The 65,110-nt window shown below is 60.3% G+C and overlaps 5 protein-coding genes and 1 long non-coding RNA gene across 12 annotated transcripts in view; 1 reads left to right on the forward strand and 5 right to left on the reverse strand.

Moving 5' to 3' along the window:
• Window positions 1-1,770: 1,770 nt before the first annotated feature.
• DLL3 (delta like canonical Notch ligand 3) lies at window positions 1,771-7,194 on the reverse strand. Its single transcript, XM_062177987.1, has 9 exons — window positions 7,126-7,194; window positions 6,705-6,986; window positions 5,900-5,957; window positions 4,787-5,029; window positions 3,881-4,098; window positions 3,188-3,410; window positions 2,442-3,024; window positions 2,129-2,213; window positions 1,771-1,907 (listed from the first exon to the last, which is right to left on the reverse strand). The coding sequence occupies exons 1-9, from the start codon at window positions 7,192-7,194 to the stop codon at window positions 1,902-1,904; spliced, it is 1,767 nt and encodes a 588-aa protein (XP_062033971.1). The 3' UTR covers window positions 1,771-1,901.
• A 4,660-nt stretch (window positions 7,195-11,854) lies between these two features.
• TIMM50 (translocase of inner mitochondrial membrane 50) lies at window positions 11,855-18,891 on the reverse strand. Its single transcript, XM_062177988.1, has 11 exons — window positions 18,771-18,891; window positions 17,997-18,153; window positions 17,538-17,569; window positions 17,333-17,354; window positions 15,096-15,154; window positions 14,887-15,006; window positions 14,504-14,608; window positions 14,313-14,411; window positions 13,503-13,659; window positions 13,162-13,268; window positions 11,855-12,059 (listed from the first exon to the last, which is right to left on the reverse strand). Exons 1-11 carry the CDS (start codon window positions 18,876-18,878, stop codon window positions 11,958-11,960), a joined length of 1,068 nt encoding a protein of 355 aa, XP_062033972.1. The 5' UTR covers window positions 18,879-18,891; the 3' UTR covers window positions 11,855-11,957.
• A 1,011-nt stretch (window positions 18,892-19,902) lies between these two features.
• Window positions 19,903-44,834, reverse strand: SUPT5H (SPT5 homolog, DSIF elongation factor subunit). 4 transcript variants are annotated; one of them, XM_062177982.1, is made up of 30 exons: window positions 44,745-44,834; window positions 44,413-44,496; window positions 39,315-39,477; window positions 36,670-36,735; window positions 36,122-36,133; window positions 35,637-35,706; window positions 35,457-35,525; window positions 35,306-35,371; window positions 35,007-35,037; window positions 34,680-34,748; window positions 31,162-31,413; window positions 30,179-30,268; window positions 30,014-30,084; window positions 27,882-27,987; window positions 27,568-27,661; window positions 27,340-27,476; window positions 26,116-26,271; window positions 25,870-26,016; window positions 25,384-25,530; window positions 25,173-25,298; window positions 24,242-24,326; window positions 23,811-23,921; window positions 23,625-23,727; window positions 23,414-23,541; window positions 23,222-23,327; window positions 22,778-22,936; window positions 22,511-22,679; window positions 22,194-22,397; window positions 20,330-20,425; window positions 19,903-20,247 (listed from the first exon to the last, which is right to left on the reverse strand). In XM_062177982.1, the coding sequence occupies exons 2-30, from the start codon at window positions 44,485-44,487 to the stop codon at window positions 20,104-20,106; spliced, it is 3,252 nt and encodes a 1,083-aa protein (XP_062033966.1). In that variant the 5' UTR covers window positions 44,488-44,496; window positions 44,745-44,834; the 3' UTR covers window positions 19,903-20,103. The 4 variants fall into 4 exon arrangements, with proteins under 4 accessions (XP_062033966.1, XP_062033967.1, XP_062033968.1 ...); XM_062177983.1 differs by having other exon boundaries at window positions 44,751-44,830; XM_062177984.1 differs by having other exon boundaries at window positions 44,660-44,749.
• A 1,419-nt stretch (window positions 44,835-46,253) lies between these two features.
• LOC133747517 (uncharacterized) lies at window positions 46,254-51,689 on the reverse strand. The gene is made up of 5 exons (XR_009864396.1): window positions 51,025-51,689; window positions 50,327-50,485; window positions 50,192-50,236; window positions 46,770-46,831; window positions 46,254-46,680 (listed from the first exon to the last, which is right to left on the reverse strand). It is a non-coding gene; the product is annotated as an uncharacterized LOC133747517 (long non-coding RNA).
• Window positions 51,690-51,835: 146 nt separating this feature from the next.
• Window positions 51,836-53,921, forward strand: RPS16 (ribosomal protein S16). Of its 2 annotated transcripts, XM_062175814.1 has the most exons (5): window positions 51,839-51,948; window positions 52,104-52,205; window positions 53,099-53,195; window positions 53,291-53,338; window positions 53,443-53,646. In XM_062175814.1, the coding sequence occupies exons 1-5, from the start codon at window positions 51,901-51,903 to the stop codon at window positions 53,586-53,588; spliced, it is 441 nt and encodes a 146-aa protein (XP_062031798.1). In that variant the 5' UTR covers window positions 51,839-51,900; the 3' UTR covers window positions 53,589-53,646. The 2 variants fall into 2 exon arrangements, with proteins under 2 accessions (XP_062031797.1, XP_062031798.1); XM_062175813.1 differs by having other exon boundaries at window positions 51,836-51,948; window positions 53,099-53,338; window positions 53,443-53,921.
• Window positions 53,922-59,644: 5,723 nt separating this feature from the next.
• The window catches only part of PLEKHG2 (pleckstrin homology and RhoGEF domain containing G2), an 8,906-nt gene continuing 3,440 nt past the window's right edge, over window positions 59,645-65,110 (reverse strand). For 2 of the 3 annotated variants that reach the window (XM_062176546.1, XM_062176548.1), the window contains 13 exons: window positions 64,819-64,969; window positions 64,482-64,619; window positions 64,128-64,328; window positions 63,709-63,801; window positions 63,541-63,627; window positions 63,235-63,268; window positions 63,052-63,153; window positions 62,919-62,966; window positions 62,805-62,843; window positions 62,651-62,667; window positions 62,324-62,500; window positions 61,307-62,204; window positions 59,645-61,227 (listed from right to left, as the gene is read on the reverse strand). In XM_062176546.1, the coding sequence (XP_062032530.1) occupies window positions 59,729-61,227; window positions 61,307-62,204; window positions 62,324-62,500; window positions 62,651-62,667; window positions 62,805-62,843; window positions 62,919-62,966; window positions 63,052-63,153; window positions 63,235-63,268; window positions 63,541-63,627; window positions 63,709-63,801; window positions 64,128-64,328; window positions 64,482-64,619; window positions 64,819-64,969 (3,484 nt within the window). In that variant the 3' untranslated portion in view covers window positions 59,645-59,728. The remainder of the gene's footprint in view (window positions 61,228-61,306; window positions 62,205-62,323; window positions 62,501-62,650; window positions 62,668-62,804; window positions 62,844-62,918; window positions 62,967-63,051; window positions 63,154-63,234; window positions 63,269-63,540; window positions 63,628-63,708; window positions 63,802-64,127; window positions 64,329-64,481; window positions 64,620-64,818; window positions 64,970-65,110) is intronic. The other variant, XM_062176547.1, reaches the window with a different exon arrangement.

The raw sequence follows: 65,110 nt of genomic DNA on the forward strand, positions 1-65,110 counted from the left end.
GTACTTGGGGAGTGAAATCAGTGGATGGGAGATCTTTCTCTCCCTCTATCACTCTGCCTTTCAAGTAAATAAAATGAGTCCTGAAAACACACACGCAGGAACTCTAGGCGCAAGGCGCAGCTGCGCTCCCCTGGTGACCAGACTCGGTGCACTTTCTGGGGAAGTCAGCGCCGCGGGGACGCCCCTGCTAAGTCCCTGGCCTCTTCCCACACCGCGGACTTCACCCTCTCTTTGCCCCACAACAAAGCACCACCAGGTACATCGAGGCTGGCAGTGAGGCTTTCTCCCCCGCTTAGTGTTTTAGAGGGGACACCCAGTGAGTTCTGTGAGGCCCAGTGGGACTCATTCACTCCCCAAATGCCTTCAACAGCCAGGTCCAGGCCAGGCCAGAGCTAGGAGTCTGGAACTCAATCCAGGGCTCGCAAGTACTTGAGCCGCCGCCTGCGGTCTCCCAGAGAGCACTAGCAGGAGGCTGGAATCAGAAGCAGAGCCACGGGGCGCCTGCAACGCCAGCATCTCATTTGGGCTCCGGATCGAGTCCTGGCTGTTCCACTTCTGACCCAGCTCCCTGCTGGTGGCCTGGCAAAGCGGTGGAAGATGGCCCAAGTGTTTGAGCCCCTGCAACCGCATGGGAGACCTGGAAGAAGCTCCTGGCTCCTGGCTTCAGATCAGCACAGCTCCAGCCATTGCAGCCAGTTGGGGAGTGAACCAGTGGATGGAAGACACCTCTCTCTCTGTGTCTCTACCTCTCTCTGTAGCTCTTTCAAATAAATAAATCTTTAAAAAAAAAAAATCAAAAGGGGGTGAGTGTGGCTAAAAGCTAACTGCAGATCTCTTGCTTCTGTACATATTAGCTTTGCTCACTGACGCCTAAGGGTGTATCTTGTGAAACTGTGTGGGCCCAAATTGCCAGGAACTGGGTTGACCGAAATGTGTCCTCCACTGTTACCTTACAACCTTGGATCTTACAATCTTGGATCTGTTGTTGGGTTTGTTGTTGTTATTGTTATCTTACAACCACATTCTGGTTTTCTTTTTATTGTTCACTGCATACCAGGGTTCCAGTTCGAAATTGTGAGCCCTAGTGGACAGAATCCTATAAAAAGCCGTGTAACTCCATGTTGGGGGCCGCATTCTGGTAAGGAGTGTTGGTCCCGATCGGTGGCCAGTCCCGATGGATTACCTTGCCTCTCATTTGTCTCCCATTTGCTTCTCATTTTCAATAAAATTCATGTGCGACTGTCACTGGTTTTTGTAATCTTCCATCTTAGCTGATGAGTGGATGCAATGGGGGCGGGGTGTTCAACCGCACACAGGTGCAGCAGGAGGAGCCCCTGTTCTGGGAGACCCTGCTGGGAATGCCTGCCGCGGAACTGGCTGGCGGCGAGGCCCCCCGGCCCAGCGGTCTCCCTGGTGGGTGTTCTCCTATGGAAGACCCTGCTCCCAGGACCAGACCCCGCCCCCCCCCCTCCGCGGAGGACTACACCTGCTGCCCCTGACATCAGCTGAGCCAATGAAGTCTGAGCATTGTCTCAAGAGCCCGGCACGCGGCTCGGCTCGCTGTGAGCAAGTGGACCACGGAGCCTGCTGCAGGAGGGGCGCCAGCAAGTTCCCTGTCATTTAAACCGGTTTGAGTTGAATTTCTGACCCCAGGAACGTAGTCCTATTATTCTCCTCGGGAGACACAAATCTCTCTTCCCATTGGCCCCGACACCAAACGCCTGATGCGTCAAAACTGAGCAAAATAAGAACTTTTATAGATGTCTCTGGAGAGGTGGGGAGCGGGAATAAAAAACAGGATATAAATAACCACTATGTACAGCTCGCAGGTCAGATCCACTCCATCCCTGCGGCCTGCGGGGTCCAGGCTCGGCCCACAGGCTCTGAGCGGGGGAGGGCGGTTAGGCCTGGAAAGAAGGGGGCGCGTTAGCGGGGGCGGCGGGGGTCGTCCCGAGGAGCAGCTCCCGCACAGACTCCCACAGAGGCCTCCTGCAGCCCCACGGCGCGCAAGCAGCCCCGCATGAATGCCGTCGGCCCTGAAGGGTGGGAGCCCGCCTCCTCGGCCCCGGAGAGAACCGCACAGCGACCCCAACCAGCCCCGCCCGAGGAGGGGAGGGGGCGCGGCTACCTCCCGAGCACACAGGGCGGGCGCAGAAATGACGTAGATCGCCCGGGAGTCTCCATCTTCCGGGCCATCCCAGTCCGCTGAGGAGCTGAAAGGAACGAACGGAAGCGCCAGTGCCCCGAAGTTCTCGGACCATCCGCTTTCCCACCCACGGCCGAGACGAGCCGTGCGATAACCCAATCAGAAAGCGGCTGCAGCGCGCGGGGCCCAGACGGCCAATCAGGAAGTGGCATCAAGAAGCGGGCCAATCGCACCACGGACGTTGCTGCAAGCAGCCAATAGCGACAAAGCGCACGTCTGCGGCCCAGCTCCTCACCTCGGGCCGTCCCCGGGGCCCTCCTGCGTCCTCAGGTTGTTGAGGGCGTCCGGGAGCGCGTGGACCGGCGGCTCCGGGGTCGCAGCCAGCAGACGAGACCCGGCATCCCGGCGAAGCCCACGGCGGCGCACGTGGAGCAGCAGGAGGGCCGCACCGGCCAAGCCCGCGGCCACCAGCAGCCCCAGAGCCGGCGGCCAAAGGAAGCGCTGCGGGTCGCCCCGCCTCGGGGACGCGGGCAGCGCGCCCGCGCCTCCGTCCGCGCCGTCGGCGTGAACCGGGAACTCGCAGCGCGCGCCCATGTAGCCGGGCGCGCAGGCGCAGACGAGGCCCGAGAAGTGGGCGTAGCAGCGGCCGCCGTGGGCGCAGGGGCGCGCGGCGCACGGGTCGGCGCGCTCGCGGCAGTCGCGGCCGCCGAAGCCCAGCGCGCAGGAGCAGCGGCGCGCGCCGCCGCCCTCCACGCACGTGCCGCCGTTGGCGCAGGCGCGGCGGGCGCAGTCGTCCAGGTCGTGCTCGCAGCGCGGGCCCGCGAAGCCGGGGCGGCAGCGGCAGCGCAGGGCGTGGCCCAGGTCCAGGCAGAGCCCGCCTGTGGGGAAGGGGCCGTCAGGGGGCGCGGCCGGGGAGTGGGGAGGCCCCCTCCTCCAGGAAGCCCCTCCCTGACGACCCCGGACCCCATGGCCGTGCCCCCGGAGCTCCTGCTCCCCGCCTCTCCCCGGCCCCGGGCTCCTGCCCCCACCTCCCCGCCTCACCGTTGCGGCAGGGCTGCAGGCTGCACCGATCCACCCTCTTCTCGCAGTTGGAGCCTTGGAACCCGGGGGGGCAGTGGCAGACGTAGGCAGAGTCGGGGTCTGCGCCCCCAACACACAGGCCCCCGTTGAAGCAGGGCCCGTCGGCACACGTCACCCCGCTCACCTCGCACCGCAGCCCGTAGAACCCGCGGGGACAGGCGCATTCGAAGGCCCCGGGCGTCTCCTGCGCAGGGGCAGAGGGCCTGCATGAGAAATCCCCCCTCCCGGGCGCTGCTCCTTGTCGGCCCCAAGTCCCAGCAGCCGAGGGCCTCGTGCGGAAGGCCCCTCCCGGACCGCCCTCGCCGCGCTCCGTGTTCCCTGCCAGCCCACTGCTTCCCCTGGACAGCCCTGCGCGGGGGTCTCAGCTCGAAGCTCACCTCCTCCAGGAAGCCCTCTCTTGATCTCCCCTTCCCAACCCTCCCCCCAACTTGAGTCCTGAGCGTGCCCCCGCCCGGGGGACTGGCTCCCAAGTGGCCCCCACTGGGCTCACTCCCACTTTCACACCCTGGCCAATCCTGGGCCCATCTCCCCAAAACCTCCCGTGACGTCATCCCCCACCGAGTCTGCGCTCCCCACGGGGCTCCCCCCCCAGGCTGCTATCTCTGGGAGCCCCCCGGGGGGGCACTCAGCACGCGGCGGGGAGGGGATACTGACGCTGCAGCTGCCCCCGTTGGCGCACGGGTTCCCGTCACAGGGCCCGGGCCCAGGCGCGGGGCATCCGGTGGCGGCAGAGGGCGGGCCCCTGGGGCTGAGGCAGCTGCTGGTGGAGACAGGGACGGTACAGAGGGGCCCGGTCCAGCCCTCCAGGCAGCGGCACTCGTCGGGCTGCTCGCAGAAGCCGTGCTCCGGGCTGCAGCCTGCTCGACACGCGGCTGTGGGGGGCGGAGGAGGAATGGCATGGCCGGGTCAGGCGGGTGGGAAGCAGGGAAGCTCGAGCGCCTTCCACGCGCCCCCCACCCCCGGCTTCATCCTGGGAGACACAACCCCCAGCCCTGGCCGGCGAGGGGACCGACTGCCCAGCTATAAGAGGATTCGAACCCCGGCCATGGGGCTTGAGTCTGTCTGTGCTCTAGGTAGAGGACCCAGGGTGGAGGCCGGGGATCCTGGAAAACCCCGGGGTCTGGCCTCCAGCCTCTGGGAGGGGGGAGGGAGGAGGAGGAGGAGGAGGAGGAGGGAGGCGCCGGGCTGGGAGGAAGGCGGATCAGGGATTGCAGCTTCCAGACCCTGTTCTCCGGGTAGGGACCCAGCTATGTGTCAGGAGAGGAGCTGAGGGGTACCAGCCTGGGAAATGGATGTGGGGCAACAAAAGTGCTGGAAAAGAGCCAGGGGCCGGAGTCCCCAGGCAGGGCTGGGAGAAGTCCAGGCGCCTCAGTTTCCCGGAAAGTGGTGGCCAGAGGTGGGGGGAGGCTGAGGAGCAAGGAGGGCGTTAAGGAGGGGCCTGGGGTCCCTGGTTCCCTGCTCTGGGGAGTGGACTGCGGGAAGGGACGATGGGAGGGACACCAAGTGGCGTTACGGAGGGGCGGGGGCCCCAGGCGCGGGACCGGGGAACGCGGGACTCACGCGGCGCCTCGCACTCGTCCTGAGCCGGCGCGCAGGGGCGCAGTCCCGGGCCACACCGCGAGGGGGCGCTGCGCGAGCGGCAGAGGCGCGCGCACGCGGCCCCGACGGCCGGCGGCTCGCAGCGCGCGCGGTAGGAGAAGCGCAGCTCCCAGGCACCTGCTCGCTGCACGTCCCGGGCCCACGGGCCCCCGGCTGCCAGGCGCCGCCGGCCGGCCACACGCGCCAGCAGACTCCAGGAGGGCCCTGCGGGGAGAAGGGAAGGGCGCTGGGTGGGACGGGCCGGACCGCGCCGGACTCAGGTCCCGGGATGGACATGGAGAGCGCTGGCTCGCTCGCTCCTGCGCCTCCCAGCGAGGGGACCCTCCGGGAGCTGCGGAGAGCCTGGCAGCCCCCTCCTCTGCAAGGCTGCGCTAGGGCCCGGGGCCGGCAGGATGGTCGCATCCCTTTCTCAGAAACGAATGCGCTCACGCTTCGCCCAGAGCCTCCGTGTATTAGCGTGGTGAGCACCGCGTGTGACGCACCTGATACCCACACACGGACAAGCGTCTCCCGATGTGAAGCCATCACACCCCTAACTGTGGCGCGGGACCCTACTATTCCAAAGTGCGGACAGACCCCAATCACTAGACGGTCCTTTACCCACACTGTTTGAGACCCTGGGGTCCTGGGCGAGCTCCCTGCAAGGCACTTTCTGTAAAGAGATACAGCACCTCTGCGGTGGACAAATGCCCCCCCCCCCACAATCCGGCCCTGAAGCCTTGCCCAGCACTGCCCCTGGTGGAGCTGCCATGCCCATAGGGTCCCTGAGACCTCTCCATGGACAAAGGGACCGCGTTCACGTGGAGGAGCTGCAGGTGACTCTCCGTGCACCGTGGGTTCTCAGAATCCCATGAGCAGAGCTGCTGTGGCGGCTCCCATGCCGTGATAAGAGACCTCCCTCGACCCCGACCCCATTTGCCTGAGACCAGGGCCATGGACTCCAATACCATTGCCAGCACCACACTCCAGGAGTAGGGAAGACTCCCCATGAACACTCCCCACCCAGCCCAATGCTGGACCCCCACTCCCCGGAGCCCTGCACCCGACCCACAGTCCCAAGGCAAAAACACTCACCTCCCATCTGCTCCCCTAACTGCTGCCTCCAGGTCTCGATGACGAGGGAGAAGGTGCCCTGGGCGGATGGAGGAAGCGGGAGGGGAAGACAGAGGTCGGGACGAGCGCTCAGCCAGGGCGGAGTCCGGGGTGAGCAGTGCTGGGCCAGCAAGGGCCGATTCCCAGACAGCGGGCGGAGGGGGGCACCAGGCTAGGTTTCATTTACCGAGCATCTACTATGGGCTAAGCACTCGGGCTTGTCCCACATTACAGGCTGGAAAAGGGAAAGTCAGTTGTCCAGGGTCGGGAATGCAGACACAGGTAGGTGCGTTCTACCGTGTGAGAGGGGAGATGGGGTTCTAGAAGTGAGTGACGAATTGAGGGCAGAAAAGGTTGGGGGGCTGGGATCCCCGAGAGGGGGTGTGGGAGGGTCCCTAGATGCAAGGGAACTGGGGGATCATGAAGCGGGAGCCAGTGCTCAGGGCTGGCTCCCCAGGGAGCAGAGGCCGGTTCCGTGAGTTTAAGGTGTCCCGAGGGGGGGTTAGAATGTTGGGAACTCGGGGACACAGCATGCAGGGCTGGGGCTAGGACGCCTCCAGTTCCCAGAGGGCAAGTTGAGGTCAGACCACCTGGGGCCCCCAGTGGGGAGGGTTTAGGATGTGGGAAGCCGAGTTCCAAAAGGCAGAACTACCGGTCTGGGAATTTGTCACCCCTCCCCCACAGGGGACAGGTCAGGATCCTGGAAGGGGGAGTAGTGGGGGAGGGTCTAGGCTTGGGCAGCAGGGTTAAGCCCCAGAACCGGAAGCACCCCAGGGCAGTGGCTCACCGGCCAGGCGTCACGGAAAGGCACGCGCAGGAGACCGTCGGGCAGCGCCAAGGCGGGCGCGGGCACTCCGGGCTGCTCGGTGTAGATGGGGCCACGCGCGCTCAGCGCTGCGCCGAGGGCACACGGGGACTCGGCGGCCTCGTCAGAGACGCCAGGCTTCAGGCAGACTCTGAAGAAGAGGCGACAGGGGCCCCGGGCGCTGCACGGGGACCGCGGTGCCCCCGGGCCTGGGCCTGGCCCAAAGGAGTGGATCTGCAGCTCGAAGACGCCGGCCGGCCGAGCCTGGGGCCGAAAGGGGCACGGCTCAGGGGGCGTCCGGAACCTAGGGCCGTGTGTCCGCCGCGCGCCCCTCCCCAGGACCTCCGGGCCGTCCCCCGCCCCCATGGATCCCTGCCCACTCAGTCTCCCACGCGGCTCTGACCTGGGGAAGGCAAAAGAGCGCCAGGATCACCATCTGGGCCAGGAGCAGGGGCATCCTCAGAGACGCCATGGCCTTCGGGGGTCTCAGAGCGGTGGCAGCTGCTGGCTCCGCAGCCTTATATGAGGGGACAGCCCCGCCCCTTCAGGCAGCGCCGAGGGGAGGGGGGTCGCGGGGAAGGGGCGCGTGCAGGAGCAGCCTGCACAGGGCTGTGGTGTGGTTGTGGGGGCGCCTCTGCGTGCGGCCGGGGTGGCTGTGGGGCCATGTACTGTTCTAAGGTTCCATGAGTGACTGTGTGGAGTGGGCGCACGGACGCTCCGAGTGCACCTGTAACTGTGTGTGGTCAGCACCATCGTGGGCTCCTGGGAGACTGTGATTTTGTGGGTGCGCGCGCGCTCGAGTGGAAGCCCGGAGCTGTGCCCTGCTTCGCGGTGGCGCGCCTGCGTGTGTCTGGTGCGCTCCGGGACCACCGCGTATGGCCCCGTGACTGGGGTGTCTGTTGCGGGGACCTCTGGCTGGCCCTGTACGGGGGCGGTGGAGACCGTGTGAGGTTGTGAACGACGGAGTGGGTGTGGACCAGATTGGGTCTGGGAGTTCCGCGAGTGTAGCTGTGTGCGAACACGATGAAGGTCCAGGGTTCTTTGTGGACTCCTGTGCGTGCGCGCGCGCTCCTGGGTGTTCCTCCTCCCGCAAACAAAGCCGTCCTCGCCGACCGGCCTCTCGGCCGCCCCAGACGCCCGGGCACCGAGCGGCGGCCCCGGGGGTCCCAGCTGTATGTAAATATCGCCATCTGCCGGGCGGCCGCGCCCCGCCCCCTGCACGCCGCAGCTGGGCTGCCCGGTTGGCCTCCGAAGGTGTGAGTGGCAAATGGGCAGGAAATCCCGTCGTCACTCAAGGGGCCCGCTCCCCCGACCCCAGATGAAAGGCGGGGCCCCGGACCACCGCCGGAAAAGCCGGTTAGGAGCAGATGTTCCAGTCCTCGGCTCGGAACCCTCGGCGCGGTGCGGGGCGAAGGGCAGGGCCCCTGGGGCGGTATATCCCCTCCCCCTCCCCCCACTTTTACTCTGTAGAGTGGAGAAACGTTAATAATTATAGGGAAATACAGGTTCAATTCATAAAGATATTTCTGTATTAGAATAAGATTCGGTGACCAGTGAGGCATAGCTGTGCAGAGCCAGGTTCTCGGGAGCCCGTCTAGACTTCTCTCCAGCCCCACAACACCAAAGGCCAGAGACCTCCCAGACCCCAGTTCCTGGGGAGGAGGTGGCAAATCAGGCCCCCGCTGGGCGGGTGGCAGAGTGAGGGCCCAGCACTGGAGACTCGGGAGGAGGGAAAGTCCTGCCCCCAAGGGGGCCGAGGAAAGGGGGGGGGGTAACAAATTCCAGGCCGAATGCATCCTGGATTTTAAAGCTGGCCAGGAGCCGGCCTGTGTTTGGGCCAGGCGCGCGGGTGTCTGCCATACTTCCCTCTGCGCCAGTGACCCTGCAGGAAGGGCTGAGCACCGCCGGCAGCGGTGGGGCTTGCCTTCCACTCTCCAGTTCACACAACAGGGCCCGGCAGTAGTGTTGGGTCAGAGTGTGTCCAAGTCAAAGGCGGAGGCAGGGTCCTTGCCGGGGTCACAGGGCTCGCAAGTGGTGCAAGCTGGAAGCCCAGGTCCCTGGAGTGCGCCTTCACCCTGGCCAGACCCTGCCTGGGAGGACACACAATCCAATGTGTCCTGGTCCACAGAGCACCCAGGGGACCCCCAGGCCACGGCCCTGTGCTGGGTCTCAGCGGCCTCCTGGGCGCGGCTCGGTCTTCCCCACTGCTGCCCTCCAGAGGCCTCCTGCAGCACCATCTCTGCGCCAGCATCAAGGTGGGGCAGGGGCCCGGATGCCAGCGGCACAGCGGCCAGTGGGCAAACACAGCTTCCCTTCATGCCCTGGTGAGCAGGCAGGTCTGGGTCCAGGTCCAAAGGGGCCCTCAGAAGCACACTGAGGTGGGCACACACACCACGCCCTCTCCCCACGCCCTGTTCCCAAACACAGGACCGGTACAGCAAGCAGTCTAACTCTCCCAGCCCCGTGGGTGGGAAACGCAGACCCCTCCCCCACCCTGTGCATCCCCTAAAGTAGCAGTCTGAGGATGCAGGAACACTCCAGGGGCTGCTCGGCTCGCCTCGGGCTGGGGTAGCGGGGAGCTTGCAACTGCCCGAGGCTGTACGAGGGCCGCAGTGCAGCCACTGGCATCCCATACTGCAGTGCCTGGGGTCAAGTCCTGCCTCTGCTTCTGACCCAGCTCCCTCTGATGCACACCCTGGCAGGCAGCAGGTCCTGGCCCAAGTGCTAGGGCGCCTGCCACCCATGCAGGAGACCTGGATGGGACCCAGAGGGAGGTCCAGGCTCCTGGCTTTGGCCTGGACCAGCCCTGGCTGTTGCAGGAATTTGGGAAGATCTCTTTAACTATGTAACTCCATCTTTCAAACAAATGAAAATAATTTTTAAAAACAGTGAATCTCTCAGGTCAACGTTGTGGTCTAAGTGCGTTAAGCTGCCACCTACAATGCCAGAATCGCATAGGTGCCTGGTCCAAGTCCCACATGGCACCACTTTGGATACAGCTGCCTGCACCTGGGAAAGCAGATGGCCCAGGTGCTTGGCCCTCACCCATGTGGGAGACCTGGATAAAGCTCCTGGCTTTGGCCTGGCCCAGGCAGAGTTAGAGGGACAGTGAGCGAGATCCTCCATCTGTTGGGTCACTCGCCAATGGCAGCAGCTGGGCTGATCTGAAGCCGAGAGCTTCTTCCAGATCTCTCACGTGGGCGGCAGGAGCCCAAATACTCAGGCCATCTGCTGCTGCTTTCCCAGGCCATTAGCAGGGAGCTGGACTGGAAGTGGAGCAGCCGGGACTCAAACCGGTGGCCACAGGGGACGCTGGCACTGCAGGCGCTGGCCCGAGTGCTGGTGTGAGTCCCAGCTGCTCTCCGCTAATTCGCCTGAAAGGCGGCAGATGATGACCCATGTAGCTGGGCCCTGGCGCCCATGTGGGAGAGCGTGATGGAGGTCCAGACTCCTGGCCTCAACCTGGCCCAGCCCTGGCTGTTGCGACCATTTTGGGAGTGAATCAGCAGGTGAAAACTCTCTCTCCCTGTCTTTGTCACTCTGCCTTTAAAAAACAAAACCAAACTTACCAGGTACTAGCACTAGATGCTGTCTGGAACAGGAGGGGCAGGACAGCTGGGGACTGGGTGGGAGACAGTGCAAGCCCCACCGATCAGGGTGACTCCGAGAACAGCAGGTGCCCTGGGGGTGCGCACTCGGGCACTACTGTCACCCCACCTTACAGATGAGACCGAGACAAAGCTACACTCACATACCCATATGGGCGTGTCCCGGCCCCCAAGCCTAGCCCACGTGGACAACGGGCACTGAGGGGGCCGTGGCACAGGCCCACAGCCAGCCGGGAAGCAGCAGAGCTTCGTGTGAATCCCAGGCTACCTCAGCCTGGAACCGGCAGCCTCACTACACAGCTGTGCGCTCCAATCCAGGAGCCGGCAGGCACAGGTGGCATCTATGACAATTCATCAAAATGAAACAAAAATCAAATCCTCGCTCCTTAGTCACACCAGCCACATCTCAAGAACTCAACATCGCCCTGCTACCGGACCAGATGGCACAGCAGGCAAAGCCACCGCCTGTGACGTCAGCATCCTACATGGGCACCGGTTACTGTCCCAGCTGCTCCTCTTCCAATCCAGCTCCCTGCTAATGGTTTGAGAGAGGCAGCAGAGGATGGCCCAAGTGCTTGGGCCCCTGCGCCCATGTGGGAGATCTGGAAGAAGCTCCTGGCTCCTGGCTTCAGCCTGCTCTATGCAGCCATTGGGAAGAAGACCTGTATCTCCCTCTCTCTGTAACTCTTTCAAAATAAATAAATCTTAAAAAAAAAAAAAGAAAAAGAAAAAAGAAAGATAAAATGGAGTAAGACGGAGGCGCTCTCCAGCAGCCCGGCTACCTCCCGGCCTCTGCCTTGAATCTCCAACCTCACCTGGCTTGAAATGGACCCCAAACACTCCTGCGCCGTGGGTGGATCCCGCACCTACGCTGGCGCCCAACACACATCTCCTGCTGGTACGGCTGCTGCCCCGTGTGGGCAGAGCCCTGCTCCCAGATGGCAGCCATGACCCACAGCCTGCACTGCTCTCTCCAGGAAACACATGAGAGACAGTAAAAGTCTCTGACTTCAAAGAGAAGGGGTGAGCACAGCACATGGCTCCATGGGAATCCTGCTGCCCCCCGCTGGTTTCAGCCAGGGACCAACATTTAAACCCAGGAGATTTCATACAGAGCTCTCAATGGCAGGCCCCTATATGAAAATCAGATCAAGCAGCTCTCGGCCAAGTCCTGGGGACGGCAGCTGGCAGAGGCTACCCACCTGGGTGGGGGTCCTCTCTGTCCCCCGCAGAGCCCCTGCACACAGCTACCTGGCAGCTTCCTGCCTGGGAGACCCCAAGGGCCGCCCACTCTTCTTTTCCATGCCTGGGGAATCTGAGGCCAGAGAGGACGATGCGCATTGAGCAGATGACACAGCATGAGGGCAGAGGAATCCAGGCTTCCAGATCCCCAGGCCAGGGTTCAACACCAGCCCCGACCCAAGAGAGCACTGCTGTGCGCTCCGCAGCCCAGCAGCCGCTGGGGGCAACCCCGGAGCCGGCCCTCACCCCGCGTCCCGTCCGGAGACTCCCGCACACAGGAGCTGTGGCGTCTGCGATGCATTTTATTGGACACGTGGCTGCCCAAGCCGTGGTCTGCGAGACCTTGGGGCCCAGAGCCAGGCACTGAGTCTGATGAGCCCAGAGGTCAGGGCTGTTTGGAGCGAGGCCACAGGCGGCTGGTGAGAGAGCCGAAGAAGAGGTTCTGCTTGTTGGACTTGGAGAGCTCGGCCATGCGCTGCTGTTCCTCCTGGGCTCAGGGACAGGAAGAGGAGGGTCAGCCTGGGCTGGGCAGAGCCCTCCCCTAGGGCCCCTTCCTTTAGACCTCTCCCGTGCCTAGCAGGAGACCGCTTTCCCCAGACCCTCAGAGCAGGACCTCAGGCTCCAGACCCTGGCCCCTCACCCCCGCCACCGTCAGGCGTCAGCTTGGGGCTCCCGCAGGAGCGCGGGCTGCGGTGTTGGGGAGCTGGTGCTGTGGCTCAGTGGGTTAAGCTGCAGCTTGCAATGCCTGCATTCCACACTGGAGCACTGACTCAAGTCCTGGCTGCTCCACTTCTGATCCAGCTCCTGGCTAATGTGCCTGGGAAAGCAGCTGAAGAAGGACCAAGCGCTTGGACCCCTGCCACCCACATGCAAGACCAGATGGAATTCTAGGCCTTGTGACTCTTTCAAATAAATAAAATAAAATCTTAAAATAAAAAAATATGCTTAGGGGACAGACCCTAGGCACTCAGATCTTTAGTCCCAGAACCTCCCATAATCCCCTTCTCCCGGTCCCAGGAAGCCTGACCCTTGAACCCCAGAATCTTTTGCCCCAGCCTAGACACTGGTGAGGCCCCAGCTCAAAGCCCATGGCCTTCTTCCCCTGATGGCATCATCCTGCCCGGTCCTCAATCTCCAGACACCCCTTCTCTGGGCACTCAAGGGCTCCGGCCCAGCCCCAGGAACCCAATCCCAAGTCAGGTCGCCTCAGTCTACACCCCGGGCGTCTCTCCCCAGCCTCAGTCTGCTCTCAGGACCACTGCCACATTACCCAGGGCCCTCCGAGACCACGAGGACGCCTTCCCCCAGGACCTGGGCATGCACCTGGTGGGGATCCCCTTCCAGGCCTGCCCGAGACCCTCGTCCCCTCCACACGATGCCCCAAGCCTCTTCAAGGTCCAGCCCTCTCCCAGAGCTGGCTGTTCCTGGTGCCTGTGCTGACAGCAGGCTGCAGAACCAACTCCCATCCTCTTTCCAAGAGCCCTGGGAGACTGGCGGACAGAGAGAGACCAAGGCCAAGCAGAGACGGTACCGCCCCAGGGCACACGGGGGCGCTAGGAACTGCCCGCGTTAGGGAGCAGTGCACCCACCTGCTCTAGCCGGCTCTGGCGCTGTTTGAAAGCCTCCAGGGGGTCGTCCTCCAGGGCGTAGTGCTCCAGCACGGTGCGCACGTCCTCCACGCCGTTCAGGGCGATGGCTGCGGGTGCGAGAGCGTGTGCTCAGCCAGGCTGTGGAGCCAGACAGAGGCGGCCGCCAGGGGAAGGGTCAGCCACTGCGGGACTCATGCTCCCTGGAACTCGCCAGAGGATCCCTTGGGCCCCCGAAGGGCACAGACCCCATCTCAACCGCCCAGTAGCTCATGGGAGACAATATTCCTGCCGAGGGTCAGGCGCTGCGGGGCGGAGGCCAGGAGGCCAGGGGTCAGCCTCACTCTTGAGAAAGGCAGAGAGGTCCAACAAGACCCGGTCATCGGAGTTGCCATCCCAGGGCCGCAGGGCGACACCGTTGTACGGCTGTAGGCGGAAGGCTTCTTTCTTGCAGTCCACAACCACCACGCGGGCTGGGTCCCGATTCAGACAGGAAATGTCCTGGAAGTGGGTACAAGTCGGGTCAACATCTGTGTCCCCTCCCCACCTAAGGGGCGGGCAGAGGGAGGGACACACACACAACCCTGACCACACAGGGATCCCCTGACCACATGGAGTTGGACTGCAGGTTCCCTGGGGAGGGAGCTGGCCACCTGCCTGGGTAACCCCGGCCTCAGGTGACTGTGACATCCCCCACCCAGATAAAGAGGTGCAGATGATCTACAGCAACACACGGAAGCCACCAGAGACCCTCCAATCACGGCACGTCCTGTTGAGTCCCCAAGAACACACACCCTAGACCGACTGAGACACAGACAGAAACGCCCCACCCACACCCACAGACACTGGATACACTGGTGGCCGCGGAGCAGACCCAGGTCACACAAACCCCAAACAGCATCAGAGGCTACCAGTCACTCGTAGTTCCAGACACGGACAGCGTCCAAACCTCACGTCCCACCCCCACCCCCCCGCATTCTATGGACAGGTGAAGGCTTAGAGGCTCCGCCCTGCCTGGAGCAGGCTCGGGCAGCCACCAGGAAGCGGACCTGGGCAGAAGCACAGGCAGGGTGGTGGCCAGGCTCAGAGCCGGTCCCTCCGTCTCTGACAGGGCCCCTGCACCCAGAGGCCCACCCGCGACCCGCACAGAGCACCTTCACGTGGTGCCCATCCATGTATCGTGTGGCATCCCGGAACAGGCGGTAGGAGATGAAGCCGTGGGGGTCCACGCTGTCGATGAGCGGGAACGCAGTCTGCAGGGCGGGAGACAGAGGTAGGCTGGGCCCTGGCCCCGGGGCACCCTGCCCCAGCCACACCGACCGCACGGCCTGGGCCCCAGCCTCACCATGCCGGTCTCTGACGTGAAGATGACGATTTCATACAAAGGGGCGAGCTGCTGGAACAGCGTCTCGATGCCCGGGCGCTTCTTAAACCTCCAGCCTGTGGCCAGCTGGGAGACAGAGGACAGTCAACTACTGACACTCAGGGGCCCCGGGGGACAAGGACCCAGCGTTCTGTCTGCTCCTGGGGGTCAGGGCGGGGCCCAGAACGAGAGCTGACTCCTTCGCGGCCTGCTGAGGCACGCCACAGAACCCCCTCAGAGTGGGTAGTGAGGACGGCGAGGCAGGGGACGTGCCACCTCCTCCCCGAGGTAACACAGGAGGCCCACAGCATCGTAACCCACTGCCCAGGGGTAGCCCCCAACCTGCTGCCTTCCCCAGGACACACCGACCACTCAGGGTGCAAGAGGACGCCAGTGAGCTCCAGGACGAGCGTGTAGGGCGGCTGGTAGTACGGTTCCCGCAGAGGGTCTGGCAGGAGGCAGGGGCTGGTGGGCTCGATGATCATCTGTGGTACAGAGGCGGGGCGGGTGCTCAGCCAAGGAGGCCCGGGCCGGAGGTGCAGGGATGGGGGCTGGGCCCGGAGCTCCTGCTCACCTGTCTATAGTCCTTGAAATATTTGTAGGTCCGGCGCAACTGCTGTACCAAAATCGGATCTAGAACACCAGGCACAAAGGGATTCCGAGATAAGCCGCTGCTCACCCTCCAGACAGAGCCGCGTTCACGAGCGGTCGGACCCTGACACGTCTCCCTGGTGTGAACCCGCTCAGCCCTGAGCCCAGAGGTGGAAGGCAGCGCGCACTGTCAGGTGAGGGAGGAGGTTTCACCTGGACACTCCCGACCACACAATGCCGGGCCGCCGGGAACATGCACGCGAACCTGCGGACAGCACGCCAGCACACCAGCCCATTCTGGGCGAGCAGGCGCCGTGTCTGCTGAGTCTAAGTACGCCACAATACATACGGACAGTGGTGTATTTGAAACCACTGGTTCTCAACTGGCAACGATTTTGCCTCTCCCTTTCCCTGAGAAACCAGGCAACCTCTGGAGACACTCTGGCTGTCAGAACGCTGGCATCCGGTGGGGGGATGCTAGATACCCTCCCCGGCTACACGGGCAGCAAAGCCTCATCTGGCCCCGGGGCCACCAGGGCTGAGGGTGGACAATCTGTTCTAAATAAACATGCTGCGTCATTTGAGAGGCAGAGTGACAGAGACGGAGAGAGAGATCTTCCATCAGCTGGTTCACTCCTCAAATGGCTCTACCAACCAGGGCTGGGCCAGGCTGAAGCCAGGAATCAGGAATTCCATTGAGGTCTCCCACACGAGTAGAAGGGGCCCAAACAGGTGGGCAGATGAGCCATCAGCGACTGCTTTCCAGGTGCACTGGCAGACAGCTGGCTAGAATCAGCACTCTGACACAGGACGCAGGCGGGCGGTCCACGTGGCAGCTGAACCCAGGGTGCCACAGAGCCCACCTGTAGCTGCACCCAGGGCCACAGAGCCCACCTGCAGCTGCAACCAGGGCCCTAGAGCCCACCTGCAGCTGCACCCAGGGCCCCAGAGCCCACCTGCAGCCAGCTCACAACCACAAACTCCTGTGACCATCGCCCATGACTTTATTTTTTTTAACTTTTATTTAATGAATATAATTTCCAAAGTACAGCTTATGGATTACAATGGCTCCCCCCCACCCTCTCCCTTGACTTTAAAACAGGATGCAGGTATTTCAAAGTTGGCGGAAAAAATTAAAAGGTAAGTTTTGGTATAAAAACAACTGAACTCACGCACAGTTTTCTCACAATACACACCTTCCATGAAGGTGGGGAGGTACCTGCAGGGTTTCACAGCTCTCCCTATGCGCCTGTCTCGACAAAATTATAGCAGAGAGGCTCATGTTTGATACAGTTAGGACGCCGATGGGGCCCCCCATTCCACTCACGGCAGGGGCCCCCCATTCCACTCAGCGGTATCTGGGCTCAAGCCCCAGCTCTGCTCCTGAGTTCTAGTTCCTACGCATGCGCCCTGAGAACTGCAGGTGATGGCTCAAGTCCTCGGGTCCCTGCCGAGTAAGAGACCTGGACTGAGCTCCAGGCCCCTGGCCTTGGCCTGGCCCAGCCCCAGCTGTTGCAGATATTTGAGGAGTGAACCAGTGGATGGGAGATCTGCGTCTTTCAAATAAATAATAAATTTTTTTCTAAAATCACACGATTAAAACCAGCTAAGGCAGTACACATAAACACGATGTTTATCTGCCCAGGAGCCAACTGGAATGCCTGTTGATTTGTTCCAGCCAGGATGGTACCACACGTGCCCAGTTAAACAGCCCAGCTGCCCACTTGCCCAGTTTAATTAGTGCAGTACCGTGCCTGTGTGCAAACTCGCCCAGCAGAGGCAGAGTGGCCTTCTGAAGGCACCAATGTCAGCCTCTCCCGGGCAGGCCTGGGCGGAACAACACTCTGCAATCTAAACAAACTCCATCCAAAGCCGGGTTGAATGGGGGTAAACACAGAGGCTGCCACAGAGAGGGGCAGGGGCTGCAGGTGCTCAGACCGAAGGCAGCAGATGCCGTGTCTGTGGATAGACAGCCCGGTGTCCCCAGGCCCTGCCACCGGGCTCCCCTCCCCCACCTGGCCCTGACCATCTGCTCTCTGAGGGCTGGGTCTCTGTGATGCCCCTCCCAGAAAAGCATCGAGCTGCTGGCTCCCCTCCCCCAGCGGAAGGAGGAGGGGCTGGGGGCACCAGATGGGCAGAGCTGGCTGCGTCCAGGGGCTGGGGGCACCAGATGGGCAGAGCTGGCTGCGTCAGGGACCCGGTCCCTGCTTGTTGACTCACCATTGTCGAACTCATCAGGAATCTGGGAAGCAGAGAGAAAATGCAAAGTTTGGGGTGGCAGAGGCAGACCCCACCACCACCCAGCAAAGCGATCTCCAGGGCCTGATTCCAGGGAGGGAGGGGCTCACCCTAGACCCAAAGGAGGCCCTGACACCCACCCACAGGCTGGGACTCCTGGCAAGGCCTCAGGTCTCTTCCCACTCACCTTGGCACCGTTTTCATCCACAGGGTTGTTTCCTGCAAGGGAGACAGGAGTGAGGGAGAGCTGGGCGCTGCCTCCTGGGTCTTGGAGGAGATGGGGGACAGGGGGCGTAAGTGCACCAGAGACACGGCCTCCGGGTTGGGGGGGATGGAGCCCCCTGGTGTCTGAGCGATGAAGAGACTCGGGGGAGGGCTGGACTGTGGCTGCAGAGAGGAGACACAGCCCGGGAGGCTGGTCCAGGCCTTCCCCACCTCCCCTCTTCCACTGGCTCCCCGTAGCCTCGTACAGGAACCAGCCAGTTAGAGACCTTACACAGGGGTGAGGGAGATGAAAGGAGACCCCCGATTTCCTAAGCAGGTTTCCTACTTGGTGGCCCTGTGCAGGGAAGCGCCCGGGGGTGAAGATGAATGGCAGAGGGGCGGCCCCAGGGGAACAGAGAACTGTGGGGCCGGGGCGTCTCACCGAAGATGTAGACGATGCTCACGGTCCCGCCGGCCCCAAGCAGCCCAGCAAGCCAGAGCGCGACTTTCTTGGCATAGCTGGGGCCCTCGGAGCCTGGCGGCTGCTGCTGTGGTCCGGGGGCCTTGGATCCCCCGCGGCTCCCAATTTCCGCAGCAGCCTGTGGTGGAGAAGGGGGTGAGGCCCTGCAGCGCGGAGGGCGCTTAGCCTGTCCCGCGGGAGGAGTCCGGGGCGCGCCGCGGGCCCCACACACGGGGGGTTGGGCCGGGAGGTCAAGGCGTCCGGACACCCAGAGGGGAAAGGGCGGGGGCGGGCAGGGGCGATCGCTCGTCTGGGGTTGGGAAAGTGGCGCAAGGAGGCCACGGACTTGGAGGTCAGAACGGCTGGGTCCCGTCAGCATGGAGGCGGGTCGAACTGGACGCCCGACGTCCACCTCACCTGCCCCACGCCCGAGGCGGACAAGAAAACCTCAAGGCCAGGCTGGGGCTCTCCCGCAACTAGCGCCGGAGTGGTCCCTGAGGTGGGCAGCAGGCGACCCTCCGCCCCCGGCGCCCACGTGGCTGAGAGCTGAGGTGCAGAGGGTGCATCGGCCCCCAGCATCCGGCCGAAGGGGAGCGCAGCGTTCGCCCCGGGAGGCACGGAGCCGGCCCGAAGGGCGGGCAGTGTTCCATTCAGCACCCTGAGGTGCGGCATCCCAGAGCCGACGGGCGGCAGCTCCCTGTCTAAAACTCCAAGCCGCGGGCGCCGCGCCCGCAGCGCCTGCCCTGTTCCGCTCACCTGGTCTGGAGCCCCGGGGGGCGGCGTCGCCAACCGCGTGCACAGCCCCCGCGCGCCGAGCCGGAGCCCGCTCCGCAAGCGCGAGAACAGCGCCGCCGAGGCCGCCATCTTGCGCTGACGCCACGAGGCCCCGCCCAGTCTCCCCGCTCTGCCCGCCCCGACCTGGGCCTGCGGCCAATCGGGGCGCAGAGGAGGGACGGGCGGACGGGAGCCCGAGAGAGCCAAAAGGCCTTGGGCGGACTGCCGCCGGCGCGCTCGCTCCTGACCGGTGTCCTGGCTGTCCTCGGGGCCCGTCAGCTGGGATATGGCCACCTAGATCCAGCCCTAGGGAGCACCACTGGTCCTGAAACTGGACGTGGCGGGGGCAGGGGTCACACCCACGGCTGCCCGATTTGCCCCCAAAAACTGATAGGAGTCAGCTCATCTCGGCCCCTGCGGGGTTCTGCCTTCACCTCCTAACTGTCCTAAGTGAAAACAGCAGCGGGCGTGTAGCCTAACGGTTAGGGCGCCCAGCGTCCCACACCGTAGCACCTGGTTCCGATACCCGGCTCCAGGGCCGATTCCACGGGAGACCGGAGCTGTCGCCCGGCAGCTGCGGGCAGGTGGGGCGAGCCAGCAGGTGGCGCTGTCCCCGTGTCAAATGAAGGGAAGGAGGCTCGGGACCCAGCCCGTTCTCTCCACTGCTCCTCCTCCTGCCGAGCGGGGCTTGCACGCTGCTCTCCTCGCCTTTCCCTAGGTCTTTCCTCCGTGGGGAAGCTGAGACTTGGGTAAGAACTGACCCCACTTACAAACAAGGCCAGGCTCTGGGATCCGGCGCTGTGCCACAGTGGCTGAGTCTCCACCTGCAGCGCGGGCATCCCATACGGGCGCCGGTTCGAGTCCCGGCTGCTCCACTTCCAACCCAGCTCCCTGCTATGGCCTGAGAAAGCAGTAGAAAATGGCCCAAGTCCTTGGGCCCCTGCACCCACGTGGGAGACCCAGAGGAGGCTCCTGGCTCCTGGCTTCGGATCAGCTCAGCTCCAGCTGTTGTGGCCATTTGGGGAGTGAACCAGTGGATGGAAGATCTCTCTCTGTGTATCTACCCCTCAAATAAATAAATCTTAAAAAAAAAAAAAAAGACCAGGCTCAGCACTTTTGACCAAACAGCTTTTTATTGAAAGATCGTAACTCAAAAGCAAGCCGGGGGCTGGGGTACAAGAAAGTGGGGACCCTCCTCCGGACTCTGCTCTGATTCCTAGGAGCATGGTGGGGAGGTGAACCCACAGAGGACACCAAGGCAGTCCAGGACGGCCGGCCCGGCCACTCTGCCTGCGCCTCGGTCCCCGGCACCGCCTCAGGCCTCCAGCAGCTTCCCTAGGAAGCGGAGGTTGAGGATCTTGAGCTGCTCGTCCAGGTCCATGCGGACGATGCCGTCCTCACCGTCGATGCTCAGCAGCACTCCTGTGGCTTCCCGGTCCTCTCCCAGGATCACCTTCACCTGCGGGAGGCAGTCAGTGGCAGGGTCCTGCAGCAGTGGCCCCGCACCCTCCACCCCCCAACCCCTCGGCCCTCGGCCTCACCTTGTTGTTCTTGGTGGGGGTGATGGGCTCCAGGTGCTCGCTGGAGATGCTGACCACCTTCTCACTGTCCTTCAGGTACACGGAGCACATGCCTCCCTGCAGGGCACAGCCTGGTCAGCTGCCCTGTCCAGCACAGGACTGAGCCCGCATTCAGGCTCGCTCAGAACACGCAAGTCACTTTCCCAAGATGACTCGCGGCAGCAAAGGCCAGGCTGGGCCAGGTTCCGGGGCCTGGGTCTATGCGGCGGTAGGGGGTGCCCAGATCAGCGGGGAAGCACCAGATGTAGCCGTTTCAGGCCAGATGGGGGCAGCTTCTCGGACATGTGGCCCACGGCCCCAGCTCTGGCGGGTTTCTTCCCCCACGTGCTCCTTTTCCTAGGCCCTGGTTTCAGGGACAGCCCCGCAGTCCCCAGTCCTTAACCTGACCTCTGGACATCATTGTGGTCACTTCCCTGACAACCCTGAGCTTTGGGGCCTGCCCACTCAGCCTCCTGGGGGTCTCTTCCACCTGTCTCCCTCCTCTTCATGGCTCTCCTGAGAACAGCGGGGCCTCCTGGACTCCCAGCCCCTAATTCCACCATGCCCACCCACTACACTCCTGATACAGCAACACGTAAAGGACTCCAGACCACAGATCTCATCCCATCTCCCTACTTAGTCTTCCATGGCTCCCCAGGGTCCTCTGCACAGTCCAAGATCCTGGAGCCAGAGGTGGCTCAACCACTTCTCAGCCTTATCACTCACCCTCCTATTGACTGATATGGTCCAGCTACAAGATACACACTTCACCCCGACACACAGAGGCCCGGCCTCAGCTCCCAGCCTTCACACACGTGACTCCCTCCATCTTCACCCTGACACATGGAGGCCTGGCCTCGGCTCCCAGCCCTCGCACGTGCAACTCCCACTATCTGGCGCACCATGAGCCCCTCCCTGGCCATTCTTCCTGCCTTACTCCTGTTCACTCTCCCAGTCCTGCCTCAGAGGCCATCTTCTCCAGGAAACCTTCCCTGGGCTGCCTCACCCCAGTTCTGCCCACTCTGGGCCGTCTTCCCCAGGGGACAGCGAGGGCTGTAGGGGAGGCCTACAGCTGCTGTCATCTCTGGTACTGGTTTAATTAATACTGACTAGAGGCCAACAAGGTGTTGGTCCTTCATCTAGGCAGGAAGTGGGTGCCTGAGGAGTAAGACACAGGCTCTGTAACCCAAGAACCACAGCAGAGAAAGCTGTGCATCTTAGGCAGCAGGTGCACAACATGAATTACACGAGCTAATAAAAGACAGGACCACCAGAGCGTCAGCACGCGCCTGCAGGGTAAGTGAAAGGCAGACAGAGTAAAGTTTCTGTGCAAAGGCCCTGAGACGGGCGGGAACTCTGAGCTTGTGGGAGAAGCCCTTGAGCAGGAGCCCAGGGCGGGTGCTATGCCGAGCACAAGCCTGACACTCGGTACATTTTACTGGACTGATTTCTCAAAACAGTAGCCACACTGTGAACCAGGCTTTGTTCCAGGCTATGGGGCTTCAGCCATGAGCACAACAGGCAGAAATCCACACGTGAGTGCCAGGGTCCGACTCCCAATTCAAGCTCCTGACTCCAGCTTCCTGCCAATGGGCACCCCGGGAGACAGGGGTGATGGCCAAGTCCTGGCCACCCATATGGGAGACCTGGATTGAGCTCCCAGCTCCTGGCTCCAACCCCACAGTGAGCCCACAGTGAGTGCATATGGGGAATAAACTAGTGCATAGGAGTTCTCTCTCTCTCTCTCTCTCAAATCAATAAAAAAAAAAAGCACCACAGATTTCAGGGGCAAGATCAGCAAGGGAGAGGGGCCTCCTGCCTGCCCACCGCCCTGGGCCCCACGTACCGTGACGCTGCGGATGACACCTGTCTGCCCCACCACCTGTGTGTCCAGGTAGGTGTCGCGTACTTTCACCTGGATGTCAGTCGTTACCCAGTCACTGGAATTCTGCTCAATGCCTGAGCCTGGTGTGTGGGGGTTGTAGCCACCAGGGGAGGGGGCTCCAGGTGTCATTGGACTGTAACCAACAGGGCTTGGGCTGGGACTAGCCTGCAGCAGAAAGGGAGACGGTGTCACGGCAACAGTCATCTGGCTGGGCCATCCTCATAGGCCCGAGCCCACCTGGGCCCACCACCCCCAAGGGCATGCCGAGGCCCCAGTACCTGATAGGCCATAGGTGAGGGAGTCGGGTGGTAGCTGGCTGGAGAATGGGTGTTCTGGTAGCCAGCTGGACTTGGCGCCACCTGGTGGTAGCTCTGGGGGCTGGGACTGGGCTGGTAGGAGCCTTGTGGGGAGGGGGCAGCGTAGGGGGAGAACTGGTCTGTGTTGTACCTACAGAGACAAGGGAGCATTGGTTGAAGCAGGGAGGGCAAAGGAGGTGATGGCAGTGGGGAGCGATCTGGGCTAGGGGCGCGCCTAGGCGGACTCACATGGCCGGGGTCCCTGGTGTCTGTGGGTTGTACTGCGGGTTGACCTGCGGCGATGAGGGGTCTGGGTAGCCAGGTGTTTGGGGATTAGGCGTTCCCCCGTAGGCCTGCGGGGACGGGGTGGGCTCATCGTCGAAGGCGTACTCATACTCTTCCTCAGCCCTGTTGGACCAGACGTGTTGAGAATGAGGTGACAGATGCGTGTGGCCCCAGGGACTCCTGCAGGAGCCCCATCCAGAGGTGTCCCGGCCACAGCCGCGACTGCTGCAGGGGGAGAGCTGCGCGCCGAGGTCATGCCCAGCACTAACCCACGCCATGGAGCAGCTTGTTTTGCCCAACTCCAGCCATGCCTGCTCTTCCACATGGACCAGCCTGGGCTTGGGAGCAGAGAATTCCCCCAAAAATACTCCAGCACACACCCCCAGTGTCTGGAACCCTAGGGCTTACCGTGATGGCGTGTTGGGGTTATTGGGGTCCCAGGCCCCACTCTGGGCAGGAGTGCGGCTGCCATCATGCAGGGGTGTCTGTGAGCCATAATGCGGGGTACGGCTGCCTGGAATTGGGGAGACAACGGCCATCAGTTCCGCCCGGCCTCCAGTCCCCCCAGCCACCCCTCCCCCATCCCCTGGGAGGGCTCACCATCCTGCAGTGGCGTCTGAGAGCCATACATGGGTGTGCGGGAGCCAGAGCCATACATAGGCGTCTGGGAGCCGTACATGGGTGTCCGCCCATAGGTTGAGGTCATGCCACCAGGGCGCTGTGAGCCACTGTGAACAAAGAACAAGGGGGTGAGCAGAACCTTCTTAGTTCCCACCACCCCACCAGGGCCCTCCCTCAGCCGGGCCCATACACTGTGGTAAGCCGCTGACGGTCCACAGAGATGGTCTGGCAGGTGGAATGCAGCTCCACGCGGGCTGTGGATTCCGTGGCATCCTTCACCACGCCGATGTAGCCTGGTGGGAGGTGGGGGGTCAGGCCAGGTGGGGCGCTCGTGCACAGCGCCCTCCCCGGGCCTCCGCATGGCCTCGAAGGTCACCTTTGTAGGGCCCCTGGGAGATGCGCACAGTCTGGCCGATGAGCTCATTGTCTCTCCTGCCCCGGCCTCTGCTCATGCCGCCACCTGGGCTACCAAAGTCACCACGCTGACCTGCGGAGGGAGGAGAACATCACCAGTCCCCCAGGGCTGAACCCCCTTCACATGCTGGGCCCACAGCCAGGGCACCCGCAAACCCTCTTCCCCTGCTTGTCTCCCCCCTAGTTGGGTTGGGAGCCTCCTCTGCCCCAACCCCTGGGCCTTCCCATCACAGCCCTGACCACTCTGCTGTCACTGTGGGGTTGGGCTCGTCTTCCCCCGAGCTATGAGCCCTACGGGCAGGGCCTGGCCCAGAGCAGGTGCTCAGGGAGAATGGGCTCTCCTCCAGCCCCTCCCCACCACCCGACACATCCCTGGCCTCTGACCCCTCTCACCTCCAGCGCTGGGATGCATGGGGCTGCTGATCCGGGGGCTCATAGGGGCAAAGCCACCCACGGTGAAGTTGGTCATATCTCGGGGCTAGGGGAGGGGCAAGGAGTGAACCTGACAGGCAGGGGATGGGGGTGGCAGGGCCTGGGCAACAGGCCGCAGCCCCTACACCGCATCGACTGCCTCCACGTGGAGACAGTCCCTGCGTCTCCTGCCCAGCAGCCATCCCTCCCTCCTTCAGGGGAACGGCTGGCCCGCGCCACCCTGGGCCTGTCAATCAACAGCCCCCGGCCTCCCAGGCCAAGAAGCAGGACTGAAACGTGACAAGTCAGGAATTAAGTCCCTAGCAACACAAAAGCTACAAGCCGTGAACGTTCACCATCCCATCTGCGGGCCCCCGGAGTCCACCTTCTGGGCCCAGCTTCCGAGACCCCGGGCCTGACTTCCCTGCCGACGCCTGACCTGTACACTTTTCTGCAAGTGCCATCCGGGAACCTTGGCACATGCTGTTCCCCAAGCTGTTCACTGCCCTCCACACCTTCCTTCAGTCTCTGCGCAAAGGCCGCACCTGCGGGGAGGCCTTCCTTCCCCTCCTCTCGGAGCAGCCCCTCCTTTCTCCATCTCTCCCCGTTTGAAATCCCCTCGCGGCCTTGCCAGCACCCCACGGGACACGTACGCCCTCCTTCTGCTCAGCTCCAGGAAGGCCAGGTTGGGTCTTGCTCTATCTCATGTCTGGCACCCAACAGGGGCTCAAAAAATAAAACTGAACGAAGGAGTGAGCGGGGGGGCTGCTCAGAATCCCACACTCGCCAAAGACCTGCCATTGCCACCTGCTCCCCTAATCCCCCACAATCCTATCTCCTCCTGCCTGGAGCCAGAGAAGGCTGGAGAGCTGAGCCAGGCCGCCAACAGACGGGGTCACCACACCAGCCTCACCTTCGAGCCGCCGGCCAGCACCAGGTGCCGGGTCTTGCAGACAAACATGCCTCCATTCTCCACCAACTTCTTGCAATGCAGGAAGGCGAAGATGTGGAAGATATAGCGAATCTCGCCCTCGCGGCCCTAGGAGGCAGAAGGGTCACTCTCTTGCCTGCCCCGCCTTGCCCCCGACTTTCCAGTGTGGCTCAAGGGCAGGGTCTGCACTCACTGAGTGGGGGCCATCGATGACCTTGACGATGTCTTTCACGTGGATGTTGTTCTGCTCTGAGTCCAGGGACTCAGCAAAGCGGTTGTCCTTCTTCCGGGTGACAGCCTGATGCCTGACGGTCACCACCTTCCCGTACATGTTCAGCACCTACGGAGGGACACGGAGGGTGGCATGGAGCGAGGGAGGGACGGGACACGCAGGGAATATAACAATCTCAGACCTTCTCATGGAATGAACACAGATGCTGCTATTATCCCCATCGTCCAAGAGTGAAACTGACGCAAAGAAATACCTGCCACCTGCTCACTGTCACAAAGTCACAAGTGACAGGGCCAGGCCTGCCACCGCCACAAGTGACAGGGGCAGGCCTGCAACTCAGAGGGCGCTGGGTTCGTAGCCACTGTGCTCAGCCACCACCCGCCCCTACCCCCAGGACAAGGGGCTCAAGGGAAAGGAAGCTCCCACCGCAGAGCACTGGGCACACACCTGGAAGGTCTCCCGCTCCAGCCGCACGATGACGCCCACAGTCTGGGGGTCCAGCTGCACCATCTCACCCCATTCGTGCTGGCCCCCAACATCCACCCCTGACGCCGTCTCTGAGCAGAGCTGCAGATCCCGGGGCAACACCTTCAGCTGTGGGGGAGAGGGTGAAGGCGTGAGCAGGGTCTGGGTTTCTGGTCTACCCGGGTCTCCTCTAGGCACGCGCCCTGCCCAGGCCTCCCGTGCACCCACCTCGTGCATGGTGAGGTCGGAGAAGAGGATGACGAAGTTCTCCTCCACCCGCACAATGAGGCCTGTGTCGCCCTCAAAGCGGCCGGCGATCACCTTCACGTGGTCCCCCATCTTGAAGTATTTCCGGAGTTCCTGGGCCGGGAACTCCAGCATGTCCTGGGGAAATGGGTGCAGGGACACTCAGGTGAGGGAGGGGCCACCACACCCACCCGCCCCTTCCATCCTCAGAAGCCACTCATGTACTCGGGAGACTCTGGCTCAAACTCGCTCCCTGAGGCCACCTGGAGAGCTCTCAGACCAACACAGTGGCACACACACACACCTTTACCCACAAAGAAGACGAGACACACGATGCCTGCCTGGACCCCCAGAGATGCTTGACCCTCAAACACATGACACACCAGACAGCCCACCCAACAGCCGACACAACCCACATCACCCCAACACGTATGTACCCGCTCGGAGCAATCTGATTTGTCACATACTCAACCTGATACACTCCCAGATACCCTACTTTTTATACTTCTTTTTAAAAATATTGACTTTAAAATAATGTTTATTTCTTTTTGTTCGCACAGCAACAGAGAGAGAACTTCCACCCACTGGCTCACTCCCTAATGCCCCAACAGTTGGGGCTGGGCCAGACTAAAGCCAGGAGCCCGGGAACTCCGTCCAGGTCTCCCATGTGGGTGGCAGGGGCCAAGCATCTGAGCCATCAAATGCTGCCTCCCAGATGCATCAGCAGGAAGCCGGGTCAGAAGCAGACGAGCCACTCTGATACACAGTGTGGCCAATGTGGCCATCCCGAGTGGCGGCTTAACTAGCTGAGCCATTAACACCTGCTGACCCACCCCTTAAACCACACATCCTCCTTCAAATGGCCACATGCAGGCAGGACACACACAGTCCTTCCCTTGCGCCCCAGGAGAGAAACACTGAACACACACCCCAACAGGCCTCCACATACAAACAGTCCAGCAGTTCCCCGGAGACCAGAAGCCACAGGCCAGGAGCACAGAAACTAATCATTCTTTCATCCCAGTCTCAAAAGCAGGCCTGCACTGACCCCCACCCAAGATGCACATGTTATGACCTCAGCAAACACTTGAAGGCACTGGAAAGTGCTAGAAAGGCCTAGATGTACCCTACAACACTGACAGACGTCCCGGCCCCAGGACTCCAGTCCCTGCCTCTCGGCTGAGCGAGCAGGAGACCGGAACCCACCTTGAGGTCCTCGTGCTTGGGCATGATGGTGACCTTGTTGCCGTCCACGCTGAGGATCTTGCCCTGCAGGTTGATGAGCTCCCCCTCACACACCTCCACGTTGTCCCCAGGCTGTAAGTTGTGCTCTCGCTCCTTCCCTGCGGGGGCAGCCAGGAGGCTGAGGTGGGGGCTGCCCCCGCTGGGCTGCCCACTCCTTCTTGGCCTGAGCCACAGACGGGGACCAGATACCTGTGCTCTCAGTCACCACCTCCAGGTCGATGCCCTCCGGCTGGTCCTCAAACTTCTCCAGCTCAGAGAGTGTGGGCTTCACACCCTCTGTGATCTGCGTGCCCAGGAGCAAGCAAGGGCGTGGAGAGGAAGGGACCAAGGTCAGTGCCAGCACCCAGCTGCTGGACATCACCCCTAGATCACTCCTGACCCAAGCAACATCAAGCACAGACCTGGACAGCACACTGCCCGGGACATGGTCTGCGAGAGGAGAGCGAGCTGGACCTTCCCGGCCCCCGCCCTGCCCTGAGCTCTGCCCCTCCTGGAGCCCTTACCACAGCGGACATGGCAAAGCTCTTGAACAGGAAGCCCTTCCGGCTGTAGCGGTTCCCCTCGAAGATGAGGAAGTCACCATCAGAGGCAACATCGCCCCCCAGGGACCTGGAATTTTGTGGGCATGAGAAGATTAGACAGGAAGAGGGGTCAGGGAGAGAACCTTGCTGTACCTTGGTCCCCTCAGAAGACAAAGAGGGGAGGGGACCCCAGGAGCCCCATGCCCCTCATCCCTGCACACTCCCTTAGCAGAGAGACTTCCCACAAACCCTAGGCTCAGCTCCAGAGGGGTACACAGCTCCACCCCCACACTCCACTGTGCCCTTCCTTGTTTTCTATGTTTTATGTATTTATTTTCGTTTACTTGAAAGGCAGTGACAGAACGAAAAAGAGGTATCTTCAATCCACTGGTTCACTCCCCAATGCCGCAAAACAGAGCTAGGCCAGGTCAAAGCCAGGAGCCTGGAGCTCCATCTGTGTCTCTCACGTGGGAGGCAGGGACTCAAGCACTACAGCCATCACCTGCTGCCTCCCAGGGTGTACAGGGCAGGAAGCTGGATGAAGAGCAGGGACTCCAGCTTAAGGGTCTGGCATGGAACGCAGGCATCCCAAGCATCGCCGTCACTGCTGAGCCAAATGCCCGCCCCTCCTTCCCTGCTTCCTTTCACACCACAGCACTTATTGCTGTGATGAACTACTGTCTAATCGGTCTCTCTGATCAGCATGCCGGCTCCAGGAGGGTAAGCTGTGACAGGAGAGATCTATTTCACCAAGAACAGTGCACACAGCAGGCGCTCAGCAAGCACCAGTGAACAGCGGAGTGGCATCAGACCATGACAGTTAATAAGCACGTTCATGACCTCAGTGACTCCACCCCAAACCCTGTGACCCGTTTCTCACTTCCCTGGAGAGGAACAGGCACATGGCCAAGGTCGCCAACCAGTGCGCCTGAGGACTGAGAGCCCATTGCAGGTCTGTCTCTGCCCTGGTCCATCTGTGCCCCGGTCTGTGCCCCTGGTCCATCTATGCCCTGGGCCCTCCTGGCAGGTGCAGAACACTCAACAGTCCCTGTTCCCTGCTGTGAGTGGGGAATCCCTTGATCCCATGGAAGGTACAGTCACCTTCCCACAGGGGCAGTCTGGGTGAAGAGCATATGGGGGCACTGCCAGTCAGGCTCCTGGGGGCGAGGAGGGCCACGAAGGCTTGCAGGTGCCCACCCAGGAAGGGCGGTACAGCCAAGAGAAGACTGATGGTGTGGCGATCCAGCACCAGCACACTGCAGGGTGCATTCCACAGCTAGCCTTTGTCAAGTCAAAAGGGAGACGTGGGGTCCGGCGCCGTGGCTCACTTGGTTAATCCTCCACCTGCAGTGCCGGCATCCCATATGGGCGCCAGCTCTAGTCCTGGCTGCTCCTCTTCCAGTCCAGCTCTCTGCTGTGGCCCAGGAAGGCAGTGGAGGATGGCCCAGGTACTTGGGCCCCTGCACCCGCATGGGAGACCAGGAGGAAGCACCTGGCTCCTGGCTTCAGATCAGTGCAACGCCGGCCATGGCGGCCATTTGGGGAGTGAACCAATGGAAGGAAGACCTTTCTCTCTGTCTCTCTCTTACTGTCTATAACTCTACCTGTCAAATAAATTCTTTTTTAAACAAAGGGAGACCTGTCCGGCTGACACAGGCACAGCTGCTTCCAGACAGGGCCAGAGGGAGTGGGTCCTGGTACCCCATCACTTCTCCTCCTCTCTGGCCCTGCTGCCAGAGCCCACGGCTGGCCGTACACGCTGAAATCCTGCTCTGCTCCAACTTCCACCCAGCCAGGGAGTGTGGGCAAGAAGAGCCCAAGGCTAAGGGGCGTGAGGGGGCCTGGGGGAGAGACCACCGAGCCAGAGAGCCAAGTCGCATTTCACACCGGAGCCCACGGACCATCCTGCCTACAAGCGCCAGGTGCTGCCCTGGCACACACACCTAGGGCTCCGAGGAGGCAGGGGCGTCACTGTCCACCCTGACGACAGCGGAGATGGAGGCACAGCAACGCACAGCTGGCCACGCGTCCACTGAACCTGCAGCGGTGCCCCCCCCCCCCCCCCCCGGCGACACAGGCCCTGTGACCCCAGCCCAGAGCCCCAGGACCCTCACCTGATCTTCTCCGCATCAAACAGCCTCTGCGGAGGCCGCTTGAACTTCTTCCTTTTGGCAAACCAGTCTTTCTGTGGAGAAAACGGGGCAGGGCCTTGAGAGGTGAGAAGGGCGGCCCCAGTGGCGGTCGCCAGGACCCACCCCCAGGCGGCGCAGCGCCAGTACCAGGCTCATGCGGGCCTTGATGCGGTCGTAGTCGATGCGGGGGATCATCTTCAGGGAGATGGTGTTTTGGCTGGGCTCCACGTAATCCACCTGCGGAGGACAGAGCGCACTCAGCAGGAGCCAGACCCTCGGCCCAGGAAGGGCAAGAAGATGCCGAAGGAGAGGGACAAGGCACGACGGGGAGGAAATCATCCCTCTCTGGCCCGTCTCCCTCCAGCTCTGGAACTCAGTGCACACCGTCTGCGTGACGTCTCACGTGGACGTCTGAAAGGTGCCTCGGGCCCAGGACCAGCACAGCTGCCGCCTCCCACTCCATCCTCTGCTCAGACACGCAGCCCCGAGTCACTCTTGACTTTCTCCGACACCCGTACCCAATCTGCCGTCAAACCCCTCAGCTCCTCCCCTCTCCTTCACCACCAGGACGTGGTGCCACCCGGCCAAGGTGGCAGCCATCTCTCTGGTCTCCCTGCTCCTGCCCGTGGCCCCCTCCAGTCTACTCCAGGGTTTCCAAGCCTCAGCACTGTTGACCTCTTGGGCCAGGTCGTTCTTTGTCCTGTGCACTGTGGGCTGTTACAGACACTGCCACATCACCCCCTGCCCCGTATGGAACAGAGGTGCGGTCTCCACACAGCCGTCAGAGTGACCCCATGAAAATGAAGTCACTGGTTTCACTTTCCAGTCCTACCGCAGTCGAAGCAGAGCCGCCACGGCTGCACGGCCTGGTCGTTCCCGCCCTCCCTCACCCTCAGTCAAGGAGGGCCCCGTCTCATGTGCTGTGCCCTCCCCAGGAACTCCCCGCGCTCAGCGCCTTGCTCCGTGTGCCTCTGAACCCACGCAGCAGGCCGCCTTGCATCTCCTGTGTGCTCCCCACTAAACCCACCTAATCCAAGTGGGGTTTGCTCTGCCCGGGGGAGGGAAGAGGATGGGACAAGAGGAAAGGTGGGGCGGGCAGGACGGGGGAGGGGCCAAGCCCGCGCCCGCACCTGAGCGATGTCATCCTTGTAGATTCCCCGCTTGAGGCGGACCCAGGACTTGGGCTTCAGATTGGCCACCTCCTTCACCACTTTGAGCACGTCCGTCATCTCCTTGATGGGCACCATCTGCTGGTTCCAGTAGCCCAGCCGCAGGTTGCCCACCCCCTCGATGGCCTGCTTCACGTGGGTCTGCTTGTAGGCCTCCACGTAGATGTAGCCCTTCACGTGCTCTGGAGCCACCACCGACTTAATCTGCAGGGGCTGCAGGGGCCGGCGGGGAAGAAGCAGAGACACAGCTGCTGACTACACCAGTGCCTGCCACGCACATCCCTTCCAGGGCGCACGCGGGGCCCACCGTGACACAAACACAAGGACGTTCACCGCAGGTCAGTTCAGCAGCAATAAACATGATGGGGAATTTGTAAAATGGCCCAAAAGAAGTACTGGTTAAATTATGACTGAACCAACTGTGAAATACAAGCCAGCAGTAAAAAAAAAAAAAAAAAAAAAAACCAAGGAGATAACCTTGCATGTGTTAACACAGGGAGACATCTGACATACACTGCATGTAGAAAACAGACTACCAGACTGGGGCCAGCGCTGTGGTGTTGTGGATAAAGCACTGTCTGCAGTCCTGGCATCCCAGATGGGTGCCGGTTCAAGTACTGGCTGTTCCATTTCCAATCCAGTCCCTGCACCCACATGGGAGACCCAGAAGAAGCTCCAGACTCCTGGCTTCGGATTGGCCCAGCTCTAGCTGTTGCAGCCATTTGAGGAGTGAACCAGTGGATGGAAGACTTCTCTCTTTCTCTGCCTCTCTGTAACTCTTTCAAATAAATAAATAATTCTTTAAAAAAAAAAAAAAGGCAACTAGAACCAAAGGGAGCTGGAGTGATTCTATCAGGCAGACAACATACTTGTAAGGCAAATGTTGGTGTGAGAGGCAAAGGACAAGCCATCAAGACGGTAAACCCTGGGCCTGCGCCACGGCTGGCGGGTTAAGCCGCCTGCGGTGCTGGCATCCCATATGGGTGTGGGTTTGAGCCCCGGCTATCACACTTCCAATCAAGCTCCATGCTAATGGCCTGGGAAAAGCAGAAGATGGCCCAAGTGTTTGCGGCCCCTGCCACCCATGTGGGATACCAGAATGAAGCTTCCGGCTCCTGGCTCCAGCTTGGCCATTGTGGCCATCTGGGGAGTGAACTCGCAAATGGAGAATCTCTTTGTCTCTCCCTTTCTCTCTGTAACTCTTTAAAATAAATAAATAAGTCTTAAAAAGAATAAATTTTTCCTCCGCCTTGCGGTGCCGGCATACCGGGTTCTAGTCCCGGTCGGGGCACCGATCCTGTCCCGGTTGCCCCTCTTCCAGGCCAGCTCTCTGCTGTGGCCAGGGAGTGCCACAGTGGAGGATGGCCCAAGTCCTTGGGCCCTGTACCCCATGGGAGACCAGGAGAAGCACCTGGCTCCTGCCATCGGATCAGCGCGGTGCGCCGGCCGCAGCGCGCCTACCGCGGCGGCCATTGGAGGGTGAACCAATGGCAAAAAGGAAGACCTTTCTCTCTGTCTCCCTCTACTGTCCACTCTGCCTGTCAAAAAAATTTTAAAAATAAATAAATAAATAAATTTTATGTGAATTATTTCTTAATTTTTATTTATTTATTTTTTAAAGATTTATTTTATTTATTTGAAAGAGTTACAGAGAGAGATAGAGACAGAGAGAGAGGTCTTCCATCTGCTGGTTCACTCCCCAAATGGCCACAACGGCCGGAGCTGCGCTGATCGGAAGTCAGGAGCTGGGAACTTCTACTGTGTTTTCCACATGGGTGCAGGGGCCCAAGCACTTGGGCCATCTTCTACTGCTTTCCCAGGCCATAGCAGAGAGCTGGATTGAAGAGGAGCAGCCAGGACTAGAACCGGTGCCCACATGGGACGCCGGTGCTTCAGGCCAGGACTTTAACCCGCTACACCACAGTGCCGACCCCTATTTCTTAATTTTTAAAAAAGCAATTAGTTTTTCAGCATTGATTGTGATGATGAAAAATGGAAATACCCAACAGAGGTGATCTAAAGCAATCACAACCATGATCTAGCCAATTAATTTCCCTAGCCTTGGGGCCGGCACTGCAGCGTAGTGGGTAAAACTGCCACCTACAGTGCCGGCATCCCATATGGGAACTGGTTCGAGTCCCAGCTGCTCCACTTCTGATCCAGCCCCTGCTATGGCCTGGAAAAGCAATAAAGGATGGCCCAAGTCCTTGGGCCCCTGCATCCATGTGTGGGAGACCCGAAAGAAGCTCCTGGCTCCTGGCTTTGGATTGGCACAGCTCCAGCCATTGCGGCCATTTGGGGAGTGAACCAGCTGATGGAAGACCTCTCTCTCTATCTCTGCCTCTGCCAATCTGTAACTCTGCCTTTCAAATAAATAAATCTTTCTAAAAAAAAAAATAATAAAGGGCTGGGGAGAGGGAGGCAGAAAGGAGGACATTTATCTGTCAACACCCATGGAAGATGCTCCAGAAAGATCCAGGAACCAGCAGTTGCTACCTGTGGAAAACCAGGCTCTCCCAGGCACGGAGACCTGGGCTTCGATCACTAACAACAAAAACAATCATCAATACCGAACTCAAAAGGGAACCCAGGACACACGCAGGTGTGTGGACACGGCTGAAATCCCGCAGCAGGCCACCTGCCCCCACCGGCACACACCACCCGCTCGCGGTACTGGCTTCACGAACTCTGAAGTCAGCCTTCCTCAGGTTTGCCCTGGTTCCAAAACTGCCAGTTATGCCTCTAACAACAGTGAGTTCACTGAGGACAAGCTGCGGACAAGATCTGGCTAAGCACTGGACATGTTCAAGGCCACCTGGTCCTGAGCAGCTGAAGGGCAAGCAGCGCCCAAGATGGGACGTGGCCACACCAGGCCACACAGCTAGGAAGGGCAGGGGCAGGACTCTAACTTGGCAGTCTAACAAGAGATCAGGGTCTTTAACACAGCACTTGCTGCCTGGCACACTGTAGTGTTACCTCACACCGTGTGTGCTGTGGTGTGCCCTGAAGACGGAGCAGGGGCCAGCTGTGGCACGGTCACCACGCACCCTGATATCTCCCAGTGCAGGCGCCAGCACCGAAGAGGGCCTGAGGAACGTGAGACGGCTATGGGAGCGAAGGGAGGAGCGCTCCCTGCCACGCTCAGCCACACGGCCACACTACAACTTCCTCCTCAGCGGTCAGAGGTGCCCGCTGCCGACAGTGCTGGGGAACAGGCAGAACTCGCTTCCCCACAGGAAGCCAGCAAAGGGCTGCTGGGGCCGAGAGAGCATGCCGGGAATGCAGGCGACAACCACACCTCCCGCAGGGCACACACGAGCCCTGCAGCCTGGGCAGCGGGCTCGTTCTAGCCGAAGCAGCTCATTTAGCAGGCAACCCGGCTCAGCCCAGGGGTTACCTGCTACCCTGGAAGCCTGTCATTTTCTTCCCTCTGGGTTCCGCCCTGTCTATCACCCCTAAGCTGCCTGTGTCTGACTTACCGTGTCCGTGAACTGGTAGGCAATGAACTTGCGCATCAAGGAAATGGCTGTGGCCCGTTCCTCCCCAATCTGGAAGAGAAGCACATCTGAGAGGGCTGACGAGCTGGACGGCAGGACGCAGGAGGGGGCGGAGACAGGAGGCCAGAAGATACAGCAGGGGGAGATGCACAGAGTAAGGGGCAGACAGCAAGAAGCGCAGGGTGGGCGGCAGTGGGGGCAGCGCACACTGGGAGCCGAGGAGCCCCAGGACAGACACGGACAGTCCTCCCCACAAGCAGCCGCCCTCTTTCTCCCGGCCCCCCGCGAGCCCCAGGTCAGAGCACACACCTTGCATTTGACAGTCCATAGATTGGGATCCCTGGGCACAGAGAAGAAGCAGCCCTTTAGTGAACAAGCTCCCCACCGAGAAACACCCGAATCCCCACGCCCCCCTTCCTCTCTCCACACCCCAGGGCCCCTGGCTCTCCTCTCCCCCACTCTCCCAGCCATAAGCAGGAAAGAAAGAGCCCACCTGCTCCCCTTCCCCGAGTCTGTGTAACTCTGCCTTGACTCACTCCAGAGGGACCCCAGTGGGCACCAGCACCCCACAGAAGGTCCCCGCCTCGGCCCCGCCCCCACCGCCTTACTTGACACCCGGGAGCAGCTGCTGCTGAGTGATGTCATCCGAGAGCTCGTCAGACCCTCCGTAGACTCTGCGGAGCGGGAGTGGAGCTGTCAGACCCTGCCCCTTCCCGCTCAGGGACCGCCTGTCCCCTGCCCTGCCGGCCAGCTCCTTACGTCTCTCCTACAGACGACTTGGCGTATTTCTTCATGTAATACTCGCCCAGCTCTTCCTCTCGCTGGTCCCTAGCGCACAACGGGGAAAGCACACATGAATGGGAGCGTGAGGGATGGGCTGCCCTGCCTCCGAATCGCCCCCTGGAAGCCATTCCGGCCCATCTCCCCCTTCCCTCTCACCTCCAAAGGTTCTGCAGGCGGCGGGCCCCAGAACGGTCTTCATCCAGGACAACGTTATCAATATTGGAGGCTGAAAAAAGACGGGCAGAAGGGGTGAAGTAAGGGCGGGTGGGGAGCAGAGGCCTAGAGAAAGTGGGCGGGGCTGAGGAACCAGAGTCAGGAAGACCCCAACCCCCGCCCCCACACGCTACCCTACTGGGCACCTGCTTCTCATCAGTGAGATGTGGGGACTCGTGGGGCCCAGCAGCTCCCCACTGTCTCAGCAGGCCTGAACTCCATCCCGCCCCCATAAACACCAGGTCACACACACATTCTCCCAGGCCAGCAACTGCTGGAGACCTGGCCCAGAACTCCCTGGCTCTGGACCCTGCGTGAGTCAGAGCCCCCAGGCCCAGACAAGTTGGGGATGAGGGCGGGGTGCAGGAAGGAGGAAATGTCAGGATATGGGAGGAGGGGTCGGGGAGTCACCCTTTTCAGATTCTTACCTTCAATCTCTTCTACTTGGAGGAAGAGGAGGAAGAGGTGGTGGTGGTGGTGGTGGTAGTGGTGGTGGTGGTGGTGGGCGAGGGCAGACAAAGTATGAGCCAAATTATAGCAGCAAAATCAACCAATGTGTTGGGGGGAGGGAAAGGGGGGAACACAGAAGGTTGAAAATCAAAAGTAAAGGCCAGGCACCAGGTGGTTGGGGAGAAGCCGAGATGTATGAGGCGCACAGAACGGAAACTCACAGGGAAGGGGGCGCTGGCCCAGGAAGTGGGGGGTATCTTGGGACAGAACCCACCCACCCTCCAATCTAGCAGAGGGATTTACTGGGGCCCGAGGGTCCCAGAGTCCTCTGCAAGCAACTGCCACCCCCTGAAGCCCCCGCCCCCGCCCCCCACTCATGGGCCTAAAGCAAAAGGGGAGGGAGCTGGTCTCTCTGGCAAGGACAGAAAGAAGCAGGTGAGGAGGGTGGGGCTGGGGTGGGCACGGGCTCAGAAGACCCTGTCGGCCACGCCCTCCCGCGGGGGTCTTGCAGTGGCAGGGCCCACACCTTTCTCAAGGATGTCCTCTGCTCCATCCTCCCACTGGTCCTCATCTTCATATTCATCGTCCACATCTGAAACAGCAAGGCCACGGGGTCAGGGAGGCCGTCAGGGCCAAGACCACCATGACCACGGTTCCCAAGCACCCGTTCCTCCTCAGCACGGCCTCGGGGTTCTCCTTCCACAGCAGCACAGGCCAAACACGACACCCTCCCCCCACCCCACAACACATTTAACCAGGTCCCTGTCATCAAGGGACATTGCAGTCAAACCTTCACAACTGCAACAAGGCTGCATCGAGTACCCCTACGCTCACGCCTCTATGCACCTGTACCGTTCAGGTGTGAGCCGAGACCCTGTGCTCACGTCTGTGCACCTGTACGGTTTAGCTGTGGGCTGAGTGAGTCGCTGTTCTCATGTCTCTGCACCTGTACGGTTTAACTGTGGGCTGAGTGAGTCGCTGTTCTCACGTCTCTGCACCTGTGCAGTTAACTGTGGGCTGAGTGAGTCGCTGTGCTCACGTCTCTGCACCTGTACAGTTAACTGTGGGCTGAGTGAGTCGCTGTGCTCACGTCTGTGCACCTGTGCAGTTAACTGTGGGCTGAGTGAGTCGCTGTGCTCACGTCTGTGCACCTGTGCAGTTAACTGTGGGCTGAGTGAGTCGCTGTGCTCACGTCTGTGCACCTGTACAGTTTAACTGTGGGCTGAGTGAGTCGCTGTTCTCACGTCTCTGCACCTGTGCAGTTAACTGTGGGCTGAGTGAGTCACTGTGCTCACGTCTGTGCACCTGTGCAGTTTAGCTGTGAGATTAGTCCCCGTTTCCACATCTCTATGCACCTGTACATTTTAACTGTGAGGTGAGTTCCCAAAAAGGAGTCGGGCTGGAAGGGCCCCTATGTGTTAAATGCTAATGGACACTGTCATGTAGCACCCACATGGGCAGTACACGCCAACACCACCCTGCCATCAGCACAGGGATGGCCCTCATGCCCACACCTTCGTCACCCGCTTGATCTGGGCACGTTTGCTAAGACCGTGCCTCTAAGCACAACACCCTGGCTCTCAGCTTTTGAGAAAAGGGTTAAAGCTGAGACCCAGCAACTCCCAGTGTCTCCTATCCCTGTGCTCCTTAGGAGAAAAAAATCCATTCTCTTTCAGGTAAAAAGGACCCAAGAAAAAGGACAATGGTGTTCTAAGCACCTCCCTTTCTACAGTCTACGGACGTGGGAAAATAAGCACTCAGGTGTCACTAGCAGGAGCAGAGGCTAACGCAGCCTTTTCAGGGGCCAATACGAGGCCATGGATATCAAAAATATTTTTAAAAACACATTCGATAGCTACAGCACCTTTCTTCTGCCAAGGGCTATCTGGATATTTATGACATTGTTTACAAGCCACACAAAATTATCGACTTAGAAATTCGCTTGCTAGAAATTTATTGTGGCTGCCTTGGCAGAACCAGACCAAATGATTTCACAGATCTTATGTGGCTGCACACTTCCCACTCCTCACTATGTGGTCCCCCAAGTCTTCCAAATGCCCATGGTAAAGTAGGGAGAGCTGTTTGTTCCTCTTGAACAGAGGCGGAAAGAGGCTCAGAGAGACCTCCAGCAACTTGCCCAGGGCCGTGCGAAGAACACAGCAAGAGCCAGGCCAGGGCCGGCGCCGTGGCTCAACAGGCTAATCCTCCGCCTTGCGGCGCCGGCACACCGGGTTCTAGTCCTGGTCGGGGCACCGATCCTGTCCCGGTTGCCCCTCTTCCAGGCCAGCTCTCTGCTGTGGCCAGGGAGTGCAGTGGAGGATGGCCCAAGTGTTTGGGCTCTGCACCCCATGGGAGACCAGGAGAAGCACCTGGCTCCTGCCATCGGAACAGCGTGGTGCGCCGGCCGCAGCGCGCTACCGCGGCGGCCATTAGAGGGTGAACCAACGGCAAAGGAAGACCTTTCTCTCTGTCTCTCTCTCTCACTGTCCACTCAGCCTGTCAAAAAAAAAAAAAAAAAAAAAAAAAAGAGCCAGGCCAGCAGGGGATGGCCTGCGCTTCCTGCTGCCTGCCCCAAGGACCAGAACAAGTCATGGTCAATTCTAAGGGATCATAATGGTACTGTGAGTGTGTGCTTAGAAATTTTTTTTTCACTTATTTGAGAGATAGAGATAGGCACAGAGAACTCCCATCCCTATTTATCCCCCCAAATGCCTGCGATGGCAGGGGCTGGGCCAGGCGGTGCCAGGAGCTGATGCGACCCAGGTCTCCGGCGTACGCAGTGGGAACTCAATTACTGAGCCATTACGACTGCCTTACAGGGTCTGCACAGTTGGGAAACTGGAATCAGGAGCTGGAGCCAAGGACCAAACCCAGGCACTCCACGCACAACACGGGTGTTTTAAGTGTGTATCTTTCAGGAATACATACAACAATATTTTGAGGAAAATTAAGTATTGGGGATTTGCTTCAACATGAGCCAGTGGCGGGCAGGAGTGAGGAGGAAAACAGGCGTGGTGCTCGCTAAGCAGTGACGCTACACTGCACCGCACGGGGGCGGACACGTTCGCCTGCTACCGAAAGGAAACGTTCTTCAAAATAGCACCCTCGAGACACAGAACTGAAAGCCGAAGGCGGCCGTGCTCGGCACCTGCCGGGCCCCATGCTACGCACCAGCCTCGTCCAGGATGAAGCCTCCGTGGCGGGGTTTCTTGGGGGGCCGGTCATCGTCTTCCTCCTCCTCCTCCTCGTCGTACTCCTCCTCCTCCTCCTCCTCCTCTTCCTCAGGCTCCTCTTCCTTCTCACTGCCTGCTGCGCTCCGCCGCTCTTCCTCTACCTGTGGGGTCAGCGAGGTTGGGGCACCTCGGTTCTACCAAGCTCCTAAACCTGACCTCCAGCCTGCCTGGCCAGTCATACCCCTTGGCTCAGTGGCAGCACGGCTGTCCCCCACCCCCGACGCATAGCCAGTCCCCAGGAGCCGCCCCGGGCACTCCTTCACTTCGCCTCCTTCCTCGTCCTCCACCTGGCCTTCAGGTCCTGCAGCTCCGTCAGCTACACCCGTGGCCTGCCTGTCCGCTCTACACCTGCCCTGGGCCATCTCACCACCCCCTCGCCTGAAGGGGCAGACACTGCCACGCAATGACTCCTGTAGCTCTGTGTCCACCCCACACTGCTCACCGAGGTCACTGGCCACCCAGGGCTAATTCCACAGCCGTCCGGAGTCCCTACCCAAAGGAGGCCGGCTCCGGCCCCGCTGACGGCACACTCCCTGTGGTCAGGCCTCTCCTGGCTCCTGCGGCGCCGCGAGCACTCCCCTGGCTTTCCCCATCTCTCTCCCTCTGCCCATCCCTCACAGGCGGACTTGAGTCCCCGTGGCTCTGTCCAGGGCCCACTCTGCCAGGGCCACTTGCCTTCTGTGACCTCAGTCCCTGTCTGCCTCTAGTCCTCCATTTCTCTCCAGGAGCTGAGACCCCCGTGCACCAACAGCCTCCTGTCTGGCTCCCTAGATGCGCCCAGAGCCCTTCACACCCGCTGTGTCCCACACTGGCCTCACTGGCCTCCCACAGACCCATGCTTGGCCACTGCTAGCTCCTGTCAGGCGCCAAACCCTTGTCCTCTGTGCCGTGAGCGTCACCTCTCCAGCCGTCCCTCCTCCTCCACCCCCACACCCCAGGCCTCGGCCAGGACGCTGCCCTGACAGCCGGACCCCTGCCGCAGTCTCTTCCCTGGACCTCTGGCCTCTGCTCTGTGTGTCCACACCAAACAGCGTTTCCTGCACTTTGATCTCTAACTCACCAACTTCACCAGGCCTTCCATGTTCACAGGGACAGCGCCAGCCATTTATCTCGTCACAGACAGTAACCACAACGATAGACACAAAACAATGTTATTAAGTCCCAGCAAGATACTGCTGCCTGCTGCAGGCCCCAAGCCTAAGGCCTGTTCTCCCAGATAAACACCAAGTAGCAACTTTCAGACATTTTCAGACAGGGGTTCAAGACACAACAGCACCACAAGGAAATGTTCCCCTACATCCGAACAACAGACCGGACACAGACCGCAAATGAAATGAACTTTCTCACTAAATAATTCGGTGTCACTCAATGTCTTGTCCTTCTTTTGCCTAAAGGCACCTCTCGCCAGCCCTGACCTGGAGGCATCCTCTGCGCCTGGCAAACTCTGACCACTTGGTCCTCGTCACTGCTTCTCAGCCAGCCTGGGCGGGCAGCCCACTCCACCCACTGCCTCCCCGCCTCTCCCACCCCTCGGTTTCCCAAACATGAAGTCTCAGCTACACTGAACTACTCCATGCTCGCTCAGCCTGCCCATCAACCATGCTGGTCCTCTGTTTAAAAGGCCAGCGCTGTGTTGTGGGGGGTAAAGCTGCTGCCTGCAATGCCTGTATCCCACACGGGCACCAGTTCGAGTCCCGGCTGCTCCACTTCTGATCCAGCTCCCTGCTATGGCCTGAGAAAGCAGTAGAAGATGGGCCAAGTCCTTGGGCCCTTGCACCTGCATTGGGTCCAGAAGATCCAGGCTCCTGGCTTCTGATGAGCCTAGCTCTGGCCACTGCGGTCACTTGGGGAGTGAACCAGTGGATGGAAAATTTCTCTCTCTGCATCTCTACTACATAAATCTTTAAAAAAGAAAAAAAAAAAAAACTCTCCTCCAGGCAGTCCTCCCTGCCACCCTCCCCCGTCAGGTAAATCGTCTGAGCTTGCAACCCTCTGGACTCCCCACAGCACAGCACTGACCACCGTGGGTTCCTGGACAGCAAAGCCCAGGCTATCTCAGGCACCCCCTGGCTCTCTCAGCATCAGCCAGCCTGGGGCTGGGCACCAAAGATTTCAGAAATGTCTAACACATGACGGCAACTAGCCCACTGTGTCCCACATGTTCACAACCCAGACCACAGCAAGACCACAGCCTAACGGAAGAAATCTGCCCCGCCTCCCCGCTGCAGCTCCCAGAAAAGGCTGCCTCCCGACCCTGGCACATCCGTGAGCAGAGCACTCCCACCCCGTCCTGGCATCACCTCAAGACCCCTTACAGCAGCGACTTTCACCAAAGCCATCTCTGCCCCGGCACCGAGAAACCTGTGGGGGAGTCCATGATCCCAACACGACACCAACCCCAACAGCTCATCGCCACTCCCACCCTCAAGGGCCATGCCAACATGTGGTCACCTGAGAAGCCCCTCTGCCCCATCTGGCAGTGGGGTGCGGGGCTCACTCATACTGCTCTCCTGCCTCCCCGGGGGACAGCGGATGAGACAGAAGGTGACTCAAGAGCCTGATGTGGTACTGGGGAAGCGAGACTCGGCATGGTGCAAACCAGATCATCATCCCAGCCGGGAAGAGAACCTGGGGTCATTACTGCCAGGCTTTACCCACCCCGCAAAGTGTCTTGAAGCCATGAGTCAGAGACCAAGAAGCCAGTGCTACGGCTTGGAGCTAAGCCTTTCCTGTCATCCTCCCGTCTGCCCCACTCCCTCCCGTCGTGGCATCCTGATTCCTCCAACGCTCCCCCTGGAAGCCAAGCACCAAGGGGCACAAGCCCTGATGACCAAAGGCCCACAGAGGGCGAGAAGGCAACACCGGCTACCACTGCGGTACGGGGGTAAAGCTGCATCTGCAGGGCCGGCATCCCATGTGGGCGCTGGTTCGTGTCCCAGCTGCTCCACTTCCAATCCAGCTCTCTGCTAATGGCTTGGAAAAAGCAGCAGAAGATGGCCCAAGTGCTTGGGCCCCTGCACCTACATGGCACATCTGGAAGAAGCTCCTGGCTCCTGGCTTCAGCCTAGCCCAACCCTGGCTGTTGCAGCCACCTGGGGCGTGAACCAGCAGACTGAAGATCTGCCCCTCTCTCCCTTCCTCCTTCCCTCTCTATAACTCTGACTTTCAAAAAAAAGGCACCCAAATATGTAGGCCATTCAATGGAAACCACAGCATTCTTGTCAACCTGGTGCTGGCCAGGACACAGGCATGCGACATCATCCCCTTTCTTAACTGACTCCACCCAGGTCTCACACGGGTGCCAGGGGCCCAAGCGGTTGAGCAATCGTGTTGTGCCTCCCAGAACGCGTGAGCAGGAGCTGGAGCGGAAGCAGAGCAGCTGGTGAACTGGCACTCTGATACAGGATGCAGGTGCCCCATGAGGTGGCTTACCCTGCTGCCCCACAATCTTAATTTTTATGTGGAATCCCCCAGGTGAGTCCAGGCAACTAGCTAAGAAAATAAATGTTTTACGTTTCTCTGCATCGAGCAAGACACCTACAATCGCCTTCTATCTCTTGATTGGTTCATAGCCCTTGCCTACTGAACGCAACCTCCACGAAAGCAAGGATTTGCCCCACTTCCCTCTCTTGACACCTGGGAACTGGAACTTGGTAACAGATGCTCAGCTATGTGTCAACAAATGAATCAGACAGAAACCAAACGGAGAATAAAATACTTCAAGGGGGCGGCATTGTGGTTCAGCGGGTTAACCTGCAACCCAGGCAACCCATACGGGCGCCAGTCCTGGCTGCTCTACTTCCATCCTGCTATGTGCCTGGGAAAGCAGCGGAAGACGGCCCAAGTGCTCGGGGCCCTGCCCCCACGTAGGAGACCAGCATGGTGCTGCAGCATCACGGTTTCAGCCAGGCCGAGATCCAGCCACTGCAGCCATCTGGGGAGTGAACCAGTGTCCCAGGAAATGTCTGTTTTTGGTTCCAGAACAGAGGCCTTCAAAAGACCCAAGGCCAGAGTGAGCCTTTCAGAACTCAAGCTCCCATCTCTGCTTTGCCCAGGCTTCGGTCACTCAGCTACGGACCCCTCCTCAGCACGGCCACGAGAAGCTGTGCGACCTGGCTCCTGTTCTCTGTGGCTCTCATCCTGTCCGCCACGCTGGGCTCCTGGCTCCTTACTGCTCCTTGAGCAGGAGTGGTGGGAACGCTCCCAACTTTGCCCTTTCTGGTCTCTCGGAGTGGAACACTCCTCTTCCAAGTACCCACATGACTCACTCCCTCACCTCCAGCCACCCTGTCAGACTCGCCCTGATCATCCCATTCCAAGTCCACCCAGGACTCCCCACTCTCCTTCTCTGGGGACCTTCTAGCTCACTCAGGTTGAGTGTCCCCTATCCAAAATGCTTGGGAGCAGAGGTGTTTGGGATTGGGAAACATTTGCACAGCATGAGATGTCATGGGGATAGGACCCAAGTCTGCACATGAAGCTCACTTGGGTTTAGACACCTATACACTGAGTCTGAAAGTAGTTTTCTACGGGATTCTCAGCCCGCTTACATGTTGACTGCGACCCATTACATGAGGTCAAGTATGGAACTTTCCACTCAAAAAGTGTTGGATTTCGGGGCCTTTTCGAGTTTTCGATTTTCAGATGAGGGATGCTCTATCCCTTACTTTTAACTTAGTGTTCACGTTTATTTACATTCGCAGGGGCAAGAGATCGGTAAAGTCTGTTTTGGTCACTGGTGTAGCCCAAGGGCAAAGAGGTACGCCTGGCACACAGTGGGCACAATTCCTGTGACAGCAGCTTTCTGTAAACTAGAGCGAGTGCTTACTACACACATTCCCCGGGGCCTGTACACACGTCCGCCGTATCTCCCAGTACCTGCCGCAGCCCAGGCCCCCCGGGCGGCCCCCAGAGCCTGTCTGCCTGACTCCCACTTGCTGGCTTCTCTCTCTCTCTCTCCCCACAGGCTGGCGGCTCCCGGGGGCCTCCATAGGGGCCCTCCTGCGGGGCCGGTCCCGGTCCCCAGGCGCACAGACCTCGGCCTCCTCGCCGTCACTGCTGCGCTCGCTGTCCTCCTCCTCGGAGAAGTTGCTGTCCTCGCTGTCCGACATCTTCTGCTACTGCAGGGGAGAGACGGCGGCCTCAGCGCAAGCCACAATCCAGGGCGCCACCCTAAGCCTCAGTCTCCCCGCCGGCTCCCTGGGAGATTCTCCCTGGGCGCACTTCCGGCAGCCTCCATCTGGCAATCGCGGACCCCAATGGGCGAGCCCACCCCTACGCCACCTGCTAACTCCGCCCCGAGTCGCAGAACCCGGTCTCCACACTTCCTGGCCCCAGCAGCCCCCGGGCCTGCCACCTCTGCACAGACCCTCACCGCTCCGGTTCCACCTCCGCCTTCGCTGCCAGCTGCTGTTCGCACGACGCCTGCTGGAGACTGACGAGCCCTCTCGCGAGAATCTACCCGTCGGCCTCGCCTAACGCGAGATTTCCGGGGCTGGCCCCGGACGACGCACTTCCTGGTGGCCATCTTGAGAGTGGCAACGCCGGCTGCTCGCAGAGCCGACATCTTGAGAGGGTCAAAAGGGAGCCAGTTTCTTTTCCCCGGGGGACCGGGACTCTTCCGTCGTGGAATTTGCGCCTGAATTTATTGAGCAGCTTTTCGTCAGTGCAGACCACTTAGTGCCAAGCCAGGGGGAAGCATGGAATTAGAAAATAATGAATTAGCGGAGAAATCAGTTTCATCCCCCAGACCTCCTTTAGGGGAGGGGCACACTCCGCTCAGAAAACTGAACTGAGCGAGAGGCGGCAGAGCCGAGACACCTGCCCGGGCTGAGGGACCCTAGAGCTCCCGTTTGCTTTGCCGCGCCCCCAGACTCATTGAAACGTGAGTTTATGTCAGCCAGCTGGCAGAGATGGCAGGAAAAGGAAGAAACGTGAGACACCGGACGCGACTCAGACGCACGGCCGGCATTCCTCCCGCAGGCCGTGGCTTCCGTGTGGAGCCGCGCGATGTGCACCCCGGAGCCCCCGCGGGGCGTGGGGTGCCGGGGCCGAATGCGGAGGGAGCTGCCTGTCCGTGATGTCCACCCGGGAGCCCCCGCGGGGCGTGGGGAGACGGGGCCCGCATGCGGAGGGAGCTGTCTGTCCGTGATGTCCACCCCGGAGCCGCCGCGGGGCGTGGGGTGCCGGGGCCCGCATGCGGAGGGAGCTGTCTGTCCGTGATGTCCACCCCGGAGCCGCCGCGGGGCGTGGGGTGCCGGGGCCCGCATGCGGAGGGAGCTGTCTGTCCGTGATGTCCACCCCGGAGCCCCCGTGGGGCGTGGGGTGCCGGGGCCGCATGCGGAGCTGTCTGTCCGTGATGTCCACCCCGGAGCCGCCGCGGGGCGTGGGGTGAGGGGGCCCGCATGCGGAGGGAGCTGTCTCTCCGTGAAGCTCACTCTCCCTGCCCATGCCCAGAGCTAGACAGCCTGGGAGGGCCGGGCACGCTGTAGAAAGACGCTGCCCTTCGGTAAACTTGGCTCCTTTAAATAGCAGCTTTTAAAAATAGGGCTCCACGTGTGAAATGACTCTTGACTTGCTCTGGGGACAAGAAACAGGCACACACACACACACACACCCCCACTCGCTGCCCCCAGTGGAATGTTCCTAAGGACAGGCGGTCATTCTTGTCTGGGCTCCGCGGGACGTCAGAATTCTTGAGAGGAGAGGGGGAGAAGCTGACAGCCCTCCACTGGAAACCTCAAATGTCTGTCTGTCGCCAAGAAGACACAGCCATTGCGGTGCATCCACGCACGCCAGGGAACCGACACAAACTGATGCTCACACAAAGGACTCTCCCCAACGCTCCCCAAGCCAAAGAACCAAGACACCGGGCATGCACCGTACGACTCCATTCATGTGAAATCCAGATCCGCACGGGCAGACAGCAGATTAGTGGGTGTCGGGTTAGCGGCGGAGACTGGGAAGGGCATGAGGGAGAGCTCGGGGGAGACGCAGGTGCCGTAGTCTGCACACGTCTGTCAGAACTCTCGGACATGCACGCGTACAATGGGTGCCTTTCACTGTCAGTCATACCTCAGGAAAGTTAATTTTCAGACAGCAGCTCAGACTCCACCAACGACCATTTGTCAACTTCTGTGCCCAGGTCTGGCCATCCGTGTCATCTGAGCGTTCTCCAGGTGGCAACTATTTGCAGCCAGCGACCCGGGCCACAGGACTCTCCCTGCTCTCCAGGGATGGGGATGAGGTTAGAGGACACCATGGACCGTCCGTCCCTTCGCGGGAGAGGAGAGAAGAGGGAGTATCTGGAAGAGAAGAGAAAATGGAGGAAGCAGGGAGCCTTCTACCTGACCCTGTGCCCCAGGAGTTCGGAGACCTCAGCGTCAGAGCTCACCTCCTTGGTACCCTTCTCTCCTCTTCCCCTGGGCTCCAGCGCTGTGGGCAGGGCTCTCTAGCCTAGAAGGAAGAGAGTCTTTAGGGTTTGGGACTTGGCGCTGGGGACCAAGTTTCCTCCCTCTGCCCAGGAGTACCTGGGAGTCTCTGTCCTCCAAGGCTTATGCTGTGGAAAGGCGCTGAGCACAAGCCCCCTGTAACAATTCCAACAGTTTGGCCAGAAAGAGGGGGACGGGTCTCTGGGGATGTCCTTCGCAGGGCAGGCAGGGCCCCTGGCTGGCTACCCACAACCGGGACCCCAAGGCATCCAGCAGGCGCTGTAGCCGGAACACAGCAATTCCCACAGATGGGCCCTCCTCAAACCCAATCACAGCCAGCTCCAGCCTGAAGCAGCCTAGGGTCTCCGCAGGACACACCTGTGGGAACAGAGTGACCTGGCAGCTCTGGGCAAGGATCTGGTCCCAAGTCCTCCCTCCTAGGGTTTTTGATGTGTGCCTCCGGACAGCCCTTTCTTCATCTGTAAAGGGGTTTTGAATAATCCCTTCCCAAGGGCTGGCACTAGCCTAGTACTACACCTGTGTGCGAGTTAAAAAAAGGTTCTCCTAGTGAACCATCGGATGGAAGACCTCTCTCTCTCTCTCTCTCTCTCTCTCTCTCTCTCTCTGCCTCTCCTCTCTATGTAGCTGACTCTCGAGTAAAAAAAAAAAAAAAAAAAAACACAAAACAAATAAATCTTAAAAAAAAAAAAAAGATTCTCCTAGGGGCCAGCATCATGGCACATAGCAGGTTAAAGCCGCTGCCTGTGACACCGGCATCCCACATGGGCGGTCCCACTTGCTTCACTTCTGACCTAGCCCCCTGCTAATGCACCTGGGAAGGCAGCAGAAGATGGCCCGCGTGCTCAGACCCCTGCCACCCTCATGGGAGATCCAGATGAAGGTCCTGGCTTCTGTCTGGCCCAGCCCCAGCTCTTGTAGCCATTTGGGGAGTGAACCAGAAGATGGATCTCTCTCTCCTGGTCTCTTCCCTCTCTCTGTGTGTAACTCTGCCTTTAAAATAAATAGATAAATCTTAGGAAAAAAGATAACTCCTACTCCTTCCTTAAGATATGTTCAAGTCTCAGTTGCTCCACTTCTGATCCAGCTCCCCGCTAATGTTCCTGGGAAGGCAGTGGAGGATGGCCCAGGTGCTTGGGCCCCTGCACCCACATGGGAGACCTAGAAGAGGCTGCTGGCTCCTGGCTTCTACCTGGTGCAGCCCCAGCCATTTTTTTTTCTTTTTTCTTTCTTAAAGATTTATTTTATTTACTTGAAAGAATTACAGAGAGAGGTAGAGACAGAGAGAGAGGTCTTCCATCTGCTGGTTCACTCCCTAGATGGTTGCAATGGCTGGAGCTGCACTGATCCGAAGCCAGGAGCCAGGAGCTTCTTCTGGGTCTCCCACATGGGTGCAGGGGCCCAAGCACTTGATCCATCTTCTATTGCTATCCCAGCCCATAGCAGAGAGCAGATGCAAAGAGGAGCAGCTGGGACTAGAACCGGCGCCCATATGGGATGCCAGCACTGCAGGCCAGGGCTTTAACCCACTGCACCACAGCACCAGTCTCAAGCCCCAGCCATTGTGGCCATTTGAGGAGTGAATCAACAGATGGAAGATCTCTCCCTAATTCTGCCTTTCATATAAATAAATCAGTCTTTTTTTAAAAAATATGTCCGAGAGCTGTTTTGTTTTTTATTTGACAGGCAGAGATCTTCCATCTGCTGGTTCACTTCCCAAATGCTCGAGGCTAAAGCCAGGAGTCTGGGACTCAATCCAGGTATCCCATGTGGGTGGCAGGGACCCAAGTGTTTGAACCATCACCTGCTGCCTCTCAGGGTTCATGATAACAGCCAAGAGGGGCTTAAACTCGGACACTCCAGTGTGGGATGTAGGCATCCCAAACAGTACCTTAGCTCCTATGCCAGAGGCTTGCCTTTACATACTGATTCTTTTTTTTTTTTTTTTTTTGACAGGCAGAGTTAGATAGTGAGAGAGAGAGAGACAGAGAGAAAGGTCTTCCTTCTGTTGGTTCATCCCCCAAATGGCCGCCACGGCCAGTGCACTGTGCTGATCTGAAGCCAGGAGCCAGGTGCTTCCTCCTGGTCTCCCATGCGGGTGCAGGGCCCAAGGACTTGGGCCATCCTCCACTGCCCTCCCAGGCCACAGCAGAGAGCTGGACTGGAAGAGGAGCCACCGGGACAGAATCCGGCGCCCCAACTGGGACTAGAACCCGGTGTGCTGGCACTGCAGGCAGAGGATTAACCTAGTGAGCCGCGGCGCTGGCTGTACATGCTGATTCTTATTAGAATAAGATATTCTGCTGCCATTGTCAGAAACTGACACATATGCAAATCTACAATGTCCAAGCTGTAAATGCTGTCACTGTAGATGTGTGATCCTTGTGCAGCGCACGTCTTTCGCATCTGCACATGGCAGCCCTATAACCTAATGGGGTTGCTATGAAGGGTAAGCTGTGGTGGGCAGCAGTTAAGGCACAGCTTGGGACACCCACATCCCACACTGGAGAGCCTGGGCCCCATCCAGCTCTGCTTCTGGTTCCCTCTTCCTGCTGGTGTGCACCCTGGGAGGCAGCAGGAAAAGTTCAAGTCACTGAGTCTCTGCCCCCATGTGGGAGATCTGCATGGAGCTCCATGCTCCTGGCTTTGACCTGGCCCAGCCCTGGCTGTTACAGCATTCGAGAAGTGAATGAGCAGATAGCAGCTCTCTCTCTCTCTCTCTGCCAATCAAATAAAATGAAAACAAATACTAATTTTCAAAACAGCATATAGGGATTGGCACTGTAACATAGTGGGTAAAGCCACTGCCTGCCACGCCAGCATCCCACATGGGTGCCAGCTCGCATCCTGGCTGCTTCATTTCCAATCCAGCTCCCTGCTAATGGCCTGGGAAAAGATGGCCCGACTGCTTGGGTCCCTGCTACACGTGTAGGAGACCTGGAAGAAGCTCCTGGCCCCTGGTTTTGGCCTGGCCCAGCCTTGGCCGTTGTGGGCATCTAGGGAGTGAACCAATGGATGGAAGACCTCTCTCTCTGTTTCTCCCTCTCTGTCTCTGTAACTCTGCTTTTCAAACAAATATAATAAATCCATTTTTTAAAAGCAGTAAATAAGCTAATTTACCTAAAGCACTCCTTAGACTACCACCTGGCAGGAGCAGGCCCTGTGTAAGTGTGACTGTAACCATCACTAGCATCGCTTGCTATCTTATGCCAGTCACTGTTCTGAGTGAACAAATCTATGTGTCCAGGGTGCGGGTGGGTCAGCCACATCGGCCAACCGCCTGCACTCCAGAACACGCCCACAGATGCATGAGGAGTCCAGTGGGTCCGAACTTCCAACTTCAGGAAGGAGTTGACCAGACACTCACCGAGAGATCATCTGGGGTATACAGAGTGCCATCATTTTTGTCTCCCTATGAAAGGAAGAAAATCAGATCTCAGAGTCTGACCCACCCTCAAACACACCCACTGCCTCACCCCCTCAACTTCCTGCCTCCCCTCACCAGTATCTTCATGATGGCCACAAGGAAGTAAAAGGGTTCCCTTCGGCAGAGAGGGGTTCCTAGACCCCCCAAGAGTCCCCCAAGCAGGAGGATGGTCCAGAGAGGCCACATGAGCACCTTGCCCACTCCAAGGCTTTCTCTGGTCCCCGGCCTGTGGTTCTGGAAAAGAGGTAAAGAAAGGGAACAGGTTGAAAGACTTCAGTGGGTGAGGGGAGCTGCCCCGTGCACTCCCCCGCCAGCTCTACTCAAGCCATAGATATTCAGAGAACCTGCCCCAAGGGTTGGGGGAGATGGTGGCCCCAGACACTTAACAAGATCAGCCCGCCGGTTGGGGCCGGAGGGTGCAAGCTTCCGCCAGGGCAAGCATTCCTGTCCGTCTTGCTGAAAGATACCTGCACCAGGCCTCGTTTGTGTCTGCAGGTGCATATTTGGGAGGCTTTTTTTTAACTTCTATATCAGGCACTCCAGAATCGTTGTGCCTGCAAGCCTCTGTCTGTCCTTTTCGTCTGAGGGCTGGCCTCCCTGCCTTTGAATCTCCGCACTGGGCCCGCCTCCGGCTGACCCCGTCTCTCTCTTTTCTCCTCCTCTGCTCCCCCGGCCCTTCCTTCTTCCTCTTTCTCCGGATGGGATGTTTGGGCCTGCAGGTCTGCCTCTGGCACTGCCTTCCTCCCTCCGCGCACCCCTTCTCCCTCTCTCACCCTTTCGGAGCTGACTCGGGGCTGCAGGATCCTCCCTCTGACCCCAGACCTGCCCTCCAGGCTTGACCCGGTCTCCACCACGCCCCCTGAACCTTGCACCCCAGAGAAACGCAGACTACGGCCCTAAAGAGGAGCCTCTTGATCGAAGAGAATCTTGGGGGGCCGGGGGAAGAAGCGCAACCTGTAGGGGAGTCTAGGGCAACCCAGTTCTGGGGTTCTCAGGCGGGGCAGGAGTCTGTGAGCCTAGGGTGCAGTGATTTGGGGGCGAGAGTAGAGATGTCTTGGGGGAGTCTGGGGAAGCGGAGATCGGAGTGTAGGGACCGTGATGAGGGGGGTTCCGGGGTCAGGGTCGCTAAGAAAAGGCGCATCCTAAGGGGAGGCGGCACCGGGACGGGAGAGGAATTCCAGCGAACGGGCGATTCGGAGGGAGAGGCCTCCGAAAGGGGAGGGGTCTGGGCCCCTGGATCTGGGCATGCAGCCTGAAGTCTTGCAGTGGGTTCTGGAGAGAAGATTCTGACTGACGGGGCTTCTAGGAGAAGGCAGTCCAGAAGGGACAAAGATTACTGGGGAGTGAGAATCGCTCATGGAAGGGGGCGGCGGGAACCAGAACGCAAACTACGACGTGTCGCCGTCTCCTCACGCTTCTCCCGGGCTCGCGGCGCGGCTCAGACCCCGCCCCCTGCGCGCCCGGGGGCCTTCCCGCCGCCATCGGAGGCCCCACCCCTAGCTACGACGTGAGCCGTAAAGCTGCCCCGCGTCGCGACGTCGCGCTCAAAGCGCCTGCGCAGACCCTGAAAATCGGCGGGCGTGGCCCCACGCTTCCCTTTTCCGGTTGTAGCGCCTCGCGGTGAGCATCGCCATAGTTCGGCCGCAGCCATGCCGTCCAAGGGCCCGCTACAGTCCGTTCAGGTCTTCGGACGGAAGGTGGGTGAGGCGCCGCAGGGGAGGGGTTGGAAGAGGCCTGGGTGTGGGAGAAGCCGGTGGGCCGGGGCCTGGGGTCGGCCTGAGAGCCGGGGCCTGAAACCCAGCGCCGTCCGGCGACTCACGCGGCCGCGCTCTTTCCCTCTCGCTTTCCGCAGAAGACAGCCACCGCCGTGGCCCACTGCAAACGGGGCAACGGGCTTATCAAGGTGAACGGGAGGCCGCTGGAGATGATCGAGCCGCGCACGCTGCAGTACAAGGTGCGGGGGTCGGGAACGGGCCCTGAGTGGGGAGCTCTTGCCGGGGAACTGGCGTGGACAGCGGGCCGTCCGACAGCACCGACGGGCTCGCGGTTCCGAAGCCGTAAAGCTGAGATCTGACGGGGGAAGCGGGACGGCGTGAACTTGGGAGAGTAAAGGGGGGTGCTCTGAGGACGTGGGTATCTCAAAGCCCAGCCGCCTGGGGTGCCCGCTTGGCAGGAGAGAAGAGCAGTGTTTGGTTTCCGATGTTCCGACTTCAGGTGGCTGGCGGCCACAGATTGTCGGTATTGGAAAGAGGGGATGAGATTTGGGTATTTGTGATGTGAAAGGGAAGAGGCCCGAGTCTGGTGCCGCCTCCGGCTGTGCCGGGCGAGGCGGCTCCCTTGGCACGCGTGCCTTGTGCTCACTCGGTGTAGTTGCGTCTGCATGGTAGGACGAGAATTTAACAGAGGGTTTGGAGGACCCTTGGGTAGCAGGCACTGGACAGTGGCGTCTTACTGGATGTCAGCTTGTTGGGGGGATTTGTGTGTGTGCCCTGTGTTGTGTTTTGGGGACACTGCAGGTCCCTGTCCTTGTCCCAGCCTGCTAGGGAAGTGGCCCGTGTTCAGAACCAGTCTGGAATGTCAGGTCCAGCGCGCACCACACAGGAGGAAGCCCGGATCCGGGTTGCCTCTACCTTGCCAGTGTCTGCTACCCCTTCAGTCTCATCCAGCTTTCTTGACGTTGGCTTCTCGCTGTCTCTGTAGAGGGGCTTGCAGTGGCAGTGAGACCCCCTTCCACTTGGGCTTTGAAGCTGGCGGTGGCACAAGCCCCACACGGCTGAGGGCATGACCACCGAGGTGGCCGAGCTGCTCAGGCCGAGCTGCCATCTGTTCATCGCCCTGTTTCCCCAGCTGCTGGAGCCTGTCCTGCTCCTTGGCAAGGAGCGCTTTGCTGGCGTGGACATCCGGGTCCGAGTGAAGGGTGGCGGTCACGTGGCTCAGATTTATGGTGAGTCCCGGAACTGGGCACCTGGGTGCGAGGTGGCCCCGGGAGAAGCCCTGGTAAAACGTAAAGCCGTTTTGTTGTGTGTGTCTTCCCCACAGCGATCCGCCAGTCCATCTCCAAAGCCCTGGTGGCCTATTACCAGAAATGTGAGTGACCGTGGGTCCTTCCCGAGGGCGGGGCGGAGGTTGGGTGGGCGGGCACCGCAGGTTTCTTCTGGGAATCTAAATGTTCGCCCTGCTCTCATCTCCAGATGTGGATGAGGCGTCCAAGAAGGAGATCAAAGACATCCTCATCCAGTACGACCGCACCCTGCTGGTCGCTGACCCCCGCCGCTGCGAGTCCAAAAAGTTTGGAGGCCCCGGTGCCCGTGCTCGCTACCAGAAATCCTACCGATAAGCCCATCACCCCGATCAGGGGTCGGCTCCATAATAAACAGTGGTTGTGGGATTTTAAATTTCTAAGAACTTCACTGTGGTTCTCTGTAATTGTGGGTCTGTGGACAGAGTTCACAAAACAGTCCTAGCCTGTTCCCAGAAGTGACCATTCTGGGCTTACGTGGATGGAGGGGGGGTTGTCGGGAGCAGGCCTGGTCTCTGTGCACCTCTGGTCCAGTCCTGTGCCAAGGTGGGTGTGTGCGTTGTCCTTTGGGTTTTTTTCAGTCCCTCTGCTGCTGTTGGAATGGCACGTGTGGGAAGAACGTAGGAAATACAGACAATAATTGAAGATGGGCTGTGTAGAAGCTTTGAAAGCCAAGTGTGGGTTGGTAAAGGAATTGGCTTGAGAGAGATCTGCCATCCATTGACTCTTAAGTGTCCACAGTGGTCGATCCTGGCCAAGGGGAAGCCCTTCTCCCTTAATCGTGGCAGGGGTCCAAGTCCTTGGGCTGTCCCTGCTGCCTCCCAGTCCCATGTTAGCAGGAAGCTGGGTGGAAGCGGAGTCAGGAGTGAGCCAGGCATTGCGGTGTGGGACACAGGCGTGAGAGGGGGTGTCCTGACCTCAAGGGGGAAGACCCCACCAAGGCTTGCTTTTTTATTTAGCTTTTAAAACTATTTGAAAGAGTCACAGAGAAGGAGAGACAGGTCTTCCATTCTCAGAATCACTTCCCAAGTGGCCAGGAGCTTCTTCCAGGTCTCCCTTGTGGGTGCAGGGGCCCAAGGACTTTAGACCGTCCCCTGCCACTTTCCCAGGTGCATTAGAGAGCTGGACCCAAAGTGGAGCAACTGGGTCTCAAACTGATGCCCATGTGAGTTGTGGCTTAACCCACTGTGCCACAGTGCTAGCCACTGTGTTTTAAAGATCGATTTATGTGAAGGGGAGGGTGGGAGATATTCCATCATCGGTTCACTTCCCAAATGGCTGCTGCAGTCCGGGCCGGTCCTGGCTGACACCAGGACCTGGGAGCTTCATTCATGTGGCAGTCTGCTTTCTCAGAGCCGGATTGAAGGCAGAGAAGCCAGGACCCACACTGGTGGCTCCAATATTTGATGCCTACATCTCGGGCAGCAGCGTGGTGTGCTACCTTGTGGTTGAGCCCCCCTCCCCATTTTTTTTCCCCCACTCAAAGGGCAGAGTGACAGCTTCCATCCACTGGTTCGCTTCCCAAATGGCAGTGACAGCCAAGCTGAGATGAGGTTACTAGAACTCCATTGTAACGCACTGGGGCCATCTGCTGCTGCTTTCCCAGGCACATTAGCAGGGAGCTGGGTCAGAAGTGGAGAGGCCAGGACTCAAAATTGGTGCTCCAAAAACATGGGATGCCAATGTCAAAAGCAACTTAACTGGATGCACCCCACAGCAGGTCCCTTGGAATATTTTATAAAGATTTGTTTACTTGAGTTACACAGAGAAGGAGAGGCAGAGAGAGGTTTTCCACTTGCTGGTTCACTCCCCGGATGGCCACAACAACCAGAGCTAGGGTGATCTGGAACCAGGAGCTCCATCTGGGTCTCCCATCTGGGTGCAGGGGCCCAAGGGTTTGGGCCATATTCTGCTTTCCCAGGCTATAGCAGAGAGCTGGGTGGGAAGTGGAGCAGCTGAGACTCCAACTGGTGCCCATATGGGATGCCGGCACTGCAGGCTGTGGCTTTACCTGCTATGCCACCACGCCAGCCCTGGGAATATTTCTTAAATGGCAAATTACGGTATAGAAATACCAAGGTCAGGGGAAGGAGGGCACACACAGATACCAGAACTCCCATCTGCTGGTCCTGGCAGGCTGCAGTGGCCGAGCCAGGCCAGCCTTTCCTGACTTCCATCTCTGCAGCTTTGATACTGTTCTTTCTGCTCATGGTGCTTGGTGCTGGAGGTGTCAGCACCTCTGGGGAAAGTCCTCTGGCTTCCAGGCAGGTGTCCACTCCAGGTGGGCCCTGGGAAGCCTGGAACTCAGTCCCAGGCTGAGCTCATCGCTTGAGTCAAGAGCAGGCAGGCGTTGGACGCAGAGGTTGCAGTGTGAGGTGCAGGTGCCCCTAGCTGGGGAGGGAGTGTGGGCATCCCAAGCAGTGTCTTAAATGTTAAACCTGGCCCACTTGGAGAAACGATTTGGTTACTTGGAAGCAGAGATGTCCCACCTGGATGTTCATGCTGTGCTCCAGCAGCCAGGGCAGGGCAGGGCCAGGCTGAAGCAGAAGCCAGGAACTCCATCTGGGTCTCCAGGTGGGTGGCAGTGGCCCAGTATTTGAGTCATCATTGCCTCCCGGGTGCATTAGAGGAAGCTGGGTGGAGCAGGCACTCGGGTACCTGACATGGGTGTCCTAAGCAGCAGCTGAATCTGCCATGACACGTCCATCTGTCCCCCCTCCCCCATTTAACTCAAATCCCTTTTTCTGTGAAAAACTTTTTATTTTTAAATATTTGGAAGGCAGAGTTACAGAGAGGCAGAGAGAAGTATTCCATCCACTGGCTCATTCCCCAAATGGCCGGAGCTGAGCAGATCCGGAGCCAGGAGCTTCTTCCAGGTCTGCCTCGTGGGTGCAGGGTCCCAAGGACTTGGGCCGTCAACTGCTTTCGCAGACCATGGCGGAGAGCTGCATTGGAAGTGGAGCAGCTGGGTGCCCATATGGGATGCCGGCACTGCAGACGGCAGCTTGACCTGCTGTGCCATGACACCTGCCTCTCATACAAGGAGTAGCTGGAAGGATTGTGGATTTAGACACCTTAAGGGTTCCGTGCTTCCTACCCCCAACCCCGCCCAGTGTTTGAAGAGGGAATGGATGGAGTAGCTTGCCCAAGGGCACGTGGTAGAGGTGAAGCCAGGTCCACAGGCGTTTAGTCAGTGCGGGAGCCTGGAATGTAGCTGCCACAGATCTCAGAGCCCCCATTCCTGCTCCACATGTAGTGTACAATTTGGGGAGCAAGGGGCTGGAGGGAGTTGGCTCCAAGTAGTCCACTTGGGGAGAAGCACAGGTTTGTGGGCCAGGTGAGCTCCCGGGGGTGGGGGTGGGGGTGGAGTCAGAGCCAGCACCTGTTGGACAGCGCTGAGCTGGAGACGGTGTCGGTCTTGTTAGCTTAGTTCTTGGCCTCCCCTCTCAGTTGCTTGCTGGCTATTAAACGCTGGCTGGGCCGTGGGCTAACCTGGGGGCTTTGCAGGGAGCACAGCCCACAGACCCTGCTGCTGCTATTGCCGGAGAAGCGTTGAATGGCCAGTGGTTTGTGGGAGCGCCTGAGTGTCCTTGCTGGGGGTGGTGGTGGTCAGTACCAGCTTTTGCAGCCAGCTGGTGGGTCCCGCACTTGGTGCAGCTCTGCAGCCTGTGTGGCTCCGAACTGGGCTGCAGGAGTGGTGGAACAGGTGCACTGTCCGGCAAATTCGGAAGGGGCAACGGACACCTGGCCTAGTGGATGAGCTGCCAAGTAGCACCCCTGCATCCCACCGCAGAGGACCTGGGCTCAGCTCCTGATTCTATCTTCCTGCTAATGCAGACCCAGGGAGGCCGTGGTGATGGCTCAGGCCACCCGGATTGAGTTCCCAGCTCTTAGCCTCAGCCCCGCAGCTGTTGTGTGCATGTGGGGAGTGAACCAGTGTATGCGAGCTGTCTCTGCCTCTCAAGTACATAATAAATATATATTGGGGCCGGCACTGTGGCATAGTGGGTAAAGCCGCCGCCTGTAGTGCTGGCATCCCATCTGGGCGCCGGTTCGAGACCTGGCTGCTCTGCTTCCAATCCAGCTCTCTACTGTGGCCGGAGAAAGCAGTGGAAGATGAAGATGGCCCAGGTGCTTGGGCCCTTGCACCTTCGTGGGAGACCCAGAAGAAGCTCCTGGCTCCTGGCTTTGGATTGGCACAGCTCTGGCCATTGTGGCCATCTGGGGAGTGAACCAGCAGATGAAAGACCTCTCTCTGCCTTTCTTTTTCTCTCTGTGTAACTCTTTCAAATAAAATAAATCAATCTTTAAAAAATTAATTTTTTTAAAACCCTGAAGCTTGTTAATAAAGGGATGTGGGGTTCACAGACCACCAACTTGGGCCAGACTTCACATCTTGGATGCATCTTGTCTTCCTGAACTTGGTGACACGGGTGTCCCCAGGTGAGACAGGAAGCTACCCTTGGGGTAAGGCGATTTGCATTGGAGCCGGACTTCACTGGGTTCAGCTGGCATTAACCTAAAGCTCCCAAGGAGGGCAGCAGGCACCACTCCTGATTTGAGCCTGGCTTAGCTCTGTCTCTAAGGAAATGCTTCCTGGCAGGCCAGCCGGTGACGTATTCCTGAGGAGGCGGTGGAGTGGGCCCTGAAGCAGAGGTAGGAGCTGGGCCGGAGGAAAGAATGGAAATCAGGCACCAGGAGGCGGGGTCTGCGGTGGACCCTGCACTCAGGAGACCCCCTACTTGAGGCTCCTGGCTTCCTCCCAGCGGCACGGCTGGGACACATCTGGAGAGGGGGCTCGGTTCCCTTCCCTGCTCCAGGCCCTGGAGTAGACAGCCCTTCTCCCTCTCTGCCTCCTCAAATACCGCGAATTCCGGCGCTGCTGGGAGCCCAGGCTGGGCTGGGAACTTCAGCTGGGAATGTGCAGCTGGGGGTGGAGGAGGGGAGGCCAGCCGCAGCCCTGACCCCGGGGAGGCTGGCTGGCATCTCTGCTCCCGGCCACTGTGGGACCCGGGACTCGGCGCAAGCCCTGGTGCACAGTAGCTGTTCAATAAGCCGGGCCGAGCGCTGGCAACTCCATTCAGCCAATGGCAGAATCCCCGGGGCCCAGAACAGCACCTGGCACAGGACAGGCACTCAACTGTGCGCACTCGGGGCTGAGCTGGGCTGTGTGGACTCCAAGTCCCTTATGGTCTGTGTGCCTCAGTTTCCACATTTGTAATGTGAGGATTAAGAAACACCCCTACTTCCTTTTAGGGATGCCGTGAGGACCGAGTGAGTTCATATCAAGTGAGTAACGCTCGTGGTATGCAGTGACAATCAGCGTTTGCTAAAAATCCACATTCTTACGCCTCTGTCCTGGAGCTTGATTTAACGGGCTGGGACTAGGTCACAGGGGGCCTGTGGTTTAGGGGTTCCCTGGCCAGTCAGCAGTTCAGACACGCTTTGGGGTGAGTCTAGGAGCAAGATACTGTTGTAGATGAGGAGAGGGAGGGTCACACCCCCAGGAAGTGAAAAAGATGGACCTTGAATGGACAGCCCTGACACCAGGGCCCCTGAGAGTCCCAGGGAAGACGGCCGTGTGTGCTGGAAGCCAATGTTATCACCACAGAAACGGCCTCTCCCTGGGCACAGCACTGCTGGGAGTGGGGGCTCACATAGCATCCTTTGTCTGCACAGCTTGGAGTATTTGGGGGGAGGTGGGGAGAACTGCACAGGCCCCAAGGCCAGTGGGAGTGATGTGGGCGGGCACAAGAATTGGGACATTCATGCGGATGGGGTGGGGGAGGCAAAGGAGAGCAGGCAGATGTGGGGCCCCAAGCCCGGCCCGCCCCAGTGTTGAGTATGGTGGTGTCTGAAACCCTGCAGGACCCAGTCCCAGAAGAGTCCAGTTGAGGAGGGGCGGGTGGTGGGGTTGATGGGATGGGAGGATAAAGGGCTGAAGGGACAGAGATGGAGGGAAGGCTGGCCGGCCGGCTGGCCAGTGAGTACTGCACAGAAAGATGGCTGGTGGTGGATGGGCTGATGGATGGAGAGTGAGATGTGGGGCGGGGCAGTGGGTGAGAGCAGACAGATGGACAGGGAGACAGAGGCAGCGACAGCCTGTGGACAGGGCCATGCAGTGAGATGGACAACAGTGGGAAGTTGCTAAGGGAACGAGTTTCCAGGGTCTCCTGGGAGCAGGACTTCTCTTGGTTCTCCTGGGTAAGCATCAAGCAGCGGGCCCAGCTCTCAAAGGAGTCGGAGGTTTCCAGAACCAGACTCCACGTCTTGTGTCACCCCTGCCCCCCTCCACAATGGGCAAACACACGTGGTTTCATATTAACAAAATATTAATGACATCCCATCCCCGTCCCTGTTGTGGGGCAGCTGCAGCAATCTGGATTTCTGCATGAAGTTCTGGGGGCCTGTGGCATCCGATTGTAGTCCTTGCTTTGGGGGAGGCCTGCTGTCCCCGTTCACGTGGGAAAAGGGGCCTCGGGAGCCCCCTGGGCCCTGCGAAGGCCTACAGATTCCTGGGTGGGGGCCAGGAGAGCAGGGTGGTTTAACCTGACCTGGGTCTTGGCCGGCCGCAGCCGCCCACCACCCCCAACCTGGATGCTGACTGTGGTGGCATAACTGAGCCGCCGGGCTGGGGGTGGTGGGGGCTGGGGCTGGGGCGGTGGGGAAGGTGCCCGTGATGTGGGGGCAGAGGAGGGCCAGGGGCCCCGGGAGGCTGCAAGGGCCTCTCCCCCAGGCCCCTGCCGCCGAGCCAGGCTCTGGCTGATGTACGAGGCTGCCAGGTACCGGGAGAGAGCAGCTGCACTGGGGCCCAGGAGCTGGCGGGTGGGGGGTGGGGGGCTATGGGGTGGGGTGAAGTCTGAAGACTCTGACCTGGCAACAGGAGAGACCACGTGGCTTCCTGGTTTGGACAAAACCACAGTGGTCTCCACTGGGCTGGATGACTGGCCCTGAGTGTCCAGGGAGGTTCCTTGCTCTGGTAGCGCTGTGGCATCCGGAACCGTGGTGAGGCCCTCCTCCTCCAGCAGAGCTGTGGGCTTCGGGGCCTGGGTGTCTCTGAGGCTTTGCTCCTGGAGCGGGGCTGCAGCAGTCCCATCCTGGCCGTCCGGGTGGCCACTCTGCTTGGGCAAAGGTGGGAGGGCTTGGACCTGCATGTCTGTGAGGCTTTGGGGCTGGGGCAAGGCTGTGGCAGCTTGAGCCTTCGGGTCTGGGGGGTCTTGGGACAGAGACGGTGGTGGAGTGTCAGCTGGGATCTGAGGGTCTGGGTGGTGTCCATGGGCAGGCGAAGGTGACGCATCTGGAACCCGAGCGTCTGAGAGGTCATATACCAAGGGTGGTGGGATGCTGGCTGGGATCGGAGGGTCCAGGCTGCTTCCACACATCAGCCAAGGGTCAGCAGCTTGGTCCCCAACATCCCTGGAGCCTCCTTGCACAGTTGCTGGTGTGCGGCTGGGGCTCTGGCCGTCGAGGTGGTCTTCTTGCCCCAGCAAAGGAGTGGTGGCCGACCCCTGGACAGCAGGACAGCAGCTCTGCTTGGGCGAAGCTGGGGTGTCCAGGTGGTGCCCCTCCCCGGGCGCCTGTACATCCACACGGCTTCTATGCTCAACCGAAGGACTGGGGGCTGGAACTTCGATTTCAAGGCAGCCTTGATCAGGGAACGTTGTAACGGCTGGAACGTGGATGGCTGGGGGGCCTTGTATGGCCGGAGCCTGGAAACTTTGGGGCCCCCCTTTCTCAGGCAAAGGGGTAGGAGGTGCAGGAATGCAGGTGCCCACGTGGTCTTGCTCAGACAAATCTGAAACATTTCGATCCTGACCATCCAGGAGGCCTCCCTGCTTAGACAGGGGTGTGGCAGCTTGGACCCGGACAGCAGGGCCCAGGGGCACAGACTCCTGGGCACAGGCCAGTGGGAAGGCCAGCTCACATACCAGCACATGTCCAAAGGCAGCCAGGGGCCCTGTGTGAAAAGAAGAGGATGGAGTCGGAGCCGACACCCAGCTGGGGCCACTGCTGCTGACCACATACTTGAACCTTACCTGGCTCAGCCTGCTCCTGGGGCAGGCAGGGGGTCGGCTGGGGTTGGGCCAGGACCCTTGGCCGGCGGCGGGGGGCGTTGGCTGATGCCCGGGTCTCAGCCCGCTGCATCTGCTGGATGCGCTCGCTGTAAAGCCGGGCCAGCTCTCGCACCCGGGACGCCGCCCTCTCCGAACTCGGGCCTCCCGCCTTGCCGCTCCCACTGCCTCCACCCAGGTCTGAATCCTCCAGGATCAGCAGTGGCTCTGGGAAGCCTGGCCGGGCCAGCTGCCCCTGCTCCAACGCCTGCCATGCACTCCGGATTTCTGAGCAAGAGCGGAATTCCAGCTCATCTGGGAACGGCCGATCGCGGGTGACACTCTCGGGCTGGAAGGCTGGGAAAGATACCCCGTCTTCATCCTCCTCCGGCTTGGCCCTGCTTCCCGAGGGCTGCTCCCCCAGTGCCGCAGGGTTGTTTCCGGCGGGGAACAGTTCTCTCCGGGAGGCTGCAGTCTCAGCCGGCTCCTGCAGGGGCCCCTGGAGCCAGGCGTCACAGGGCAGGGCGGGAGCGCTGGCGAGACTGGGGATGTCGGGGACGCTAGGCCTGGCTGGAAGGCAGGGCATTTCAAAAACACTGGAGATGTCGGAGAGACTGGGAAGGCAGGGAACTTGGGGAATTTCAGAGTTGGGAGCATCAGGAATTCTGAGAAGGCTGGGAATGCTGGCAATCTCAGCTGCACTGGAGCTTTCAAGCCCTTCCAGGACGTGGAGAGGGGAAGGCTCCCGCTCTTCCATTGCCAACTCTTCCTCCTCCTCCTCTTCGGAAGAGTCCCGGCTGGGCAGGGCTTGGAATGTGAGGGTCTCGCTGTCGCCCGCCACTGGGGAGTCTCTGGGGAACTCTGGAACGTTGAGGGCTGATGGCTGTAGGGCATGGGGGAAGGGGTTGAAGATACCAGGGTGGGTGGGCTCAGCCGTCCCCTGGTCTGTGTCTGTCTGAACCCAGGGACCCCGGGGCCCTCAGCGGGGGGAGCCCAGCTCACCCCCGGGTCGTGGAGGCCTCTCTGGCTCAGCAGTTCCAGGATTTCCTCCGTGATCGAGGTCCCAGTGGGGTCGAGCGTGGGGGGCCCCGCATCCTCTGGGTCCTCGGGGGGTCCACAAGCAGAAACCAGTGGCTGAGGCTCTGCAGGTGCATAGAGCTCCCCCTCGCTGCCAGCATGCTGTGGGTGGCAGGGGATGCACGGCCCAGCCAGGGGGGCTCCCAGCCCCACCACCCTGACTCCCTCCTCGTTGGACCCGGCATTCCGAGATTCCAGTATCACCAGACCCCCGTGTCAGGACCCCAGACCCTGTCCCCGAGTATCTCTTACCTTGACTCTAGGCTTCTCTGGGGATGGAGGTGAGGAAGAGAGCAAGACACAGAACAAGTTACTCTTCGTATCTGGTGCGCGGCCCACCCCTCCCACACCCTCCCCCAGCCCCTCCCAGGAGAGACAGACAGATGGGGATGGACCCATCACTGACCGTTCTGTGCAAACACGACACAAGGGTCCTTCACTGGCTCTGGGGGAGGACACAGCGATGTCAGGGGCCTGGCTCCCACCTGGTTCCCAGGTCACCACAGCTGGTGGTACTCACCGGACTGCCTGCGGCCACGGCGGCTGCCAGTAGGGGCCGGAGATGGAGCTGCGGGAGAGGGGTCAGAACCCCCGTGTAAGCCCACTCCGGGGTGCTAGGGAAAGGGGCACTGGGGGGGCCGGGGCTCATTTACCTGTGTGCCTCCGTCCAGGGGTGAATGTCCTGGCATCGCGGGGCCGCGGGGAGCCAAGAGGGGGTGTCAGGGGCTCTGGGATAGGCTTACTTTTGGGAGCACCTGTAGGGAGAGTTTGGGGCCAATAACCTACTTTCTCGTGCAAGTAACCCCAGGTGCTCCCACCCCGAGGCCCCAACTCACAGTGCAGGCTGTTCTCAAGGAGAACTTGTTTGGCCTGAAAGACAGAAGGAGGAGGGCTGGGGGGCTGGGCTCCCAGCAGGTGCTTCCTGGCTGCTGACCCGATCCTCACCACAACCCTCGGGAGGTGCTATTGCGCTTCCAGGCCCAGGGAGGTGGTCAGGGCACCAAACGGGCACCTGGTGGAGCGGGGGGTCAAACCCAGGCAGGGCAACCTGCACCTCTAGCGTCCCTGCACTCAGGGGGTCTTCGGGGACCACGGCGGGAGTCCCTGGCACTTGGAGGACCCAGCCGTGGCAGGAGCTGTACCTTGGCAGGGATGGAGGCGGGGTGGTTCTCAAAGAAGAGGCGCTGGAGGCAGTGAATCCACAGCCTCTTCTCTTCCTGGTTCTTGGCCTGGCGGGGGTGGGGGGCGTGGAGGTGGAGTCAGGGAGCTGGGCTGAGGTCCTGCCCGCCCGGAGACCCACCGCTGCTCACCTGGAGCAGGTGCCTGTGCTTGGGAATGGTCAGATCCGACACTTTGAAGCCTAAGGGGTCTCGCGGATTCTCACTCACACTCAGGTTGCAGCACTGGGTGAAGGGGCAGGAGGGGCAGCAGGCTCAGAGGCGGGATGCCCTTGTGGGTGCAACTGCACCCCTGCCCCCTGCAAGATGTGCCCCACGGGGTTGTCCCCTGTTCCCCTTCGACCTCCTCCCCCGGGCAGACCCCTCCTGCCCCCGTGGAAAGATGCTCTCCCCCTCGCCACCTCCCAGGAAGACACCTGCCTTGTGGGCAAGTCCATGGCCCACCCATCACTACCCGGCCTTGCCTCCGTTCTCGAACCCAAGATAACGTGGCCCTTTAAAGTCGGGGTGCCCCTTCCCACCCCGTCAGGTCTACAGCTACCCAAACTCACGAAGATGTGGCCCTTGTAGGTGTATTCCGGCCCCCGGCGCTTGGCCACCAGCAGCATCCGTGAGAAGAGGAAGAGCAGCCGCTCACCCCCACGGAGCCGGGGGCCACCTCCTCCGCCCCCTCGGAACGCTCCCTCCAGCACCAGCTCCCCGAAGGCACTGAGCTCCGGGCCGGTCCAGCCGCTCAACCGCCGCTGCACTTCCTGCCCGGGGCCCCGCCAAGGTGGGTGACACCCACAGACATGCCAAGAAGCAGGGGTTAGCAACTGGGGCCACGCTCGCCCTCCTCCAAGGCAGCCTCTGAGGGCGCGCCCCCACTTCACTCACTGCCCTCACCCAGCCCACCCTGGGACCACCTGGAGGCGAGCCGCGTGCTCCTGCTTGCGCTTCATGTCATTGATGTACCAGGCCACCGCCGTCATGGACACGATCGCTTCCTCCACCATCTCGCGGCCCCCGGCACCCGGGCCCTCTGCCCAGTGCTTGCCCAGTTCCTGCAGGGCAGCCGCAGGGCACACACACAGGGAGGCTTAGAGACAGCAATGTAAAGGGAGGGGCAGAGGCGGGGGGGGGTGTCCTGTGGGGGCCAGGCCCCACACCCACAGCACAGGCAGGCCGAGGACACGCCTCCGGCCTTGCCGACTCACGGCCGGTCCTCCCTCAGATGCATGGGCCCGGCCCCCTCCCGCTCACCTGCAGCAGCAGGTGGTACTTGAGGATGCGCTGAACGGGCTTCAGCAGGAAGCTCTGCAGGGGCAGTGAGTGGCGGAGCTGGGCCTGGCGCTCCTGCAGCCACAGGGCTGCTGGCGGAGACAGCGCCAGCTCCCGGAGCAGGGCCAGGGAGCTGGGGGCACAGCACACAGGTCAGCGGGGGCTGCCAGCTCCGACTGACAGGCAGGGCTGGGAGGGCTCAGGGAACGGCCAAGGTTCAGGAGCAGTCAGGGCGGGGACAGGGGCAGCTAGGGAGAGGTCACGGCATGGCAGG

The sequence above is a fragment of the Lepus europaeus genome, chromosome 19, assembly GCF_033115175.1.
Source record: "Lepus europaeus isolate LE1 chromosome 19, mLepTim1.pri, whole genome shotgun sequence".
NCBI classification, from domain to species: domain Eukaryota; kingdom Metazoa; phylum Chordata; class Mammalia; order Lagomorpha; family Leporidae; genus Lepus; species Lepus europaeus.

Excerpts from the sequence above, each read along its gene's own strand:
- DLL3 (XM_062177987.1), bottom strand. The coding sequence starts at position 7,194 with ATGGCGTCTCTGAGGATGCCCCTGCTCCTGGCCCAGATGGTGATCCTG. Across the intron at positions 5,030-5,899 it reads GTTAGGGGAGCAGATGGGAG|GGCCCTCCTGGAGTCTGCTG; the intron begins GTGAGTGTTTTT and ends TTCTCCCCGCAG. Across the intron at positions 3,411-3,880 it reads CCAACGGGGGCAGCTGCAGC|GAGACGCCCGGGGCCTTCGA; the intron begins GTCAGTATCCCC and ends GCCCCTGCGCAG.
- TIMM50 (XM_062177988.1), bottom strand. The coding sequence starts at position 18,878 with ATGGCGGCCTCGGCGGCGCTGTTCTCGCGCTTGCGGAGCGGGCTCCGG. Across the intron at positions 15,007-15,095 it reads ATTTCAAGGACTATAGACAG|ATGATCATCGAGCCCACCAG; the intron begins GTGAGCAGGAGC and ends TCTGTACCACAG. Across the intron at positions 13,269-13,502 it reads CCTCTCTGCCTTTCTCAAGA|CCATCGCCCTGAACGGCGTG; the intron begins GTGAGGCTGACC and ends TCGCACCCGCAG.
- SUPT5H (XM_062177982.1), bottom strand. The coding sequence starts at position 44,487 with ATGTCGGACAGCGAGGACAGCAACTTCTCCGAGGAGGAGGACAGCGAG. Across the intron at positions 39,478-44,412 it reads GTGACGGCGAGGAGGCCGAG|GTAGAGGAAGAGCGGCGGAG; the intron begins GTCTGTGCGCCT and ends CTGACCCCACAG. Across the intron at positions 35,372-35,456 it reads AAGTCGTCTGTAGGAGAGAC|AGTCTACGGAGGGTCTGACG; the intron begins GTAAGGAGCTGG and ends CCCGCTCCGCAG.
- RPS16 (XM_062175813.1), top strand. The coding sequence starts at position 51,901 with ATGCCGTCCAAGGGCCCGCTACAGTCCGTTCAGGTCTTCGGACGGAAG. Across the intron at positions 51,949-52,103 it reads TTCAGGTCTTCGGACGGAAG|AAGACAGCCACCGCCGTGGC; the intron begins GTGGGTGAGGCG and ends CGCTTTCCGCAG. Across the intron at positions 52,206-53,098 it reads CGCGCACGCTGCAGTACAAG|CTGCTGGAGCCTGTCCTGCT; the intron begins GTGCGGGGGTCG and ends CTGTTTCCCCAG.